Source organism: Mustela erminea, chromosome 1, assembly GCF_009829155.1.
Source record: "Mustela erminea isolate mMusErm1 chromosome 1, mMusErm1.Pri, whole genome shotgun sequence".
In the NCBI taxonomy this organism is placed as follows: Eukaryota; Metazoa; Chordata; class Mammalia; order Carnivora; family Mustelidae; genus Mustela; species Mustela erminea.
In genome coordinates this window covers 183,045,784-183,117,872 of record NC_045614.1, presented here as the reverse complement: position 1 = coordinate 183,117,872, position 72,089 = coordinate 183,045,784, and positions in this window count along the sequence as shown.

The window sequence follows — 72,089 nt, the reverse complement described above, 5'->3', positions numbered from 1 at the left end:
GAACATCACACAACACATAAGACCTCTCTAGGAGCATCACCCGCAGAGCTGTTAATGAACAGGCATCTGAGAACATGCCTTGACCTTGTTTCTCTAGATAGAGGGGAAAGAGTACAACACAAAGAGGACAGAAGAAAAGTTAAGAAAGTCAAGCTAGATTTAGAAAAGTTATATATAAAAGCAACTTTCCAAGAAAGAATGCATAAAAGGAGGAGGCTTGGAAAGACGGTAGAATAGGAAGACCCTAAGCTCACCTCATCCCATGTTTACAACTAGATATTGATGAAGTTTTAAAATATAGGTGAGGCTCAGTGGGGTGAGGTCCAGAACTAATGACCAAGAAAGAATTCTTGAGACATCTTTGGTGCAAAGTGATGGTTTATTAAAATGATGGTTTATTAAAGCATGGGGACAGGACCCATGGACAGAAAGAGCTGTTGCCCTGGGGATGTGAGGGGTGGCAGGTTAGGTACCGTGGGGGTGGGGGAAGTAAGGAAAAGGGAGGTTTCAGAAGACCTATAAAATCCAACGGCCTTGCCATTACCAAGGTCATTTTCCCCTCTAACAAGGTATTAACATTAAGATGGGTGGGAAATTCCTAAAGAATGTCACATATGTCCCACCCAGGAGTGAGATGAGGGAAGGTTGGAGAGTGTCAGCTTTTGCTTTGTCCTCAACCAGCCTTCTGTTCCCTCATCAATATCATTCATACTGAATAAATAAACCAGAGAGGGATCCTAAGATTGGCAGAACAAACTCAATTAAATGTAGCAAAGCCACATTGGAGAGATTAGGAAGGGCAGAAACTATGGTCAGGAGCTGCCTACAGGAGGGAGAGAACGGTAGGCACTAAGAGGGAAAGTACCAGGAGTCCACAAGGGGAAAACAAATCCCCATAATGTCTGGACTTGAAAACCAGAGGGCCAAATTCTCTTGAGTTTGTATAAACAGGGGGACTGGGAGCCTGGAGCTTTAAAACTCAGCTGACTCAGCACTGGGCAAGCTGGGGGGGGGGGGCGGGCAGATGATAGCTGAGTTCCTACCTTTAAAGAGACAACAGCCCACAGACAGGCAACATAGAAGCAAGAGTTTGCATAACACCAGAAGTAAAGGGGAGGGATATCTGTTTATACTGATTTCAGAGTGCCTTGGGGGACTTCTTTGGGAACAAAGGAGCTGGCAGCCACCATTTTGCTCTCCTGCCACCCAAAATAAACACAGAGCCACCTGCAGGAGGTGGTATAGCACAAACAGTTGCTACCTAGCCTGCTAGCAGTGTATCATACTCATGAGTTCTCCTTAGGACTCAGACACTCCAAGCCTATTAGCCTCTAACCTGGGCTCAGGGCAAATTTTGTTAATACCATGTTCACCCTGCCCAATCACCACCTCAGTGCTTGGTGCCCCTGTGACTATCATACTTGAGGGGTCCAGCCTAGAGCTAGTGACTCGGTGCAAATTTTGCTAATCTCACACAGATACTTTGCCCCACCACCATGTGCACAGACACCCCCAGCCATCACCACCACCACAGTGTGCTGTGCCGCCACTGACCACTGGACTATGAGGGATCCCACATAGGACTCAGTACAAATTTTGCTAACACCACTACCCTACCCCCAGCATTCTTTACTCATGCTCCATCAGAGCTGGCTTACCTGGGTCTCACTAACATCATAGAGAGAAAACATAGCTCACAACAGGCAGAGAATCAGAGAAGACTTCTGGACTGAAAGGAAAAATTAGTAAGACACAACAGAAGGATGCAAGCAAACCACATGGAAGACTCCCCTGAAGTGCCAGGTTCAGGTGAACAGAGGATACTGAACTGCAGGGCAGTACAGGACCTCTGCTTCATAAAGCTACTGCTTTCAAGAGCAGAAGATGTAGCAGACCTTCCTAATACAGAGAAACAGACAAAGAGGTAGACAAAGTGAGGCGACAAAGAAATATGCCCCCCCAAAAACAAAACAAAACAAAACAAACAACAACAACAACAACAAAAAAAAACAGGACAAAATCAGAGCAGAAATATAAGTAAAACAGAAATGAGTAACATACCTGAAAGAGAACTTAAAGTAATGATAAAGATAATCACGGGACTCCAGAAAAGGATGGAGGACAACAGTGGGACTCTTGACAAAGAGATAAAAAAAATAACATATCAAAAACTAAGAACTCAATAAGTGAAATTAAAAATATAATAGAGGAAATAAATAGTAGGATACAGGTAGTAGAGGAACGTATCTGTGGCATGGAGGATAGAGTAATGGAAAGCAATCAATCTGACCAGAAGAGAGGTAAACAAATAGTGCATAATGAGAACAAGCATAGGGAACTCAGTGACCCGATCAAGTGTAACAACATCCACATTAAAGGAATCCAGAAGAAGAACAGAGAGAAATGGGGGCAGAACATGTGTTTGAAGAAATAATTGTTGGAAACTTCTCAAATCTGGAGAGGGAAACAGGGATTCAGATTCAGGAGGTACAGAGATTCCACAACGAACTCAATGCAAGGAGGTCCACCAAGACATATAATAATTAAAGTGGCAAATAAAAGTGGTAAAGAATTTTAAAATTTGCAAGAGAAAAGAAGACAGTGACTACTAAAGGAAACCCCTAAGGCCACCAGCTGATATTTCAGCAGAAACTGTGCAGGCCAAAAGAAAGTGGCATGAGATATCCAAAGTCCTGAAAGGAAAAAATCTGCAGTCAGTCTAACTAGCAAGGCTAATATTCAGACTAGAAAGAGAGATAAAGAGTTTTCCAGACAAACAAAAATTAAAAAGATTTCATGACCACTAGGCCCTCTAAGAAACGGTAAGGGGGATTCTGTGAATGAAAAACAAAAACCATAAGTATGACCAAGAGAAACAGGAAGCACAATAGAAAAAAAAAAGCATATTTATAAAATTCCATAAGGAGAAGTGCAAAATAAAAGGATATAAAATATGATACCAGATACCTGAAACATAGAGGAGAGAACAGTAAAAATGAGTTCAAAATTATGCAACCATCAGCTTAATATAGACCTCTGTATGCAGAAGATGTTGTATGTAAACCAAATGGCAAAACAAATCAAAAAACAAGTAATAGATATGCAAAAAACCTACGCAAAAGTTAGGAATCCAAGTATTATCACTAAAGAAACAGCAAACCATGAAAGAGGGAAAGAGAGGAAAAGATCACAGAAAAACTACAAAAGCAATCACAAAACAAATTACAAAATGACAACAAATACATATCAATCAATAATTACTTTGAATGTAAATGGATGAAATACTCTAATAAAAAGATACAGGGTATAAAAGAAAAGAAAAGACAGAGTGACAAAGTGGATAATAAAACAAGACTTGTCTATATGATGCCTAAAAGAGACTCATTTCAAACCCAAAGGCAGATTGAAAGTGAAGGGATGGAGAAATATTTATCATGTGAAAAGATGTCAAAAGAAAGCCAAAGTATTGGCATTTATATTGGATAAAGTAGACTTTAAAATAGAAGGTATAAAAAGAGACAAAGAAGGACATTATATGATAATAAAGGGCACACTGCAATAAGAAGATGTAACAATTGTAAATATATATATGTATATGTACCCAACATGGAAGAACCCAAATACATAAACCAGTAATAACAAACATAAAGGAACTTATTGATAGTAATACAATGATACTGGGGGACTTTAACCATTTTCGTCAACAGACAGATCATTCGAATAGAAAATCAACAAGAAAATAGTGAGTTTAAATGACACACTGGATCAAATAGATTTAATAGATATATTCAGAATCCGTACCGAAAAAGCAGACATATTCTTTTCAAATACATACAGAACATTCTCCAGAACAGATCACATAGTAGGCCATAAAAAAGTCTCAACAAGTTCAAAAAGATTAAAGTCATAGCATGCATCTTTTCTGACCACAACATTATTAAACTAGAAGTCAACTACAAGAAAAAATCTGGAAAGACCACTAATACATGGAGGTTAAATAACATGATACCAATCAATGGGTAAACCAAGAAATCAAATAAGTAATCCAAAAGTACATGGAAACAAATGAAAATGAAAACATAATGATCTAAAACATTTGGGATGCAGCAACAGCAGTTAAAAGAGGGAAGTTTATAGCAATACAGGTGTACCTCAAGAAGCAAGAAAAATCTCAAACAAATAACCTAACATTACACCTAAAGGAGCTAGAAAAAGAACAACAAACAAAACCTAAAACGAGTAGAAGGAAGAAAATAATGGAGATTAGAGCAGAAATAAAGGGTACAGACACACACACACACACACACACACACACAGATCAATGAAACCTGGAAACCGGAGTTGGTTCCCTGAAAAGAGCAATAAAACTGATGAACTTCTAGCCAGACTTACTGAGAGAGAGAGAGAGAAACGAAGGGTTCAAATAAATAAATAAAATCACAAATAGGAGAAATAACAACCTACATCAGAGAAATTAATACAATTGTAAGAGAATATTATGAAAAACTGCCACAAATTTGACAATCTAAGAAATGGATGAATTCCTAGAAACATATAGCCTACCAAAGCAGGAAAAAATAGAAATTCTGAATGGACCAATTACCAGCAAAGAGATTGAATAGGTAATCAAAATCTCCCAACAAAAGTCCAGGACCAGATGGGTTTACAGGTGAACTCAACCAAAATTTAAAGAGTTAACACCTATTCTGCAACTATTATAAAAAATAGAAAAAGGAAACGTCCAAATTCATTCTATGAGGCCAGTATCATCCTGATACCAAAACCAGATAAACACACACACACACACACACACAGAACTACAGGTCAATATTTCTGATGAATATATATGCAAAAATCTTCAACAAAATACTAGCAAAGAGAATCCAAAAACACATTAAAAAATCATTTACTGTGATTGAGTGGGATTTATTCCCAGGATGCAAGGCTGGTTCAAATAGTCACAAATCAATCAATGTGATATATCACATCAATAAGAGAAAGGATAAAAACCATAAGATCATTTCATGAGACATGAAGGATTTGGTAAAGTAGAACAATCACTTATGATAAAAGCCCTGAACAAAGTAAGTTTAGAGGGAACCTAACTCAACATATTAAAGGCCATACATGAAATACCCACAGCAAACAACATACTCAACTGGGAAAAACTGAGAGCTTCCCCCGCTAAGGTCAGGAACAAGACAAGGATGCTCACTTTTACCACTGTTATTTAACATAGTACTGGAAGTTCTAGCCACAGAAATGAGACAACAAAAAGAAATAAAGTCATCAAAATTGGTAAAGAAGTAAAACATTCACTCTTTGCAGATGGCATGATACTATATATAGAAAACTTGTAAGACTCCAATAAAAAACTACTAGAACCAATAAACAAATTCAGTAAAGCTGCAGTCTACAAAGTCAATGTGCAGAAATCTGTTGCATTTCCATACACCAATAATAAAGCAGCAGAGTGAGAAATTAATAAAATAATGCCATTTACAATTACACCAAAGATAGTAACGATAGTAACTTACCTAGGAACAAACCTAACAAAAAAAAAAATAAAAAAGAGGTGAAAGACCTGTACTCTGAAAACTGTAAAACACTGATGAAAGAAATTGAAGAAAACACAAAGAAATGGAAAGACACTATGCTCATGGATTGAAAAAACAAATATTGTTAAAATGCCTATATTACACAAAGCAATCTACATATTTAATGCAGTCCTTACCAAAACGCCAACAGTGAGAGAGGGGCAAGATGGAGGAGAAGTAGGAGACCCTGTTTCAACCAGTCCCCTAAAGCGAGCTAATTATCTACCAGAACACTCTGAACACCCATGAAATCAGCCTGAGATGTAGGATTATACACTTCTGGATCTTCATAGGGGCAGAAGAAGCCAGTGGACAGGTAAAGCCTACTGGGAATGATTTGACTGATATCCGAGGATAAACAGAAGGGGAAGGGAGCTACCAGAAGTGAGCCATTGGAAAGTAATACCCCAATACAAGAGTGCCCTGTGACTGGGGACAAGCATTAACTTGGAGTCTGGTTAACAGCACTCAAAAAGAGCAAAAAATCTTAAGGCAATTGGTGGAATCCAGCAGTCATGGGTGCAGGCCTAAGCCCATGGACCCAGGACGGCCACTGCCGGTGAACACCCATGCCAGAGACAGTGTGACAAAGCCTCCAGGCTGTGGTCCTTGAGCCCCCAGGTTTCAGGTACTTGCACCGTCCTGCAAGGCGCACTTCCCATTGGCGCACAGAGAGAGTCTAATGTGGACAAAGCCAACGCTCTCTAGAACCATAGCCTTTTGCCCTCTGCGCATGCACTGCATGATCAGGGCCTGAACCAAGCTCGTCACAATCCCCTGAGAGAGCTCTGTGCGGGCGCTAGCTGGGAGTCTCTAGGACTGGCCAAGAGTCTGAACACCCCCAGCCCGGGCTTGAAAATCTCAGTATACTATCTCTGGTGGGGATCTCGCCAGTGGTCTAGACCCCAGACAGCAGTCCCGGCAAAGGCAACCACTGCAAGAAGGCCCTCTGGACTTTTTAGTAGCACGGAGGTATAGAGACAAGCAGGCGCTTTTTGGGCAACCCCTGAGACGATGGCTGAGGAAGTGCACTGCCTGTGGGAGACTGCACAGTTCAGTGGAGTTTGCAGAGGGGAGAGTCTGTGTTCTGGGCCACCCAGGGGGGAACAGAATGAGGATTGTCTCTGAGGCAGAGGCCTGGGTGCAGTTTGCTTTCCACTAAAGATCCAAAAAGCCCCCCACCAAAACCACCAAAGAACAAAAACCTCCAGAAAACAAAAGCGTAAAATACAGGTTTTCTCAGAGCCCAGCCCCTTGATAGGGAGCAGGAAGACTCAACCCAAGCAAGACTGACTGAAAAACAATGTGGCAGTCCCCTCTCCCAGGAAACTAGCTGAAAGAATGAGAGGACAACCACTATAGGGTCCCCATAAAACTGTAAAACCCCAGTATCAGGGGAAAAGAAGATATTAAGCTCCTGGTATTGCTCTAAAACCTATATATTTCATAAATACACCTTTTATTTTTAATTCGTTCTCACTATTCTTATTATTTTTAATCTTTTTAACCTATTTACTGTTATAAAGAGAAGTTCGATACAACAAATTCCATAATAATCTTTTAACTTGAACTTTTTTCATACACATACCCGTGTTTTTCTTTTTCTTTTCTATTTTTTTAAATATACATATAGAGAATAGCTTCAAGGTAATCATCTTTCCCTAATCAATACAACCCCTATATATAAACCAGTTTTAATCTCCCTTTATCTCTGGAAAGTTGAGTCCTTTAACAAAAATATCAAGATACACCCAGGAAAAATTAAAATAACATTCCTCGCCCACACTGAGGATTTATAACCACCTTCCCATCTTTTTCTTCTGTCAGTGTTTCTATGTGTTTGTTTTATTTCTAGTATTATATAAATCTTATACTTGCAGTATATTTTGGCTGGGTTCTTTTTTTTTTTCCCTTGTCATTGACTTTTGTCATTTTGTTTGTCCATTTTTGTTTGTATACCTTAAAAATCTTACCTTTGGGACCCATTCTGGCTGGGTATTCTCTCTCTCTCTCTCTCTCTCTCTCTCTCTCTTTTTTTCCCTGTCTTTCTCTTTCTCTCTATCTCTTTTTTTCTTTTTTCTTTCTTTTGGTGGTGACTTTTGATTGCTTAGAAGCATTCCAGGGTGCACCTTGCCTGGCTCACAGTTGATATATTCAGCTACACAATCCTTTAACCACCTCTCACCAAAATGACTAAGAGGAGGAATGTCAAGTAGGGGAAAAATTCAGAGACTGTGCCCTCTCCTTCAGAGCTACTGGATATGGACAAAAACAGTATGCTGGAAAAAGAATTCAGGGTAACAATTTTCCAGGCCATGGCTAGGTTGGAGAAAACCATTAATTACTACATGGAATCGATTAGAGCAGAAGAGAAAGCTGCCCAGGAAGAAGTTAAAAATACCGTCAATGAGATCCATTCTAATTAAATTCTCTAACAGCTAGGGTAACTAAGGCAAAAGATAGAACTATAGATCTAGAAGATCAACTGATAGAGAAAAAGGATCAGGAGGAGGCCTGGAACAAACAGTTTAGAAGCCACAAAAACAGAATTAGGGAAACAAATGACACCATGAAATGTTCCAACATCAGAATTATTGGGATCCCTGAGGGGGAGGAGAAAGAACAAAGACTAGAAGATACAGTTAAACAAATTTTCCATGAAAATCTTCGCAATCTGGAGAATGGAACAAGCATTCCTGTCCTAGAGACAGCAAGATCACACCCTCCCAAGGTCAACAGTCTAGAAAGACCTCTAGACACGTGATTGTGAAACTGATGAATCATAATTTTAGACAGGAGCACTTGAGAGCTGCTAGGGGGAAAAGATTCCTTATGTACAGAGGAAGATCCATCAGAATAACCTCAGATCTGTCCACAGAAACTTGGTAAGAAAGAAAGGGCTGGCAAGACATATTCAGGGCACTAAATGAGAAGAACATGCAGACAAGAATACTTTATCCGGCAAGGCTGACTTTCAAAATGTATGGAGAGATAAAGAGCTTCCAAGACCACCAAGGTGGCACAAAAGAAGAAAGAACTCAAGAGTGTCATAGAACAGAAATTTACAGAGACAATCTATAGAAACAAGGACTTCATAGGCAACATTATGTCAATAAAAATGTACCTTTCAATAATTACTCTCAAGGTGAATGACCTAAATGCTCCCATAAAACAGCACAATGTTGCAGATTGGATACAATAGGACCCATCCATATGTTGTCTATAAGAGACCCATTTGAACCTAAAGATACATCCAGGACTGAAAGTGAAGGGATGGGGAAGCATCTTTCATGACAATGGGTCTCAAAAGAAAGCTGGAGTATCCATTCTCATGTCAGATAAATTAGATTGTAAACTTAAGACTATATAGTCAGAGATAAAGAAGAACACTACATCATTCTTAAAGATCTATCCAGCAAGAAGATCTAACAGTTGTAAATATTTATGCCCCCAATATGGGAGGAGCCAACTAAATAAGTCAACTGTTAATCAAGAGAAAGAGTCATGTTGATATGAGTACATTAACAGTGGGGTATCTTAACACACCATTCCCAGTAATAGACAGATCACCCAAGCAGAAAAGTTAATAAAGAAACAAGAGCTTTGAATGACCCGTTGGACCAGATGGACCTCCTATATATATACAGAACATCCCACCCTAAAACAACAGAATACTCATTCTTCTTGAGTGCACATGGAACTCTCCAGAATAGGCCACGTAACTGGGTAACAAATCAGGGCTTAGTCAAAACCAAAAGGCTGAGATTATTCCGTGCATATCCTCAGACCACAATGCTTTGAAACTGGAACTCAATCATAAGAAGAAGTTTGGAAGGAATTCAGACACTTGGAAGCTAAAGAATGTTTGGATCAACCAGGAAATCAAAGAAGAACTTAAACAACTCATGGAAACCACTGAGAATGAAGACACTTCGGTCCAAAACCTATGGGATACAGCAAAGGCAGTCCAAAGGGGGAAATACATAGCCATCCAAGCCTCACTCAAAGAAAATTGAAAAATCCAGAATATACCAGCTCTCTTTACCCTTAAAGAACTGGAGAATCAATAGCAAATTAAGCCAACCCCAGACACAAGAAGGGAAATAATCAAGATTAGAGTAGAGATCAATGAGATAGAAACAAGAGATACAGGAGAACACTCAACAAAACTAGAAGCTGTTTTTTTTTTTTTTTTTTTAAGGAATGAGGAAGATCGATAAACCATTGCCAAACTAATTCAAAAGAAGAGGGGACACAGATTCATAAAATTATGAATGAAAAGGGATAGATCATGACTAACACCAAGGAAATAGAAACAATCGTCAGAAATTATTATCAACAGCTATATATGACAATAAGTCAAGCAACCTGGATGAAATACATGCATTCCTGGAAATCTATAAACTTCCAAGACTGGAACAGGAAGAAATTGACAACCTGAATAGACCAATATCTAGTAATGAGATTGAAGCAGTGATCAAAAACCTCCCAAAAATCAAGAGCCCAGGACCTGATGGATTCCCTGGGGAAGTCTACCAAACATTCAAAGAAGGAAATAACACCTATTCTCCTGAAGCTGTTTCAAAAACTAGAAACAGAAGGAAAACATACAGATATTTTCTATGAAGCCAGCATCACCCTGATCCCCAAACCAGGCAAAGACCCCAACTAAAAGGAGAATTTCAGACCAATATCCCTGATGAGTATGTATGCTAAGATTCTCAATAAGATCCTAGCTAACAGGATCCATCAGCACATTAAAAAGCTTGTCCCCAAGACTAAGTGGGATTTATCCCTGGGACAAAGCGTGGTTCAAGATTCTCAAATCAATCAATGTGATAGAACAAATCATAAGAGAAGAGAGAAGAGCCATATGGTCTTCTCAACCTACACAGAAAAAGCATTTGACAAGATACAGCATCTGTTCCTGATTAAAACGACTCAAAGTATAGGGATAGAGGGAACATTCCTCAACTTCATAAAATCTATCCATGAAAAAACACAGTAAATATCATCCTTAATGGGGAAAAGCTGACAGCCTTCCCTTTGAGATCAGGAACATGACAAGGATGCCCACTCTCACCACCCTTGATCAATATAGTACTAGAAGTCCTAGCATAACAATCAGACAACAAAAATAAATAAAAGGTATTCAAATTGGTAATGAAGAAGTCAAACTCTCTCTCTTCAAAGAGGGTATTAATACTTTATATGGAAAACCCAAAAGATTCCACTTCCAAACTACTAGAACTTATACAGCAATTCAGTAATGTAGCAGGATACAAAATCAATGTACAGAAATCAGTTGCTTTCTTATATATTAACAATGAAAATACAGAAAGGGAAATTAGAGAATCTATTCCATTTACTATAGCACCAAGAACCATGAGATACTGTGAATAAACCTAACCAAAGAGGTAAAGGATCTGTACTTGAGGAACTACAGAATACTTGTGAAAGAAATTGAAGAAGACACAAAAAGATGGAAGACAATTCCATGCTCATGGAACAAAAGAATAAACATTGTTAAAATGTCTATACTGTCTATAGCAATCTATACACTCAATGCTATCCTGATCAAAATTGCCCTGGCATTTTTCAAAGAACTGGAACAAAAAATTCTAAAATTTGTATGCAACCAGAAGAGACCCTTCAGTGCCAAGGATATGTTGAAAAAGAAAAACAAGGCTGGAGACATCACGTTGCCTGATTTCAAGCTTTACTACAAAGCTGTGATCACCAAGAGAGCATGGTACTGGCACAAAAGCAAACACATAGACCAGTGGAACAGAGTAGAGAATCCAGATATGGACCCTCAACTATATGGTCAAATAACTTCAACGAAGCAGGAAAGAATATCCAGTGGAAAAAAGACAGTCTCTCCAATAAATAGTGCTGGAAAAATTGGACACCAATGTATAAAAGAATGAAATTCAGCATTCTCTTACATCATATGCAAAGATGAAGTCCAAGTGGATAAAAGACCTCAAGGTGAGGCAGAAATCTATTAAAATCCTACAGAAGAACATAGGCAGTAACCTCTTCGACATTGACTACAGCAACTTCTTTCAAGATATGTCTCCAAAGGCAAAGGAAAAAAAAGTGAAAATGAACTTTTGGGACTTAATCAAGATCAAAACCTTCTGCACTGCAAAGGAAACAGTCAAGAAAACAAGGAGGCAACCCACTGAATGGGAGAAGATGTTTGCAAATGTCACTACCGACAAAGGGCTGATATCCAAGATCTATAAAGAACTCCTCAAAATCAACACACACAAAACAAATAATCAGGTCAAAAAATGGGCAGAAGACATGAACAGACACTTCTCCAAAGAAGGACATACAAATGGATAACAGACACATGAAAAAATGTTCATCATTATTAGCCATCAGAGAGATTCAAATCAAAACCACATTGAGATACCATCTTATACCAGTTAGAGTGGCCCAAATCAACAAGACAAGAAACAAGTGTTGGAGAGGGTGTGGAGAAAGGGGAACCCTCCTACATTGTTGGTGGGAATGCAAATTGGTGCAGCCACTTTGTAGAACAGTATGGAGATTCCTTAAGAAATTAAAAATAGAGCTACCCTATGACTCTGCAATTGCATTACTGGGTATTTATCCCAAAGATACAGATGTAGCAAAAAGAAGGGCCATCTTTACCCCAATGTTCATAGCAGCAATGGCCACAACAGCTAAACTGTGGAAAGAACCAATATGTCCTTCAGCAGACAAATGGATAAAGAAGATATGGTCCATATATATAATGGAGTATTATGCCTACATCAGAAAGGATGAATACCCAATTTTTGTAGCAACATGGACAGGACTGGAAGAGATTATGCTGAGTGAAATAAGTCAAGCAGAGAGAGTCAATTATTTTATGGTTTCACTGACTTGTGAAACATAAGGAAAAACATGGAGGACACTGGGAGATGGAAAGGAGAAGCAAGTTGGGGGATATTGGAGGAGGACACAAACCATGAAATACTATGGACTCTGAGAAACAAATTGAGGGTTTTGGAGGGGAAGGGAGCGGGAGGCTGGGTGGGCCTGGTGGTGGGTATTATGCAGGCACATATTGCATGGAGCACTGGGTGTGGTGAATAAACAATGAGTTCTGGAACACTGAAAAGAAAGTAAAAAAAAAAGAAAAAGAAAAAATCATCAACAGCATTTTTCACAGAGCTAGAACAAAAGGATTCTAAATTTATGTGGAATCACAAAAAAACTCTGAATAGTCAAACCTATTTTGAAAAAGAAAAGAAAAGCTGAAGGCATCACAATTCCAGACTTCAAGTTATATTACAAAGCTATAGTTATCAAAAATATGATAGTTGTATAAAATAGACACATAGGTCAATAGAACAGAATAGAAAGCCCAGAAATAAATCCACAATTATATGGTTAACTAATCTTCAAGAAGGTAGGAAAGTATTAAATGGGAAAAAGAATGTCTCTTCAAGAAATGGTGTTGGGAAACCTGGAAAGCAACACACAAAAGAATGAAACTGAACCACTTTCTTATACAATATACAGAAATAAACTCACAATGCATTAAAGACCTAAATGTGAGGTATGAAACCATCAAAATCCTAGAGAAAAGCACAAGCAGTAATGTTTCTGATAGCAGTCATATCAGCATTTTTCCAGACCTGTCTCCTGAGGCAAGGGAAACAAAAGCAAAACTAAACTATTGATATTACATCAAAATAAAAATCTTCTGCACAGCAAAGGAAACAATTAACAAAACTAAAAGGTAACCTACTGAATGGGAGAAGATATTTGCAAATGACATATCCTATAAAGGGTTAGTATCCAATATAAATAATTTATACAACTCAACACCCAAAAAACAAACAACCCAATTAAAAAATGGACAAAAGACTTGCATGAACATTTCTCCAAACAAGACATCCTGATGGCCAACAGATATATGAAAAGATGCTTAGCATCACTGATCATCAGGGAAATGCAAATCAAAACTACAATGAGATATCACCTAACACTGTCAGAATGACATAAATCAAAAAACAAGAAGAAATGAGTCTTAGCAAAGATGTGGAGAAAAAGGAAAACTCATGCACTGTTTGTGGGAATGTAAACCAGTACAACCACTGTGGAGACCAGTATGGAGGTTCCTCAAAATTTAAAATAGAACTACCCTATGATCTAGTAATAACTCTACTGGATTTTTACACCCCAAATACAAAAACACTAATTCAAAGGGATACATGCACCCCTATGTGTATAAGAGCATTATTTACAATATCCAAATTATGGAAGTAGCCCAAGTGCCCATCGACTAATGAATGGATCAAGAAAATAGTGTGTGTGTGGGTGTGTATGTATGTAATAACAACAGAATATTATTCACCCATTTAAAAAATAATGAAATCATGCCATTTGCAATGATATGGATTGATCTAGAGAGTATAATGCTAAGTGAAATAAGTCAAAGATAAATACTATATAAATACCATATACTGTGGAATTCAAGAGACAATACAAATGAGCAAAGGAAAAAGAGAGAGAGAGAGAGAAACTAAGACGTAACGATAGACCAATTGATGGTTATCAGAGTGGAGGTGGGCAAGGCGATGGGGAAACAGCTAATGCAGATTAAGGAGTGCACTATGATGAAGACTAAGGCATGAAATTACTGAATCACTATATTGTACACTTGAAACTAACATAACACTGTATGTTAACTATACTGGAATTAAAATAAAAGTAAAAAAAAGAAAATTTATATACACACAACATATGATGACTAGAGTTAACAACAATTATACTGCACGATTGAAAATTGCAAGGATTGAGCGCCTGGGTGGCTCAGTGGGTTAAGCCGCTGCCTTCGGCTCAGGTCATGATCTCAGGGTCCTGGGATCGAGTCCCGCATTGAGCTCTCTGCTCGGCAGGGAGCCTGCTTTCTCCTCTCTCTCTCTCTGCCTGTGTCTCTGCCTACTTGTGATCTCTCTCTGTCAAATAAATAAATAAAATCTTTAAAAAAAAAAGAAAAAAAAAAAAGAAAATTGCAAGGATAGTAATTCTTAAAAGTACTCATCACAAGAAAAAAATTGCAATGATGTAAGGTAATAGATGTTACCTAAACTTATTGTGGTAAACATCTCTAAAAAAAAAAAAAGTAAATTTCCATAGTGTGTTCTAAATAGATATATTTATATAGTAGTTACTAATATAACGCTATCACAAATTCTTACAACTTCTTTTTATAAGTTCTTACAACTTCAAACCGTATTTATTTTTAATTTTTCTTCATGGAAGAATACTATGATACTATTACCCTGATGTTTAAATTTAAAGAATCTTGGGCGCCTGGGTGGCTCAGTGGGTTAAACCGCTGCCTTCGGCTCAGGTCATGATCTCAGGGTCCTGGGATCGAGTCCCGCATCGGGCTCTCTGCTCAGCAGGGAGCCTGCTTCCCTCTCTCTCTCTCTATGCCTGCCTCTCTGACTACTTGTGATTTCTCTCTGTCAAATAAATAAATTAAATCTTTAAAAAAAAAAAAGAATCTATATTATGGGAATTCTAAGAGGAAAATGAGCAAGTAAATATTCAAATAAAAAAGATGAAATATATTCAAAAGACCCAGACTACCAACCACAAATATATATATATATATATATATATATAAAATAAATCAAATAAATATAATTACATATCAATAGAAAGGCCTAGTTCTCAGTACATTTCTTTTTAATGGAAGAGCTATTGTTGGGACATAGAATGTTAAATATTTCTTTACTATTCCTCACCTGATATAAGTTACCATCATCTTAGTTCAGAAAACAGTGATTTTGAACAAACTATGGATTTTCCTCCTTATGTTCACAGAATACCAATGATAGTAGACAGAAAAATTTATGCCATGTGTTTCTGTTAATTAAGCTCCCTTGCTTGTAAGCCATTTCAAGAATAGAAGAGAAATCTCAATTCAGGAGTCTCCAGATATTATTAACTCATGGTTAAATCATTTCTATTACTTTCATAAATATTATTTTTAATTTGCAAGAGCTCTTTTATTTAATAAATAGTTAACATATACAATAGATTCTCCTTGATACTGGTACCCCAACTAGGGCTCTGGGAATTTTGCCCACTTATTTATATATATATATATAATTATATTTGCCCTATAATATATAAGTATATATAATGAAACTAATATGACACTCTATTATATATATACTAATATGACACTATATTATATAAAAACTATAAATTACATATATATTATATACACACAGACACACACACATGCACAGAGGCAAGCTTGGACCTAATACTATTACCTGAATTCTTAAATGTATATATAATTAATTGGCACTAATACTGTGTATTTGGGCATGCTGGAAAGCGGTACAGGTTATTAGAATTCTGAGTTCCATTGATTGCTAAGTAAATTACATTTTCTTGGTGGAAAACTGAGCTCTTTTGGATATTTGTATGAAATGAAGAGCCAATCATTCTCTGGCCTCTTTTCCTTCACTAGGAGGGTGCAGCAGGGTTCTTGGGGCAACACTGTGGGTTTTGCCACATTTGGAAGAAACCCTTGCTATCTTCTTTGTGTCCCAGCCCCTCTAAAATGACTCAGGGAGACTGGTGGTATTATATAAATGAGTAAATGAGTATGCAATAAGTCTTCAGAAGTAGTGTGGAGACTTACTTAGATGCTAATGTTGTTCAAGTTAGAAAATATCAGGTTAGATGGAGTCAGTAGACAGTTTATCTTATTACTTAAACTTATTTGCAACAAAAAGGAAGAGTTTAAGTTTTCTGTTCTTTATCAGTTTTGGCATTTGATTCATACGCATTTATGTAATAATGGTCACATAGTGTTTAGGACAGTTTTTTTGGGAAAGGGTAAAGATTGAATACAAATAGGGTGTTCTTACAAAAATGCAAACCTGAAATGAAAAATGAGCTGAATCGCTCTACACTCAGAGTAAGAGTGAATTAGAATTTGAATTCTGCAATTCCTAAGAAAATACATTTTTTTAATATGAGAAAAATCAGAATTTTTATTCCCAGCACAGTTATTCCATGTATTTATTTATTTATTTATTTTAATTGGGAATGACATATATGTGGCAGTATTGGGGACATTAGTAAGATCTCTAAAGCCTTACTTCTCAACACGTAGCCCAAGTTCCACAACACTAATGACTGCAAGTTTATTACAAATGAAGAATTTCAGGAACAGTTGAATTAAAATCATTCCTCTAGAACAGTTGAATTAAAATCATTTTCCCAAGATCTGCAGATCATTTAAACACACAAGTAACTATGAGAAGCACTACTCTGAGGGTCTTAGTCTGGTCAGAGTTGATGTTATCCTCAAATATGGTAGAAACAGATAAACTAGCAAGTGAGTATCAGCTATTGAAAGAGAAGAATTGATAGATCTTGGAGACAAGTTTATTTAGAAATGAAGTAGAGGCAATTGTCACTGATTCAGGAGTTCAGTGAGAACAACTTATAAAAATGACAGTGCATTTTATGATATAATAACAACAAAGAACAAAAATAGGATAAACTTTGAATTACAAAATACTCCATGAAGACATAATCCAGATACTTTAAAGCTGGTTTTGTAATGATAGCTGAGCTCAAGATGAAAATAACAAGGTAAAAATGAAGCTTCAGATCATTCCAATTGTGACTTCAATTGGTAATTTCTTGTTTTCTTTCTGTCCTCAAGTATCTTACCAAATCCTTCCATTTGTGAAAACATCCTGTTGTTCTTTGGAAGATGGAGTCAATATTTTCCAATTAAATATTTCCCAAACACATGAAACTGCTGAAATTACGACCAGCTCTACCTTAAGGCCTACTTCAAAGCTGGCATCCGATTTATGAAGACACTTGGGACTTCTCTAACGCAAGATGATCTAGATACCATATTCCTCTTATCTAAGAAGATAAATTTAATGGTTTTAAAACAAAAAGCTAAATATATTATTTTTAATATCCTTTTAACACATTTTTATGTGTCTCCATTTCATAGCAACTTATTTCCTTATTGTCTCACAATAACTAAACACCAATTTATTAAATCTTTACTGATCCCATCATTTAGCAGAGGCAAGGTTGGCATTAGATATACATAGAGGAGAAATCAATAGTATGGGTCTCTGTCAGACTATGACAAATAAAAAGTCATTAATTTTATTAAAATACAATGGCTATAAGAAAGGTACACAAGCTACTATTCGTGTATATGTAGCATCTCTGGGGAAACAGGAATGGTTTAAAAGTATTTTAAAAATATATATCATAGTCTGTGGCTTGTGTTTGTATATTTTCCCAAGTATTTTTCTCCTTCACATTATCTCTCTCTCTCTCTCTCTCTCTTTTTTTTTCCTGGCACAGAAACATAGTAGACACTCATTTAATACTATGAGTAACTGACAACCAAATCATGTCCATATGCTCTATTAAAAATAGAAAAATAAAATTAAGATTATCTATTTGAGAATAATCATTTGTTAAAATCAGGTTGTTAAAAATGATCTTTATTTGCTCTACTACCTATTTAATCAAAAATAGTGACTCAAGAAGGATTAGTTAATATTAAGAGTTACCCTTTGTACAAATAAATTCAAACAGGGGATCCTTTCCTTCCCTGATATTCTTGGGAATTCTCATCTTCCCCCTTTCCTCCATTCTATAGCAAATCCTACTGTGTCATCTCAAATGACACAGTCCTTATCAAATTCTAGACTTCCTATAATTCTAACTAAAGGAGTAAGATCCTTCACGGTTGAAATGCGGTGCTGAAGAATGACTAAAGGCACTAAAGACATGATCCTTTTTCACCTCATCAATGTCAGTTCTTCCATGCATGGCCTATTTTGGTACTTCCCCTTTTTCCACTCTGAATTTGTCAGTGACATTGAATGTGCAATATGGAGCAAAAAGAAGTATACTGTTGAAGCCACAGCTCGATCATGTTTCTCAAGCCAGAATGTAGGAAACAGGAGTAAGGTTGATAGGGGACGCAATCTTAATTGTAAGTGCCAAATATCATTTATTTTTAATTTATTACTGGTTGGTTCGGAGGCCATGCCCACTATGTATATTTTAGGGTAACAGGTATTCTGACCATGGTGGAATTAAGCAAAGTAATAGTTCTGATAATTAAGGTGAAACACATTTCCCCCCTCTCTAGTTTATATTTTGCAGTTCCTCTAAGAATAAAGGGATACCTTATTAAAATTTAGTAGGATCCATAGAATAACTGAAATGTGAGCTTCAGTACTGATAAAGAACATGAAATGTTTCCAGTTGGTACATGTAGGCAGAAGTTAATCTAGAACCTGTTGTAAAGGCTTAAAATTTAATTAGCACTCTTTTATCTAGTTGTAGAAATTATTTAGTAAATTTTGGATTTCCAATAAAGTTTGGATTTTCAAGTTGGTAAACTGTGGGCCTCTGCTAGGGTTTTTTGTTTGTTTTTGGGTTGTTTCTGGCTATAATTTGAAGGAATCCTCTATAACCTCCTCACATAAGTTTCTTCCTCTAGACAGTTACATATCAGACATAGGGTTAGGACTCTTCCAGTACATTATTAACTTTATTGGGTTTAAGGACCCTCAACTGAGATTGGGTTTGAGTCAAGAGAGCACCATGGGGATATTAGGCCCTCTATCTCAGACTATATAGATTTTTTTTTCAACACAGGCAAAGGAATTTTTAAAAGTTATAGTGTATCATCTGTGTCATCTGTTTAGGAGTGTGATCTTCAGCATGCTACAGAGTGACTACTCTTCTTCCACCTGAACAACCACTGATGGGCTTATACATTACAGAGTCTTTCCCTTAAGCAGGCCTTATGATGGTGGCCAGTGCCAGGTTAAGACACAATCAATGGCCACGGATAAAAGTCATTCCAGCTAGAGGTAATTATGGCTTATGGTAGAATTAAGACAGATGATTCAACCTCAGACACAAAGATAGTTCCCAGACAAGACACAAGGACTGCAGCCATTTTAAAGAGGCCTCTCATTCCATACTACTGTCCTTAAATGCCAATTATCATAAACTTTCAACTTAGGTAGCTAAATCTATATGGGAGACGTTGGAGTGTTTAGCAAATGCAGCATAATGCAACACAGCTCAAAGCACAAACCATTTTCAGCAGCTCAAAGTAAAAACTTGCCAGTAGACAACAAAACCAGTTATAAAAACAAAACAAAGCAAAACAAAACAAAACAAAAACATTAGAAGAAAGACCCCATCCTCCTTCCCCAGCCCCATAGTGGTGGTCATTGTTTGGCCATCTTCCTTACAGTGTCAATTGTTTTGTTCACGCCACAAAGGTGGGATGTACTCCTTCCTGCCATATATATACCACATAAAATTTGGTTAGATATTAAGCCTGATTATGCCACATTCAATTCAAGTGTTGTTTTTAAAAAAAATTAATAGTCTTCACCACACGAAATTTATTATTACAATGGTACCAGCTGGAGGTGCTCATGGTGGCATCACACAAGAGTCCCCACCTTTTAGTCTCTGTTCAAAGAAAATGTGTACCTCCTCGATCTTCTCCCCATATGAGAAAATCCACTACAGCCATTTACCTAAATGAGCCTCTTGACAAAATATCAAAAACAAACAAAGAAATAAAGACACAAGGATGTCTGAGTTTTCCTCTGAAGAAATGAAAATGAGAAAAAGAAAGGTTGGCTGTCCTATCCTCTCCCCTACCCCTATCACCCAAATAAGTACCTGCTAAGAAGGCATTTCTGTTGCTTCCCAGGTCTTGAAATCATTATCAAAGGGTAGGACATCAAGAATGAATGCTGTGCATTGCAATGGCATGGATCAGGCCCCAGAAATCTGTCAGGTGGAGCACCCCCTTTCTGGACTGTGTTGATGTGTGGGGAGGAGCATTTGAGAGCTCGTTGTGGTCCATCAGCCACATGGAATCTCATGCTGATGCTACATGGAATCTCATCCGGAGTGGGGTGGACTTCCAGAGGCCTGTGGACAACTTGTCCAGAAAGTTGCCCAGAAACAGGGTACCTTCCTTCAAGCCTTTGTGCTTAAAAGTATAAGTCACTTGCCTGACTGGGGCAGCCTGCATTGTCAAAGGGGTCTCTGGGCAGGAACTGCCAGTGATCACACATGCACAAGGGGACGGCCTGGCCGGCCGCCGGTGTTAAACCTCAGGTTGTCTGTCAGCGAAGCCAAAGGACTCACTGATAAGCAGGTATGCTTTCATAACACACATGGGGAGACTGGCCACCTCGGACTCCTCGAAGATGTGGCCTCCGCTTCCTTTTGAGGACACTACAGAAGCCACCAACCATTTGTCCTGGGTATCATATCTCCGCACCGCACAGGGGCTCCAGCAGTCTTGCCCATTTGCGACGGAGGCGCGCTGGATGACGTCAGTTTGCAGCGACATACGGTGGACGTCGAAGTGCATGTCACGTATCTTCTCCTCACACAGTGCCGCTCTTCTTGGTGGCCGTCTAGATCTCAGCCATCACCCTGACTTGATCTTACGGAAATACTGCACCTCCTTGGTGACACCGATGAGGATGTTGGTGCATGTGTTATTGGTCGAAAATACCAGTTCTTGCAGGTCTCCGGCATGTATCAGTACTTCTCAGCTAGTAAGCCACAGGTGGCCTGAACTTGTGGCCGGTGGACTCTTCAGTCTCGTCAGATGCCCTCGGCCTGACGGTCAGGGAGGGGCAGTGCCTTCACGAGCAGCCCATATGCTTGTTGGCAGACTTGGACAGAGCAGTTCAGCTCCTGGCTGACAGTTTCATGGTATGAGATGACTGGGTCCGGTTTTCTGATGGACTGATTCTCCGGTCCTTCAGGTGGATCTTTAGGAGCAGCTCACCGCCCCTGCAATGATATGCTCCCGCCATTCCACGATGATGCACTGCACCATGGGGTGCAACTTGGCAGTTGCTTCAGACCCTCCCCCTCTACAGCAATTTTGACAAGTGGACTCACCGTTGAACTTCATCACCTGCATGTGGGAATGCTCCAAGGTGCTCATCTTCATCAGAAACTGGTCAGCTCCCACCAGGCCTACGATGTTTCTGCGAGGTATGTCCTCAAAGCACTTATCATAAAGGTTATCTCCTGGCACCCTTCAGGTACAGATCCTCTTTCTTCCCAACAGTGTAGTTGGGAGCATGTATTGTGATCATTTCGCAGTATTACAAATATTGAATCACTATGCTGTACACCTGAAAGTAACATGATGTTATATGTCAATTGTACCTAAACAAAAAATGATTTCTTACCAAAAAGAAAACAAACAAACCCACAAAAAACAAAACAAACAAAAGCAAAAATAAAACAGAGAGAGAGAATATGAAAAAGGTTTATTACTCACCTAATAGAGCTTGTTTAAATATAGGGGAATCCCCCAAGCAGGTCCAAAAGTAGCACTTGGAGAGAACAGAGAAAAGAGAGTAGTTTGGCCTTTATTGAAATTAGGGGATTGATTTGAGTGAGTGTTACTGTGAATGGGCTGGCATTTGCATGATTTGAATTTCCTACTTTTGCCAAAGGAGGGAGCAGGAAGTCTTTCTAATCAGCTTAGCCAGTTCTGGGGCAGAAGGGGTAGGGTTTGAAAACTGTCCGCAGTTAAATGTCAAAAATGAAGTCTATTAAGATGCCAGAAGAGTATGGTACTTAAGGACCTTTGCAGCTACTTCCTCTCCATGAATTATCTTTGATCCAATGTAACAAAATATTGACTTCTTTTTCCTAGAATTATGGCTTAAGGTGAGGATACAATGTATCATTATCTTAAGTTCTTAACATTCTAAATTCAGAGAGCCACCAGAAATTGGAATAATTGAGAGCTTCCAGTTAGAGAAGGAACATGTCAACCCTACTTGTCCCCCCTCCCCCTGCAAATACTATAGAATTAATATTGGAAAAACAATACAGTGTTTGACATTTTAGAGGGATCCCAGTTCATGGAAAATCTTCCCACTTTGAAGACCTAGAAGGGGACTCCATGAGATTTCTTTCTAAAGATTGGTAAACTCTTCAAGAAGAGGAAACAGTTTTCATTCTTTGTTTATATATCTTCTTAGAACAAGGATCTGCTGATATGTTCCTGTGTTAAATGACCAGAAGAAAGGAGAATTGGAAGGAGAGAAAGGGAAAGAGACAGAAGGAGAACATGTATGCATATATATATATACATGTATGTTTGTGTAGGCCAAGCTGCAAGACATAGAATGAGCAGAAACACTTTCTCTAAGTGTTTAGGAGAAGCACTCGGCAGGGTCCCACCAGACCTAAAAGAATACAGCTGGGGAATATCATTTTGCTATTACACCAACAGATTTGGGGAATGAAGGGACAAAGGGGACATAAGCATTAGAGGAATGCAGTATGAAGTTCATCAGCTAAAGGCCAACTAAGAAATGATCCCAAACCTACAAACTAAAAAATGCCTAGGAGGCTACACACAAATATGTCGTCATCATGATATGTTGGAGCTCATAGACAGGGAATATAACATTTATATCCAAGCAAGGAAAAGACTGCAGTCCTGCATAAGGAAATAAGAAGATATTGGACAGTTTCCCTTTCCCCACTCATTCCTCAGCACCCAAGAGGAGGAGGAAGAGGGGGGTATAGAAAAGACAGACCATAATTTTCTCCCCTCAACTCTGTCTTTCTATAGCCTAAGGTAAGACTAATATATGCTACAGGTGAGAAAGGTGAGAGAGGAAAATTTACTGTTGAGTTTGAGAGTAAAACTTTAACTTCTGGCAAGTCAAAGTCTTAAATGGGAAAGTGAGATCAGTCCAGAAACTAAGGGAGACCAGAGAAGGTTTTGAATCTGTTTTTTGTTTGTTTGTTTTCTGTTTTGTTTTGTTTTGCTTTAGTGAACTTTTAGCAGGAAATTTTACCAATATAGTATTACTTGAGGATAGTTATTAAAAAAACAAATTAAAAAAATTATGCCAGGTATTGTCACATAACTGGATCATTCTGAGACTTCAGATCTCAGTGTAGGTGTTATATCCTTGTGGGGCTACCTCTGAGCATCATTTTTATGTTTTGCACCCTCAGTTGTGGATGGTTGAGTTGAGAAAGTACAGTAGACAAATAGAATTTGAAAGTCACTGTCCTCTCTTTTGTGTGTGTGCATGTAATTCACATACAGTTATCCAGATATGTTTATTATAGGAAATGTGATAACTCCAACCCATGGGATGGTTTATACACTAAGAATAGGGTTCAATAGACTAAAAACTAAGAAATGTCAATATTTGTTAAAGAACTGCTCACACAAAAATGAGAGAAAGCACATTTAAAAGTTGTAGGTGGGACCAGAATACCATGGAGTCCAACTCAAAGAAGGAAGGGAAGAGTGAAGAGTGTCAAATCCGGGGGTGGGGGGGTGATCCTAAAATAAATACTAAGATGTTCCATTGAAGGTACCATTTCAGAGATCTGAGTATCTTAGCACAAGCTATTTCTGTAACATTTATAGAGAAGTAGTTTGGATAATGAATGGTGTGGAGAAAAGTTGTTGAACACCAGCCATGGGAAAGTGTAGACATCCCTGTATGTGGTACAAATGGTCTTATAAAACACTAACAGAAAATTAAACAAATGAAAAATATTTTATCTACCTAATTTTAAAAATTATGTCAGCTGGAAAAATGTAAAAAATGGGTATCTCTATGAAAAATAGTTCTTACCTGTTCTGCAATTTATGACATCATTTGATGATGCCAACTGTGAGAGCAGTGGGGGAACTACCTGAGGCATCCTCCAGATTTGGGAGCTGGGTGACTGTACAACCTATGGAAGACATTTCTCTTCTCTAGATCTTTGCTCATGAATTTAATCAATTTTCATTAAACCTCTAGACTTAACATGTGTATTTTACTCACATGTCCACAAATAATTTCTATTCACACACAATACGGGAGAAATAAACCACCTGGTTTATAAAAAAAACCACATTAAAGCTCTAACTTTGGGCAATTGACTTATGCTCTTAGTGTCTCAGTTTCCTTGTTAAGTAAGTCAGAGTAGTAATTATAGTCACTCCATAATGTTGTGATGAGGATAAATGATATACTATACATAAAAATTTTCACTGAGTGCCTGGTATAAGGTGATTGCTTAATAAATGCTATCTATTATTATAATTGCACATAATTATAAAATGATATCTATTACATATATGTAAACATAAATACATGTGAGTTATTATACATACACATGCATATACATATAAAGAGAGATAAATATATCTACAGTCCTTTCTAGTTTATGTGAACATATATTTCTTTTAAAATATTTAGCAACTTTGAACTTTATAAAATCATTTTTCACAAAATCCGTATGTGTAGATATGAACCTCAAAAAGTAGAATTTCTAGTTCTCAAGGATTCCCACAAGAGTAGAAAAAGATTCTTTTCATGACTGGAAAAATAGAAGCACTTTTAGACAAATATGTACTGGAGACTATAATCCACTTTCCTTTCCTACCATGGCACCGACAGCATTATGAGCCAGAAAATTGTTTGAGCAGCCACAGATAAGGAATTACAAATCTGGAGGTTTGAGAGTTGTATAAAGCAGATGTAAGGTTAATTTGCATGGTTTAGTTCCCTCCCAGATTTTTTCAATATATTTCAATGGCTTGAAACTCTGAAAAACTGATAGAAAATAAAAAGGTTTCTATAGGCTGTCTGATTTCTTGCTGACTCAGCTGTCTGAAGGCAAAGCCAATTACTATGGCTTGCATTTTCTTGTGCAGAAACCAGAACATATTCATAGTTAAATAGAGCCATTAAATATTTAGGGGAGGGAAAAAAAGTTTTATGAATTGAGATGATAACAGCAAGAAACTGTGTATGGATATTTTCCTCTTAAACAACAAGAAAACATTTTTCTAAGAGTAACTTGAAAATCTCAAGCATGAAATATGATTTGATTTAATATCAATTCAATAATCTTTTTAAATGTTGATTTTTGGGTTGGCATATAAGAAAAAAAATTCCTCTGATATAAAGCTAAATTTTATCCTTGGAGTAATAAAAGAACCAATATGGTCTTCTGAACAAAGAACTAGCTGAAGAATTGGGATTCTATTTTTGGCCTCACCAGTGACTTGCTCAGTGACCTTGGACATATCACTTAAATGGCTTTGTGCCTCAAGGTTCCCAGCTGTAATATAGAGATTATAATGCCTGCCCCTACTTCATGGGACTGTAGAACTATTTCAGCTGAGTTTGTTTAAAACACCAAAGGCTTTTGAAACTATCAGAAATAACGGTTAAATTCAAACAAGGTTGTATTTTATTAATTTCTTTTTACTGTTTGATTTGGTTTTCTTGTAGACTTCTATAATCCTTTTCCTACTAAAATAAATCACTGGGATAAAATTAATAGGTGGAGATTTTCATTGGATATTAAGGAACAATTTTAACAGTGAAGGGAAATTAAGAATACACTTCTGAGATCAACTGATATAATTTCTACTCCTTGGCATATTTAACTCATGATTCAAAAGAGAATTGTATTATGAACATGTAACTTAGAACTTCTCACTAAATCTGTAATTGGCAATTTTCTTCTTATTTCAAGCCTCTTTGCAATTTCTCCCCATGATTTCTTTCAATCAAGATTTTCTCATAATGCCCCTATAAATGTACTGATAATCCATCTTCATCTCTCCAAATCCAGAAGACCTATTAAAGCCCTGCTCAAATGCCATGTCCTTCTAGCTTCCTTCCCTCTTCATAACACTATTTGTCATCTAATAAGGAGTTCTGAGTAGTAGGAGGACTTGATAAAAGAGACAGTTTGTTATTGATGTTCTTGCTGCTTTGTAATTTCTTACAATTATAAATACATTTATACAAATATATATGTATATAATTATTATTTTTTGAAATTATTCTGTAAAAGAATTTTGAAAAGTTCTTGAACTCCAAACTAGAACTCCGTACTCCAACTACAGACATTTTATTTGCTCTGCTCTCATAATACTTCTTAGAGTCTTAAACTTTTGCACTATATTACAAAACTTAGAATCAAGGTACATTCAACATTTCTCACCTACAAGTGGAATAGTCTCAAACTAATCATCCTTCCTCCTGTCATATATCCCTCAGTCTATTCGGTGCCATAATTTGTTTTATATGCTTTTTTTAAATATATTTATGTTTTTTGTTGTTGATTTAACTTCTTAAAATGGTCTCCAATGTAATGCTGAATTGTTTTCTAGTGTTTCTAAGTGCAAAAGCCTACGATGTGTCTTACAAAGAAAATACATGCATTAGATAAGCTGCAAGAGTTATAGTGCTACTTGCCATTAGTTCAAAGCTAATTAATCAACAATATATATTAATGAAGGTGTCTTTAAAAAGAAATGCATAATCGTCAGGTAGGATAATCATAAAAAGAAATGCATAAAACAAGGTTATATACTGATTAGTTAATAAAGATGATGTGAGTGGTTCTTAGGAATATTACCTTGCATTTTCCCTAGGAGTGGTGGTTCTGTATTTGCTATTGTAACATGTGTGGTGACTTTCTAGAACATAACTGTCCACCAATAATAAGAAATGACTGGTACCTATTTTATTTAAATACAAACACGCCTTTGGCCATATTTTTAAAATCTCCCTTTCAGTTCCACAGTAGTATCTGTCTTGTGCACATTCTGGTCATTTCAATTATAGACAAAAATTTGGCCAACTTTAAAGATTCAGTTTCATATTCATTGTAATGCCCACCTCCTTCTTTCCCACAAAACTAGCCAGAAAAAACTGGGTATCCCAGGAGTGAAGCTGAGGCACACCTCTTTTACTTTTCTTCTTGCCCCTCTTTGCCAAGATGGAATAGGACGTGTGGTTACTCATAGGTGTGTTTCTATAGTTTTATCTTCTTTATCCTTGCTGCTCTTGTTAAGACTTACTGGCCATCGATACTCTCTGTGGCAGGCATCCAAATGCCGGCTCTCTTTTCATACTCAATCTTGCCCTCTGCACGTGATTATATCAGTTTACTTCAAAATAAACAGTAGCCATCACATCTTTCTTTCTTTAATCATGCCATTCTTTATATCTAGTGTATGAGATATTCTATTATTTCTTCTTTTAATAGCTATAATGGTAATAATTAATGTTATTGTCAGATTTTTACTTTTCCTCTTTCTGGGAAAATGATAGTATTATTCTTTGCCATACCAGGTATTATATGAAGTCATGTGTTTTTGGTTTCCTTCTTTCTTTCTTTCTGAGTAGAAACCTCTAAGAAGCAGGCGTAATTTGCCACGTCCCCTTTCACTGCCACAGCAACCTATGTTTCTGCAGTCAGTAGAATCCCCACCAAATTACATTCTTGAGAGAATATAATGTGGAGACAAACCCACAGTACATCTATCAAAAGTAGAATGCTGCCTTAAAAAATAAAGAATGTGACATTGTCTTATAAATTCAGCAAACTGTAAAAGACAGCTTTTTTCAGAAGTTAAAGATTACATTGGTAAAATATTTGATAAAATTATTGTTTGGAATAATTTACAAGGAAGATTGGATAACTAAGAAATGTTTAGATCTAAAGATTGGTAATGTGTTTCAGTTTGGGGTGATTTCTTTAAATATATGTTTAAAAAAAAAAGGCAAGCTCAGAAAAAAAGTGACCAGTTTTCAAGAATGAATAAAAGTTAAAAAAAAAAAGAGGTTGCCTGAGTGGCTTAGTCAGTTAAGTGTCTGCCTTCTACTCAGGTCATACATTTAGGGTTCTGGGATCAAACCCCACATCTAGGCTCCCTGCTCAGTGGAAAACTTGCTTCTCCCTCTCTCTCTACTTCTCTCCCTGCTTATGTTCCCTCGCTCTCAATCAAGTAAGTAAATAAAATCTTTAAAAAAAAAAAATGAAAAAGGGATTTCAGAAACTTAGTTACTTCAAATGTTGAAAAATTTACTGAATTAAGACCTCAGTATGAAGAGATAATATTGAGAAAACAGTTTGATTCACAAAGGCAGATCAATGCTCAGCCTTGATAATTTCAGTCCATCAATGTGATGATGTGATGTAACTGAATGTGAAATTGGTAAAAGATGCACGCAAATGACTCCTTTAAGTCAACAAGAGCTGGCTCTAGCATCCCCCTGTCTCTCATCTTCCAGTAAGCTATCTTTGGCTTGCTCTCACAATGATTGGATGATTCCCAGAAAATAGGCAGAAATATTCAATACCCCTTGAGGCCTATATGCAGAACTGATACACTGTCATTTCCCATGTATTTTATTGCCCGAAGCACATCACAAGGATAGCCCAATTCATGAATGTGGAAAGAGACTCCAAATCATGATATGAATTTCCACAAAGTCCCATTACAGTGGACACACATTTGTAGAACTTCTGATGAATGTTACTTAAGGCTGCAAATAAAAAAAGATTTTGATTAAGAAAAAAATATTAAATTGTAGTAGTCATATTTTTTATTGTAATGTTTCATTTACAACCATATGTATTCACATATTCCACTTTTAACATAATACTTCAACTACAACAATATGTATTCCATCTTAGCTGTGAGAGATGAAGAAATTTACAACATTTCACCCATTAATCATCTGCCAGCCATTAAAATTAGTTTTGTAATTATTGTTACATTTTTAGGTTTTTTTTTTAAGATTTTATTTATTCATTTAAGAGAGAGAGAGAGAGAGAGAGAGCACAAGCAAGGGAAGAGGCAGAGGCAGAAGGAGAAGCAGGCTCCCTGCTGAGCTGGGAGCTGACATATGGCTTGATCCCAGGACCTGGAGATCATGACCTGAGCGGAAGGGAGACACCCAACCATCCAAGCCACCCAGGAGCCCCACATTTTTAGTTTTAAAGGCTGTCTTTAGACAGATTTGCTTTGGTAACAAATAACCTCCAAACTTCAGTGACATAGAACATTACTTTAGTAATTTTAAGTACATTTACTTTTAGTCAACAGCTATATCAATGCTCCATGTGTCTTTCCATTTTGGACAGTGATTAAAGGAACAATCTCTGCTTGGGACATCTATTGGCAAAAGGAAAAAGCAAAATAGCTTATAGAAACTTAAAGTTAAACTTAAAGTTATCCTTTATATTCAAGTGTGTTATAAATCATATTTGCTCATGTTTAAATTGCCAATTTATCATCTAAAATAATAACAGTAATAATAATAAAATAAAAAAGTGAAATTACTTCCATACCATACACTAAAATATTACAGTAAATATATTATAGAGAGAGAGTAGCCATAATAAGTAATTATTTCAAGGAAGGGTAAGAGTGAGAGGCTTATAGCAGACAATGGCTCATAGAAATCCTGAAATACTTCTGGAAAACATAAGGGGGAGACTCAGTATTGAGATAGGAAGTCTTCATTAGACCATTTTTCTCCTTTGAAATTGCTCTCAGATCTTTTCCTTTTTATCCTTGGCTCTACTCTCTGAAAAAATCCTTCTTTTTGCACAATAACCCTAGACACATCTTAAAAGGACAACAAAAAGCAAGGTTACATCCACATAAACCTAGAACTCTTCATTTTTTTTTTTCAGTGTTCTAAGATTTCATATTTATATAGCACACCCAGTACAAAACGTGCCCTCCTTAATACCCACCACCAGGCTCACCCATCCTCTTCATATACTTTTCAAACACCATAACACTATATAACCTCACATTACCTAACCTTTCACTATCATAGCAAATAAGGATTCCATTAATTTATTTTTCAAATTTGTGAAATAAATATTTCAAAAGATCTACAACTGAAGTTCCAGCTTCAGCTGCAACCTTATGTACATGAAGAATAATGGAGTTTTATTAGTTTCTTAGGGCTACTGTAACAAACTACTACAAATTGGGTGGCATAAAACACCAGAAATTTATTTTCTCATAATTCAGAAGATCAGAAGTTCAAATTAAAGTACTGAAAAAATTGATTTCTATTGGAGGTTCTGAGAGAGAATACATTCTGTACTTTCTCCTAGTTTCTGGTGTTTGCTGGGCATTCTTGAAATCACTTGACTTGTAGATGCATCACCCCATTCTCTGCCTTTGTCTTTACATGGTACTTTCCTTGTGGGTCAATGTCTAAATCTCCTTCTTCTTATAAAGATACCTCCTATTGGATATAAGGCTCACCTTAATCCTCTATGTTCTCATCTTAACTTGATTATATCTACAAAGACATTATGTTCAGATAAGGTTTCCTGTTTGTGATCTGAGGGGATATATATTTATACATATCAAAGTAATATAAAAGTCAAAGTAATAATGAGGTAATGTGGAGTTCATAACATATGAGGAAATAAATATATAACAACTATAACAGAATAAAATGGAAGTATATTTTTATACCATTCTTACATTTGCATGAAGTGTTTTAATATCAATTGATGTGTTGGAAAGTTAAAGGTCTGTATTATCAACCTGCAACCACTAAAATCACTGAATAAGTATTTATAGTTAATTGGTGAAAAAAGTGATATATGAATTCATAAAAATACTCAGTTAATATTAATTATAGCAGAAGGGAAAAAGAGGGCAACACAAAACACATGGAAAAATTAGAAACAAGTAGTAAGATAATAGACTTAAGCCTTGAATGGTTAAACATATATTACTGTATGAGTCAACTAAAATATCTCCCTGAAAGAAAAAAAAAATACCCATACAAAGATTTATATACAAATTTTTATAGCAGTTTATTTATAACATCCTGAAACTGAGAACAATCAAAATATGAATGAGCAAATGAATGGGTGAACAAATTACACTGTATCTTTACAATGAAATACTACTCAGCTAAAGAAGGAAGGGGAGAAGGAAGGAAAAAGGGAAGGATGGGAGGAAGAAGGGAGGAGAAAGAATTACTGATACATGCAACAATGTGGATATACCTTGAAGTAATTATGCTATATGAAATAAGACACACAGAAAGAGTATATACTATATGATCTAAGTTAAAGAAAATTACAGAAAATTCAACTAATCAAAAATGACAGAAATAAGACCAGTTATTGCCTGGGAATATTAGGAGTGACTTAGTTGGAGAGTATGATTGCCAAGGAAAGACACAGAATTTTTGTAGGTTATGGGGAGGGGTTTAATATCCTGATTGTATATGCTTCACAGGTGTATACATTGTCACAGCATTTCAAATCCTACACTATAAATACTTGGGTTTTATTGTAGTTAATGACATCTCAAAAAATGAAACTAGCATAAAAACTAATACAAAGAGAGATATTAGCAATCTCATTTTAAACAATAAATATAAATAATAAAAATGACCTTTTAATGTAAGACATATTTTAGCTATGCTTTTTCTAATTAGAATTCCTATATGAAAGATTCCAGAGAAGCTCAGTGTTAAAAGACACTGTGGTAAGAAGTGAGGTCTAAAACTTTCTGAGTCTGTACCCATTGTGTATACAGTTTTCTCTTAGATAATTTGAAGAGTTATGGAAACAACAAATACAGTGCATGTTAACCAAAAGTGCATCAAATGTAGGATAAGACACATGCCATTATGTATCTACTAATTGGTCATGGAGAAACTATAAGAAACTTCAACATATTAAGTCAATCACACCTTTGACACAATATATTATTTGTTTCATTTTAAAATTTAAGAGTTTCATGGGTATAAAATCCATAGGGTATTATTTGTTACTTGTGATCCTTTTCAAATATGCAGATATCTCATAGGTCTTCAAATTTCCTGAAATTCAATACCTTCTGCTCTGTGGAAATACACAGATACATTCATCTTTAATTAATAGCTCACTACGACTGAAATTTAGTACATGTCAATTTTTATGGTTTGACTTATAGAAACAATATTTCATTTATTTTATAAGTAGTCAAATTTAGGGCCACCTGGGTGGCTCAATGGTTTATGCGTTCCACTCTTGATCTCCTCTCAGGTCTTGATCTCAGGGTTGTGAGTTCAAACCCTGCATTGGGCTCAATGTTGGACATGGAACCTACTTAAAAAGAAAGAAAGTAAAAATAAATAAATAAATAAATAAATAAATAAATAATATTAAATATATTGTATTAATAGTTGTATTTCAAACTGTATGAGACTGTTGATTCCAGGAAACAGACTGAGTTGTGGGATGGGAGGTGATGGGGGGATGGGGTAACTGGGTGATGGGCATTAAGGAGGGCACGTGATATGATCAGCATGAGCACTGAGTGATATACTCAATTAATGAATCATTGAACATTATATCAAAAACTAATGATGTACTATACCTTGACTAAATGAATTTAAATTAAAAAAAAAACAACCTACCTCTCAGAATGTATAGGTTGTAAAGATAAGAAAGTGTTTCCCAGTTTAGGAATTACCTTCTTGTATGTCCAAAAGTTATTAGAATTAATAAATATATTTACTTCCATCAATCTTTTTTTATACCTACATAAATCCCTATATTGCAGATACCTTATCTAGTATTAATCTATATCTATACCTGTATATAGCCAAGTATACTGAAAATCTGAGACAAAAGAATAGCTTAAAATGTATGAGCATATTTTATTCTATATGAAATATACTATTAATTGAAGTAATAGGTATTATTTGATTTTAGTTATGTGTGTATGAGGAATGCTGCAGTTAAAGGAAACATGAATTATATCCTCAAACTCTGCTTCTATATAGACTTGGTTTTTTCATTTTATTTATTTTATTTATTTATTTATTTATTTTATTTATTTCTTTTCAGCGTAACAGAATTCATTGTTTATGCACCACACCCAGTGCTCCATGCAATACGAGTCCTACATAATACCCAAGACCTGGCTCCCACAACCTCCCACTCCCCACCCCTTCAAAACCTTCAGATTGTTTTTGAGTCCATAGTCTCTCGTGGTTCATCTTCCCTTCCGATTTCCCTCAACTCCCTTCTCCTCTCCATCTCCCTATATCCTCCATGTTATTTGTTATGCTCCAAAAATAAATGAAAACATATGATAATTGATTCTCTCTTCTTGACTTATTTCACTCAACATAATCTCTTCCAGACCCGTTCATGCTGATGCAAGAATTGGGTATTCATCCTTTCCGATGGAGGCATAATACTCCATAGTGTATATAGACCACATCTTCCTTATCCATTTGTCTGTTGAAGGACATCTTGGTTCTTTCCACAGGTTGGCAACCGTGACTGTTGCTGCTATAAACATTGGGGTACAGATGGCCCTTCTTTTCACTACATCTGTATCTTTGGGGTAAATGCCCAGTAATGCAATTGCAGGGTCATAGGGAAGCTCTATTTTTAATTTATTAAGGAATCTCCACACTGTTCTTCAAAGTGGCTGCACCAAATTGCATTCCCGGCAACAGTGCAAGAGAGTTCCCCTTTCTCCACATCCCCTCCACACATGTTGTTTCCTGTCTTGCTAATTTTGTCCATTCTAACTGGTGGAAGGCGGTATCTCAATGTGTTTTTTATTTGTTTGTTTGTTTGTTTTGTTTTGTTTTTTAAGATTTTATTTATTTATTTGACAAAGAGAGACACAGTAAGAGAGGGAACACAAGCAAGGGGAGCAGAAGAGGGAGAAGCAGACTGCCCGCTGAGCAGGGAGCCAGATGTGGGGCTTGATCCCAGGACCCTGGGATCATGACCTGAGCTGAAGGCAGATGATTAATGACTGAGCCACCCAGGCACCCCTCTCAATGTGGTTTTAATTTGAATCTCCCTGATGGCTAGTGATGATGAACATTTTTTCATGTGTCCGAGAGCCATTTGTATGTCTTCATTGGAGAAGTGTATGTTCATGTCTTCTGCCCATTTTTTGACATGATTATCTGTTTTGTGTGTGTTGAGTTTGGGATGTTGCTTATAGATCCTGGATATCAGCCTTTTATCTGTACTGTCATTCGCAAATATCTTCTCCCATTCTGTGGGTTGCCTCTTTGTCTTGTTGACTGTTTCCTTTACTGTGCAGAAGCTTTTGATCTTTGTGTACAGTGTAAGAGAATGGTTGAGTTTCATTCTTCTACATATAGCTGTCCAATTTTCCCAGCATCATTTATTGAAGAGACTGTCTTTTTTCCACTGTATATTTTTTCCTGCTTTGTCGAAGATTATTTGACCATCCAGTTGAGGGTCCATATCTGGGCTCTCTACTCTGTTCCACTGGTCTATGTGTCTGATTTTATGCCGGTACCATGCTGTCTTCGTGATCACAGCTTTGTAGTAAAGCTTGAAATCAGGTAACGTGATGCCCCCAGGTTTCTTATGCTTTTTCAACATTTCTTTAGCAATTTGGGGTCTCTTCTGATTCCATACAAATTTTAGGATTATTTGCCCCAGCTCTTTGAAAAATACTGGTGGAATTTTGATTGGAATGACATTAAAAGTATAGATTGCTCTAGGCAGTATAGACATTTTAACAATGTTTATTCTTCTGATCCAAGAGCATGGAATGGTCTTCCATCTTTTTGTGTCTTCTTCAATTTCTTTCATGAGTGTTCTGTAGTTCCTCAAGTACAGATCCTTTACCTCTTTGTTTAGGTTTATTCCCAGGTATCTTAAGGTTCTTGGTGCTATAGTAAATGGAATGGATTCTCTAATTTCCCTTTCTGTATTTTAATTGTTAGTGCAGAAGAAAGAAACTGATTTCTGTACATTGACTTTGTATCCTACCACATTACTGAATTGTTGTATGAGTTCTAGTATTTAGGAGTCTTTTGGGTTTTCCATATAAAGAATCATGTCATCTGTGAATAGAGAGAGTTTGACTTCTTCATTGCCTATTTGGATACCTTTTATTTCTCTTTGTTGTCTGATTGCTATTGCTAGGACTTCTAATACTATGTTGAACAAGAGTGGTGAGAGTGGGCATCCTTGTCATGTTCCTGATCTCAACGGGAAGGCTGTGAACTTTTTCCCATTGAGGATGATATTTGCTGTGGGTTTTTCATAGGTAGATTTTATGAAGTTCAGGAATGTTCCCTCTATCCCTATACTTTGAATTGTTTTCATTAGGAACGGATGCTGTATCTTGTCTAATGCTTTTTCTGTATCAATTGAGAGGACCATGTGGTTCTTCTCTCTTCTCTTATTGATTTGTTCTATCATGTTGATTGATTTGTGAATATTGAACCATCCTTGTAACCCAAGGATGAATCCCACCTGGTCATGGTGGATAATCTTTTTAATGTGCTGTTGGATCTTATTTGCTAGGATCTTGTTGAGAATCTTAGCATCCATATTCTTCAGGGATATTGGTCTGAAATTCTCCTTTTTGGTGGGATCTTTGCCTGGTTTGGGGATCAGGGTAATGCTGGCTTCATAAAAAGAGTCGGGAAGTTTTCCTTCTGTTTCTATTTTTTGAAATGGCTTCAGGAGAATAGTTGTTATTTCTTCTTTGAAAGTTTGGTAGACTTCCCCAGGGAATCTGTCAGGTCCTGGGCTCTTGTTTTTTGGGAGGTTTTGATCACTGCTTCAATCTCGGTACTAGATATTGGTCTATTAGGGTGTCAGTGTCTTCCTGGTTCAATTTTGGGAGTTTATAGTTTTCCAGGAATGGATCCATTTCATCTAGGTTGCTTAACTTTTTGGCATATAACTGTTGATAATAATTTCTGATGATTGTTTCTGTTTCCTTGGTGTTAGTTGTGATCGCTCCCTTTTCATTCATAATTTTATTAATTTGAGCTTTCTCACTTTTCTTTTGGATTAGTGTGGCCAATGGTTTATTGATCTTATTGACTCTTTCAAAAACCCAGCTTTTAGTTTCATTGATATGTTCTACTGTATCTCTAATTTCTATCTCATTGATCTCTGCTCTAATCTTGATTATTTCCCTTCTTGTGTGTGGAGTTGGCTTATTTTGTTTTTGATTCTCCAGTTCTTTAGATGTAGAGACAGCTGGAGTATTTGGGATTTTTCAATTTTCTTTGAGGGAGGCTTGGATGGCTATATATTTCCCCCTTAGGACTGCCTTTGCTGTATCTCATAGGTTTTGGGCCAAAGTGTCTTCATTCTCATTGGTTTCCATGAATTGTTTAAGATCTTCTTGGATCTCCTGGTTGATCCAAGCATTCTTAAACAAGGTGGTCTTTAGCTTCCAGGTGTTTCAGTTCCTTCCAAACTTTTCCTTGTGCTTGAGCTCCAGTTTCAAAGCATTGTGATCTGAGAGTATGCAGGGAATAATCTGTCTTTTGGTATTGGTTGAGCCCTGATTTGTGACCCAGTATGTGGTCTGTTCTGGAGAAGGTTCCATGTGCACTTGAGAAGAATGAGTACTCTGTTGTTTTAGGGTGGAATGTTCTGTATATATCTATGAGGTCCATCTGGTCCAATGTGTCATTCAAAGCTCTTGTTTCTTTATTGATTTTCTACTTGGATGATGTATTACTGAGAGAGATGTGTTAACATCTCCTACTATTAATGTATTCATATCAATATGACTCTTTATCTTGATTAATAGTTTTCTTATGTAATTGACAGCTCCCATATTGGGCATAGATATTTACAATTGTTAGATCATCTCTCTGGATAGTCCCTTTAAGAATTATGTAGTGTCCTTCTATATCTCTGACTACAGTCTTTAGTTTAAAATCTAATTTATCTGATATGAGAATTACTACTGCGGCCTTCTTTTGAGGCCCATTGTCATGAAAGATGCTTCTCCATCCCTTCACTTTCAGTCTGGATGTATCCTTAGGTTCAAAAAAGGTCTCTTGTAGACAACATACGGATGGGTCCTGTCGTTTTATCCAATCTGCAACCCTGTGTCATTTTATGGGTGCATTTAGGCCATTCACATTGAGAGTGATTATTGATAGATACGTTTTTATTGACATCGTGTTACCTTTGAAGTCTTTCTTTTTGTAGATTGTCTCCATATATTTCTGTTCAATGATATTCTTGGGATTTTTCCTCTTTTATAGAACCCCCCTTAATATTTCCTGCAGTGTCGGCTTGGTGGTCGCATACTCTTTTAAGCCTCACTGGTCTTGTAAATTCTTTATCTCTCCATCCATTTTGAATGTCAGTCTTGCTGGATAAAGTATTCTTGGCTGCATGTTCTTCTCATTTAGTGCCCTGAATATATCTTGCCAGACCTTTCTGTCTTGCCAGGTTTCTCTGGACAGGTCTGATGCTATTCTGATGGGCTTTCCTCTGTACGTAAGGAACCTCTTTGTCCTAGCTGCTTTCAAGAGATCCTGTCTACAATATGATTCTTCATTCTCACTACATGTGCCTTGAGTACTTTAGAGATTCTATAATCTTGGGGGTGGGGGAGACCGTTCTGCCTCTAGTACATTAACACTGGTTCCATTCATGAGATTGGGAAAATTTTCATGGAGAATTTGTTGCACTATATCTTCTAGACTTCTTTTTTTCTCCTCCCCTTCAGGGATTCCAATAATTCTGATGTTGGAACATTTCATGGCATCATTTATTTCCCTGATTCTGTTTTTGTGGCTTCTAAGCTGTTTGTTCCAGGCTTCCTCCTGATCCTTTCTCTCTGTTTGTCCTCCAGATCACTAATTCTATCTTCTGTCTCAGTTACCCTAGCTTTTAGAGAATTTAGATTAGATTGGAACTCATTGAGAACATTGTGAACATCATTCCTGGTGGCTTTCAGTTCTGCCCTAAGCAATTCCATTTTGTCATCCATGGCTTTCTCCAACTTAGTTATTGCCTGGATAATTGTTAGCCTGAATTCCCTTTCTGACATATGTCTATGTTGATAGCCATTAGCTCTGTTGCAGAAGGCCCAGACTCTGAATTTTTCTTCTGTTGGGCGTTCCTCCTCCTAGTCATTTTGGTGAGACGTGGCTAAACAGATGTAGCTGAATGTATCAACCGTGGTGCAGTCAAGGTGAACCCTGGAATGCTTCTGAGCAATCAAGAGTCCCTACCCAAAGAAAAGAAAAAAGAAAGAGAGAAAAAAGAAAAGAAAAAAAAGAGAGAGAAAGAGAGAGAGAGAGGAAAAAAAAAAGATAAAATAAAAGAGAAGGCCCAGCCAAATGGGCCTAAAGTTAAGATTTATGAAGTATACAAACAAAAACAGACAAACAAAAAGACAGATAAAAGTAGATGACAAGAGAAACTACATATATATGTATAAAAGCAAAACAAAAAAAGAACCTCATCAAAAAGAACCCCATGTATAAGATTTATATACTACCAGGACAAACACAAATACACAGAAACACTGGCAGAAGAAAAAGATGGGAGAGTGGTTATATGTTCTCAGCGTGGGTGAGGAAGGTAATTTTGATTCTTCCTGGATGTATCTTGATATCTTTGTTAAGGACTCAACTTTCCTAAGATAAAGGGGAATTAAAAATTGGTTTACCTGCAGGGGTAGCATTGACTGGGGAACCTTGAAGTTTAACTCTATATGAATATTAAAAAATTTAAAAAAAAAAAGAATAAACTAAACTAACTTTAAATAAAATTTAAAAAAAAATTAAAAAATAGAAAAGCAAAAGAAAAACATGGGTGTATGTATCAAAAAGTTCAGGTTAAAAGGTTATTATGGAATTTGATGTACTGGACATCTCACTGTGATGATAAATAGGTTAAAAAAATTATCTATTAAAAAAAAACCAGAATGGTGGGAACGAATTAAAAATAAAAGTCATATCTATGAAGTAGTGGTGGTTGTTCTCTTGTCTTTTTTTTTTTTTTTTTTTTTTTTAGCGATTGGCTTTCTGGGGGAGGGACCTGCCAAGTGGGTTTTCAGGCCCTGTTTCCACCCTCAAGGGCCTGGGCTCTGAGGAAACCTGTTTTTCAGGCTTTTGTTCTCTGGAGGTTTTTTAAATTTGTGTGTTTGTTTTCTCTCGCCTCAACAGCTTTTGATGGTTTTTGGAGGTTTAGAGGAAAGCAAACTGCACCCAAACCTCCCTCTCAGAGAGAAGCCTCGGTCTGCTCCCCTCTGGGTGCTGCAGATCACATAAGTTCCCCCTGGGCCGCTGGCAGAGCACATGCCCAGTCACGGTCCCTGGGGACACAGGAACTCCTGCTTGTACCCAAAACCATGACAGTGGCAGCTGTCTGGGCCACCCCAGACTACCAGAGAAGTCCCAAGCAGCGATAGCACACTTGAGATTTTCCCACTGGCGGAGCTGGGAGTGCTTTCCCGGTTCAAGAGCCCTGGGCTGGCGCCTGCACTCACCTCTCTTGGGGAGGTGTAGGGCGCGACTCAGACTCTGAAAGCATGGCATGGCGCACGCGTGCAAAAAGGCTGTGGTTCTGCCGGCTGGTGAGGCTCCCAGCCCCTCACGGGAGCTGCCACCCAGGTGCTCTCAGGCTCTCAGGCGTGCGCGAGGCTGGGGGACCAAGACCTGGTTTTTTAGCTGCACTCTCTGGCTCAGTGCCTGGGATGGCTGTCCTTGGTCAGTGGACTTCAGCCCCTGTCCCTAACTGCCCTGATTCCCACAATTTTCCCCCATAATCCTTTGCTCTTTTTGAGTGCTTTCAACCAGACTCCAAGTTAATACTGGTCCCTAGTCACAGGGCACTCTCGTATTGGGGTATTAAATTCCAATGGATTGCTTCTGGTGGCTCCCTCCCCCTTTTGTTTATATTCTGATATCAGTCCGAAGTTCCCACTCTGCTTTACCTGCCCACTGGCGTCTTTTACCCCCGTAGAGATCCAGACGTGTATAATTCTAATCTCAGGCTGATTTCATGAGTGATCAGAGTTCTTTGTAGGTAATCGGCTCACTTTAGGGTACCGGTTGAAACAGCGCCTCCTCCTAGTTCCCCGCCATCTTGTCTCCCGCCTTTTCATTTTAAATGTTAATTATTTAAACATGTTAAGTTTATTTTTACCTGAGAAATTGAGGAATCACAGAGGCACTAAGATGGTAGTGATCACATTCTAAATAGCGTGTGGATATAAAATCTTTTCCTTATGCTGCTAGTTTGTACAGCTCATTTCCATGCCCTGTTACTCACTAATGCTATTATAGTTAAATTGGAATCTTGCTAGTGACAATCACACTACATGAAATGTTTCTTACTAATTATTATATTAGAAGAAGATATGTTGTGAAAACTGTTAGCTTGATTAGTTAAAACTTGTAAAATGTGGGTTCTTATTGCATTTAGCTACATTTTTTTTGAAATAAATATATAGTGTACTTTGGCATTGGATAGACATTTAGATTTTATTTTCTAATCAAAACAGATTAAGTACTACCTGAAATATATATAAATTATCTTTCTGAATAGTCCATCCCCAACATTTTCCCCACTTGGACAGGAGAATACCTTCTTTATAAATATGAAGGTAATTTTAAAATGGTCCCTTCTTTCATCTGACTGAAAGCAAACATTTTTTTCTGACTTCCAGCTTGCAATTTGACTTTGTACTGGAGAAACATTATTTAGGTTTTCAGTAGAGGACTGACTATTTGGACCTAGAAAATATCTTTTCAAGTACACAAAACAAGACTAGCTCTTTATTCTCTAGAATGATTTTCAAACTTTAGAAGTCAAGCAACAAATTGCAATGCAGAGTGGTCTTTTAGTCATCATTAATTTTCTGGTATTTCTAGAGAATTTCTCCCTCTTTTGTTTACTTCATTTAGTGGTCCCCCATGGATTATGCCTTATTTACATTACTGTACTTTCCCATTTGTATACAGCACCATAATAATAAGTAAATAAACTGGAAAAAAGTGGGTAAAACATAGGTATTTTGGGGAAGCATGTATTTTTCAATCTATTACATGAGCAATCAAGCTTATAGTTGGTATATATTTGACAAAGAGAACTGGCTTTTAAAAACACTGTTACCCTTTCTGGTCACAGTATGTTCTAGTTGTGTTATTACAGCAGTGCTCCTGGAGGAAAGATGTAAGAGCAAGTAGTTTATTTGGGAAGTTATTTCAGGATGCATTAGTTGTGGAGAGAGAAAATGAGATAGGGAAGGAAGTAAAGAGAGCATACAGATATGAGCAGGTCATTGTTATAGGCATCTGGAACTCAATTCCAATGGTAACTTTTGGAATGCAGTGTACAGTAGAAATTAGGAAATTACAGCGCTCAGGTCAAATCTGCCACATTGCCTGTTTCGTACCCCCATGCAGTCAGGTGCACCATTCCAGCAGTCTAGTATCGTGAGCCACAGAAACCAAGTCTAGATGCCCTCCTTATGTTCCCAGCACCAGTCACTCTTGCCAGTGGCTGCAGTAGTTCTGTACAGAGCCTGTGCCAGTTGCCACCTTTCCATTGGGCACTTAACCCTGTTGGCAATTTCTGGGCACCTAGCAGTAGAATCTTAGCCTGGGGTGTCAGGAACTCAGAATGTCACCTCATGTCTGTCCAGCTGCCCAAATTGAGTTTGCAAAATTCTTTAGGAGGAGAGAAGGGAAATGCAGGGATTCCTTGGGTAGAGAATGAAACAGATGAGGAGATGGCCAACATTTTCCACTACCAGATACCCCTCTGAGCCTGTTCTTCTTCTGGAGAAATCTTCTATTTGAGCCAAAACAAGCCCACCACCTGGGATTGCGCATCCCAGAAAAATGAGGCAAGGCAGGAGTTTTCTCTCTTGTTATGTAAGTATCTAGATGATATCCTTAATTTGTCTCTTGGCAAAAAATACGTAAAATATTTACTGTCTGGCCTATGATGGGCTGAATAATACTGTCTCTAAAGATGCCTATGTCCTAATCCTTATAAATTATGAATATGTTACCATACCTGGCAGAAGGGACCTTATGGATGTGATTAATTTAAGGATCTTGAGATTATCCTGATTCTCTTATGCACCCAATGTAATCACAATGGTTCTTATAAGAAGGAAGCAGGAACGTCAAATAGAGGAAGGTGATATAATAAAAATTGTCAGTGAAGGAAATTTAAAAGTAACGGCACTTTTAAAAATTTGAATTAAATTTCATTAACATATAGTACGTTACTACTTTCAGGAGTAGAATTTAGTGATTAATCATCTGCAAATAACACCCAATACTCATTACATCAAGTGCCCTCCTTAATGCCCATCACCAATTACCCCATTCCCCCACCCAGCTCCCCTCCAGCAACACTCATTTTGTTCTCTGCAGTTAAGCTTAGTCTCATGATTTGCCTCCCTGTTTTTATCTTATTTTTCCTTCCCTTTCCCTATGGTCATCTGTTTTGTTTCTTAAATTCCACAAATGTGTGAAAATGTATGGTCTTTGAAGATAGAGAAAGGAAGCACACTTAAAGTCTGGCAAAGAAAAATAAACAGATTCTCTTGTTGAGCCTCCAGAAGGAACTAGTCCTACTAATGCTTTGACTTTAGCCCAGTGAGGCCGATGTTGGGCTTCTGATCTCCAGAACTGTAAGATAATAAAATTGTGTTGTTTTTAAGCCACTGTAATTTGTGATAATTTGCTGAGGCAGTCTAAGAAAATAGCACATGATTCCTTACAGAAAAAAATGTTTTCTGATTCCTGGTGTAAAAATAATGATTCTCAAATTTTAGCAGATATAAGTACTAGCTAAAGATCGAGTTAAAACAGAGACTCCTAGGTGGCTCAGTAGGTTAAGCGTCTGCCTTCGGCTCAGGTCATGATCCCAGGTTCCTGGGATTGAGTCCCACATTGGGCTCCCTGATCAACCAGGAGCCTGCTTCTCCTTCTGCCTGCCACTCCCCCTGCTGCTTCTATGCACCTGTGCTCTCTCTGACTCTTGAAAAAAAAAAAAAAATTAGTTAAAGCAGATTCTGAAGCTCGTCCCTAGAGATTCCGACATAGTAGGTCTTAGTTGGTTTCCTAGAATTTCTCAAGAGTCCCCTAGCAGCAGCTGCTGCTTCTGCTGATATATAGACCTGGGATAACTCTGAGTTAGAGCAGACACATGTGTTTTCCCACCCATGTGATAAATAAGATGCCATAATTGTTTTATTATATTGTCTGTCAGTTGATAAATACTGCTCCCTGTGCATCTTGCCTAGCTTTTTTAGCTTGCTTTTGAGTTAAATGCTTGTGGGAAAGTCATCAGGTGAAGAGTTGGAGGAGCTTATAGTAGCAAGATTTCTCAATGCCTGGAATGGAGAGTGAGAAGGTGATATGGAATGGGACACCTAGAACATCTGCCACACATCTTACAACTGTCTTTTTTTTTTTTAAGATTTTATTTATTTATTTGACAGAGAGAAATCACAAGTAGATGGAGAGGCAGGTAGAGAGAGAGAGAGGGAAGCAGGCTCCCTGCTGAGCAAAGAGCCCGATGCGGGACTCGATCCCAGGACCTTGAGATCATGACCTGAGCCGAAGGCAGTGGCTTAACCCACTGAGCCACCCAGGCGCCCTTACAACTGTCTTTTATCACTTGTTATATTATATGCAAGTGGTATAGAACAGAAGATTTTTCTCTATCTTAAGTATGCCATTTTACCAAATAATTTTTGTTAATCCATACATTTTGGGATGACAAAGTCTGTTGTCCTATTTCATAACTTTATTAACTGGTCTTCATACCACCAATCTGGTTTTTCTGAAACAGTTCTATAGAACTTAATAGTTCTTCTCCCAAATGATTTGAAAGACCAATGTTTTGGGGGGTTTTGGTCATTGTGTTTAAAAATACATTTTGTATGTTGATGGCCTGATACTATAACTCTATACTGACTGAATTTGTTTTCTTTTTCTGTTTTTTAAAGATTTTAATTATTTATTTGACAGAGAGAGACACAGCGAGAGAGGGAGCACAAGCAGGGGGAGTGGGAGAGGGAGAAGCAGGCTTCCTACTGAGCAGGGACCCTGATGTGGGACTCAATCCCAGGATGCTGGGATCATGACCTGAGCTGAAGGCAGACGTTTAATGACTGAGCCACCCAGGGGCCCCTGAATTTGTTTTCCAATATCTTTCTCTTATTTATTTCCTATTTTAAATGTTTCAATTATTATTGAAAAACACCATTACTTTCTCCATCTCTCTCTCTCTATAAAGGCTAAACTATATTTTGAAAATGAGAGAATATCTTTAAATCATTCTTACCATTAGACCAGCTATGATGTTCCCAAAGCAGAAAAAGAGCTTATGCCAATAAACAAAAACAAAAATGAATTACAGACATTGGGCATTAGAGAACATGATGGACAGGGATTGAATATTGCAGCTGCCATGAGCAGGATAAGCAATAACAAGCTTTAGTGATAGCAGGACTAAACAACAGATCCACTAAAGAAAAATAAAACCTGAACATTGTATGTCAGCAATACACAAAGCCTCAGAACAGATTATTCAAGATGTAGCAAAGATGAAATTAACATTAATATCTCCAGAGTTTACAAATAACATCATAAAACCAAGATAAGGCATTTTGGTATGCATACAAACAAGCAATGCTAAAACACTCCTTTCTTAATTTGGAACCTGAGATTTAGTTTAAAAGCTATATGGATTAAATAAAAACAGAATTATTTATTCTAATATCCCACATAGAAAATCATGACATACATATTGCATGTAAAATGAGAAAGGAATTGGTTTGTGAAAAAGTAAGAACTAAATCTAAAACTGTCTATAAAATTAAAAAAATAGTTTTTATCAGTAACATAGCTATAATGATATATTTATTGATAAGTGTCTTTAATTTGATTTATTTTTTAATTGCATTTAATTTAATTAGTTTTTAAAATTTTATTCCAACATAAGAAATAAAGCCTTTTTGGTTTACCAACTTTTTTTTTTTTTTTTTTTGACATTTAGAAATATTTCTTTTTTTTTTTTTTTATTTCCAACATAACAGTATTCATTATTTTTGCACCACACCCCGTGCTCCATGCAATCCGTGCCCTCTATAATACCCACCACCTGGTACCCCAACCTCCCACCCCCCGTCCCTTCAAAACCCTCAGATTGTTTTTCAGAGTCCATAGTCTCTCATGGTTCACCTCCCCTTCCAATTTCCCCCAACTCCCTTCTCCACTCTAAGTCCCCATGTCCTCCATGCTATTTGTTATGCTCCACAAATAAGTGAAACCATATGATAATTGACTCTCTCTGCTTGACCAACTTTAAAGATTACATTCAGTTTTGAGAATACTAAGGTATAGCATTATTAACAGTATAATATCAGTACATTTGTTCTATCACCACTGATTTTAAGTTTATAAATGTAGTTAGTAAAAGTTAATCACTATCCATAAAATCAATCTTGCTTTGTTTTTCCATTTTGTCAAATTTCAGATTATAAATCTGATGTATCAAAGTCAAAGAAAATAAGCAACATCTAGCATAGATGATGGAAAATACTCATATTCTCCAAATATGTTAGGAAAAAAATATATATGTATGCTTATTTATGTGATTCTAATGGATGACAAAAAGGACTCAAAATACAATTCTCTTGTCCCATAAAATAGTTTTAGCTTATGACTAATGCACCCCCATGAGTATTAAATTCTTGATTAACCTAAATACTAAATATTGACAATATATTCTTAAAAAGTAATTTATTGAAGCATAACTGTAACAGGTTGAATACTGTCCCTCCAAAATTTGTATAGACCCAGAACATCAGAATGTGACCTTATTTGGAAATAGTGTCTTTGCTAATATACTTAATATGAAGATCAAAATGAGTTTGTATTGAAATTAAGGTGGGCTCTATGTCCAATGACTTATTTATAAGACAAGAAAAGACACACAGAAACATAGAGAAGAAGACCATGTGAAGATAGAGCCAAAGATAGAGTAATGGATCTACAAATAGAAATTCCAAATATTGCTGACAACTGCCAAAGCCAGGCAAGTGGCATGGAATAGATTATCCTATAGATTCTCCCAAAGGAATCAATCCTGCCAACTTCATGATTTTGGAATTGCAGCTTTCTGAACTGTGAAAGAATAAGTTTCTGTTGTTTTAAGCTTCCCAGTTTCTGGTTGTTGTAGGTGACCTAGGAAACTGATACATAACTAATAAAGAAGAGTACAGAGGCCCTAACTTTTCCAAATTGATGATTTTTTTAGATAATCAGCAACAGAAGCAAGCAGAACTTATAGTTATACCACCTTGTAATGTTAACTACTGCTATCTTGGTTATTATTAGTTAGTATTGTCTTATTTGAAATACAACATTTTGTGTGTGGGGTTGATTGATCAATTGATCATGTCTGGCTTCTTTTATTCAGCATTATGTTTGCAAGATTTATCCATGTTGTATCTAGAAACACTTTGTTCTTTCTTACTGTTCTTTAGTATTTTATATGATAATATCAGTATTTATTTATCTTTCTATAGTTGATGAGTAATTGGATTTTTCCAATTTTTTGGCCAAGTATTGTGCTTCCAGATATGCCCTTTATTGGCACACCTATGTGCACATTTATGTTTGGTGTACTTATGCACATATATGTATAAAAATCTTCATAGAGTGATGTATATTCACCTTTGAAAACTGAGTCTCCCAAAGTGATTGAAGTAAATTATGTTCTCATTGATACACAACAATAGTAATATGCAAATTTCAGTTGTTTATGTCATCACCAACACCTGATATTGTTTGCATTTTTCATCTTAAAGCACTATAGAGGAATGGTGACATCTAATTGTGACTTTGGTTTTTATTTCCATGATTACTAGTGAAGCTGAGCACTTTATGATAAATTTACTGGTGGTAAGGATTACTGCTTTTATGAAGTGCCTATTCAAAAAAGTTGATTTTGGGGAGGGGTCCTTTGGCCTTCCATTTATCTTACTGAATTAAAAAAAAATTCATATGTTCTATATGGGAGTAATTTGTCAAATAAATATATTGCAAAAATCTTTTCCCACTCTGGCTCGAATTTCACTCTCACTTTGATGCCTTTTAATGAACAGATATTCTAATTTTAATGAAGTCAAATTATCAGTATTTTTCTTGTGTTTAATTCCTGATGGTCTTTGATTAAAAGAATCTTTGCCTACTATCATGTCATATATGTTCTCCTGTTTACATCTGAGTTGTACTGTTTACCTTTGACTTGTAGATACATAATTCATCAGGAATTAATTTTTGTGCATAATGGCAGATAAAAATTCATTAAGAAATAGGGTTGTTTAATTGATCCAACACCATTTTGAAAAATTGCTCACTTCTTTTTTTTCACTAAAGGATAATCATTGTCATAAATCAAATGATTATGTAAGTGTGTTTCTAAAATTGTCCCCTCCATGCACAGTACCATCACATGGTCTTAAATACTGTCACTTAATAGTAAGGTTTTATAGTTTAAGCCTCCATTTTGTTGTTCTTCCTTCATATTATCTTGGCTACACTTTCCCATTTGATTTTCTATATAAAATTGAGAACTGGCCTGTCAGCTCCCCTGGGGGCATAAAAATAAAAGACAAAGGAAGGGAAGGGAGGAAAGGGAAGGGAAGGGAAAAAAGGGAAGGGAAAGGTGTGTCAGTTACTTTGGAGATCTTAAGTTTACAAAGGTGAGCATATATTACCCTATGAAGATTTTTATACATATGGGAAGGGGAAGGAAGTTGAAAGGGAAGGGGAAGGGAAGGGAGAGGAAGGGTAAAGGAAAGGGGAAGGAAAGGGAAGGGAAAGGGTGTAGCAAAGAAGGAAGGGAAAGGGGAAAGGGAAGGGAAGGGAAAGGAAAGGAAGGGAGGAGAAAAAGAGAAAAAGAAAGAAAAAATGAACTTGTCATATTTTACCAAGAATTACACTGGATTAATAGATAAATATGAAGAGGATTAGTATGTTTTGAAAATTGAATCTTCCACTATAAATGTAATATATCCTTCCATTTATTCAGATCTTCTTTAATGTTTCATGGTAATATTGTATATATTTTCTAATATATAGAATTCTTGAGTGTTGTTCATTAGATTATGTCATAAGTGATAATCTTGCTAATGAGAATTGTATCTTTACACTTAAAAAAAAATTCTTTGTGTTCGCCAGTATATACAAATCTGATTTATACAGACTTTGAATCTATCAATATTTTAAAATTTGCTTTTAAAATCTGATAATCAGGGACGCCTGCATGGCTCAGTGGGTTGAGCCTCTGCCTTGGCTCAGGTCATGATCTCAGGGTCCTGGGATCGAGCCCAGGTCGGGCTCTCTGTTCAGGAGGGAGCCTGCTTCCCCCTCTCTCTCTGCCTGCCTCTCTGTCTACTTGTCATCTCTGTCTGTCAAATAAATAAATAAAATCTTTAAAAATAAATAAATAAATAAAATCTGATAATCAGCCTGTAGATAAATTGGATTTCCTTGCTCTTATGTCATCTGATAATAGAGGCAATTATATTTTATCTTCACTTTTGCTTTTTCTTGCTATTCTGCCCAAAATAGAGTATAAATAGAAGCAATAATTGTAGACACCCTTGTCTCATTGCCAGTTTCAAAGGAAATTTTGTAGTATTTCCTCACATAATACCACATTTGCTATATAATTACTTAGAATACTCTTTATCAGAAAAAAAGTTTCAATATTTTACTTACTAGATAAGTATTCCTATTATAAAATTGTTTTGCATTTTATGAAATACATTTTCTGCATTTGTACGATGATTTATGATTTTTTAATTAATGTAGTGAATTACTATTTAAATATTTTCAAATATCATATCACTCTTGCATCATTAGAATACAGGCATTGCAGGCATGATCTACTACTCTATTTAAATATCTTTGGATTCCACTTTTTATTTTCCTATTTAGGTTTTTGCTTCATTTATGATTATGATAGAAGTTTTTTTTTTTTTTTTTAAAGATTTTATTTATTTATTTGACAGAGAGAAATTACAAGTACACTGAGAGGCAGGCAGAGAGAGAGAGAAGGAAGCAGGCTCCCTGCTGAGCAGAGAGCCCGATGCGGGACTCGATCCCAGGACCCTAAGATCATGACCTGAGCCGAAGGCAGCGGCTTAACCCACTGAGCCACCCAGGCGCCCCTATGATAGAAGTTTTTAATAGTTTTCTTCAATCTTAGTAGGGTTCTAGTAGCAAAATTACGCTAGCTTTATGCAATAGTTTTGGAAGAAAATACTTTTGAATAATAGCTATAATTCTTTCAAACATCACAGTAATTGAAACAAAAGGAAATAATTTACTCTTATACCATGACCTTTTTAATCATTCCATTTTTATTTTACTCATGTCATTTTGGCAAGTGGGGAAGGACCAAATGAAAACAAAACAACTTATTGCTACATAAAGAAAGTTTTGATTACTCATTTTTTCAGTCTAATATTCATTTAAATTAAGACTCATTAAGACCACTGTAACAAATAACAAATTTATAATTTTATATATGTTTTTTGTACTCTCTGTATGTCACTTGAAGGTAAGAAAAATTATTAGAAACAAGTTACAGTCCCTTACCTCCCATTAGATTATTAATCCCATACAAAATATATGACTTATTTTTTACTTATTCATTTATCTGTTAACTCTTTTTATTCATCCAGTTATTCATTCATATTTGTGGTGCCAGAATTTATTGAAAATCTGAGATTTTCAATAGACTTCATGTTGACTTATCAATTACACAAAGTAGGTAAACATATAATCTGATATATCTGAGGTACCAACAAAATAAATTGTGATCTATTTTAAAATCCAACCATACATGAAAGGAATAATTCAAAATTAGTAAAGGATTTCAGAGAAGTATGTCATATCTAAGCCATCAGAAAAGTTTCAAGTGGTCCAAAATAACTATTGCTCTAATAAAATTTAAAATAAGTAAAGATAATTTTAAAAGTGCTATCCATTGCCTTAAAAAGCACTGTTTTTTATGAATATTAATTATTGGTGATTTCACTATTATCCAAAGTTTACTTCTTTTTAATTTTATTTATTTATTTTTAAAGATTTTATTTATTTGACCAAAAGGGGGAGAGAGAGAGAGCACAAGCATAAGCACAAGCAGGTGGAGTGTCAGGCAGAGGGAGAGGAAGAAGCAGGCTACCCCCTGAGCAAGAAGCCTGATGCAGGACTCAATCCCAGGATCATGACGTGAGCCAAAGGCATGTGTTTATCTGAATAAACTACTCAGGCCCTCCCTTCTTTTGCATTTAAACTCATTAGAGAAATTAAATATTCAACCAGGTATTAAAGGATCGTATTTGATATAATAAATGATGGTCCATATGAGACTTAACTACAAAAATCTAGAGAAAACTCACATTGGAAAATGAAGTTCTCTGAGTTGTATGCTCCACACTCTCATCTTTCATATTTAAAGATATTTTCCATTTTTACAGGTGTGGTTCTGAAAAACAAAATTGTGGCTTATATTTCTCTCTCCCCATACTTTTCAAAACCTGTCACCATCCTGGGCTCTGCTTTTCAACTTACTGGGTAACTTGATGCCTATTTTTTAAAAGATCCATCCCATCTCTGGTTTCTGCAGTCCCATCTGGTTGGTCTGCTACTCCTAACTTTGCAAGCCGTCAAAATATCTACTACAGTTCCTCGGGTTCTTATTTGCTGAGATTTTTGTGCAATTGCTTTTGGTTGTGGTCTGATGCCTTTAGCTACCTGCAGAAGTATTTACATCCTTCAAGACCCTTTATCAACCTTAAGCTTTGTCTTCAGGTATGATGCTATTGTGATTTTCATTCACCTTCCTCCTTTTCATCTAAATCTAAATTGTTTCCCATGACCCAGACTAGGTCCAGTCTACCTAATTGTAGCTTTTGTTTGATTGCTATCACTGACCCTGACTTTTTCCTTCCTTTTCTTCTATTTTCTATGTAATTTAGTTTCATAGTTATCTCACAAATATTCTATAATTATTTCATATGTTTCTCCTATCACCATAGATACATTGTTAGCCTCTTGAAGGCAAGGATCTTGCTTTATATTATTATTATTATTATTATTATTATTCATATATTCACAAGAGTAACTTACACTGAGCTGAGAACACATATTGTGTGCACAAAGAAATGAAAAACAAAGTTGATTTACTTTTTGCTTATGTATCAACCACTAAAACATTTTGAGCACAGTTTTGCAACAATTTTTAACAGAAAGTGCTGTATAAATGTCATTTTACTAAGGTTTTAATATGCTAGACACATGCTAGAGTCATCCTCTTTTCTTTTTTCTGTTTGTTGTTGTTGTTGTTTGTATACCCCACAGGATAGGGATGATAACATCACATTTTAGACCAAAGTTTCAAGTAATTCTAGTATCTTAGTATTCCCCATTCTCAAGGTGCTCTGTGCAATGTGATATCTAAACAATACTTCATGGGCAGCTCATAAAAGCAACTAATAACTCTTCTAAAGGTACTTTTGTTTACCTACATATAATTTTGTTGGTTAGAATGAGCTCCACTCCAATGCTATGAAATTTAAGAGATAGTCCACCAGCTACTCTCACACTTCTTCACTGACAATGCCTTATATCTGACCTCTCTGACCAACAGTTTAGTGATGACCAGGTTTTTTTTTTTTTTTTTTTTTTCCCTTCATGATCTCAGGATCTATCATAGGCCTTTTCTCCTGCAAAATCCTGAAATCTTTATATGTAAAGTCTTTTAACTCTGTTCCCCTTCCCAATAACAAATTTATTATGTCTACCCTCAATATATTCCTTTTTCTTTTAGCCTAAGACTATTTTAGGGCCATCTTTACTTATTATGTGGCCTACTAAACCCTCTAAGATTTTATATCATTAACTGACTTTTCTCCTTTCAAGATCTTTTGACAGGAAGTGAAGTGCCTCTTTGTTTTAGCATATATATAAATACATCCAGGTTCTCTTGTGTAGTCTTTCCAAACATCCTCAATATTCTCAAATATCCAAATACTCCAAATATCCTCAATTGAGGATATCCTCAATATCCTCTCTTTTTTTCTTAAAACTCTCAAAAGTGGAGTATAATTCTCATTCCCCACATTATTTCCCATTTATTACCTTACCTACTAAAGTCAGGGTTTATTAAAAGCATGGTATTTACACAGATGACATGGAGTTGAATCCCACTGTCAACACTCTTCACTAAGAAAACTTAAAATTGCTTGCCCTCCATTGCCTAATGTTTAGAATTAAGATGAAATAATAGCAACTCCATAGTCTCATCTTGGGGATTAAGTGAAAGAATGAATGAGAAGCAATTAGTACAGTACTGAAAACACAGTAATACTTAATTTCTTCCCATTACTGTTAATCTATCCGCAGTTCTTATGAACTCCAGGGTTTTTGGGTTTTTTTTCAAATCCAATGGAAAAAATTTTTTTCCAATTTTCCTGTCTACTGTAATATTCATTCATTTAAGAAATATATATTGAACAAGTAGTATCGGTCAGGAACAGAGATGAGTTCATGATACATATTGATTAATAAAATAAAGAACCCTCCTTTATTCATGGCCCTTCATTCCAGAGGGAAAAACAATGAGCAAATAAACAAGAATGAACAAACAAATAACTATATGTGTATGAGGATCATTGTAATAAGAAACTTCACTTAAATAAAAGAACCAGTTATTATGAAAAGGGTATTAGTTGGGAAATTACCTGAAACAGTAGTTCAGGAAAGTCTGTCTTAGAAGAATATAAGATACTTCTGAAAGAAATTAGTTCTCTTTGTGAATGGTCTATAGTCATCAGTAGTAGAACCATGTATTCAGACACCCATGTAACATACCTAAGAGTCAGCCCTGACCCATTTTTCTGTCTACTCTGTTAGTGAATTATTTTCTTTTCTGCATGTGTTGTCTATTTTTTTTTCTAGTTGCCATCACATAATTCTTCTCTAGTTTATATCCATATTAATTTACATCTGGTCTCCCAGATATAGGGCTTTCTCACTGAACTCTCCTTCCAGTCTGTGCTGAGGCTAGTCCGAGGTCCCTATAACCTGGTCAGGCCCATATTACCACCCTTAAAATTTATATCACCTCTAACTACATCCAGTAAATATGAATACACTATTGTTATCTACACAGCATCATTCTATTTCTTATTAATATGTCTATTCTAGCTATTAATCTTTTGATCTCTCTTTTCCTGATTAAATCTTCAATATACTTTTTTTTTAACTTTTTTAAATTAAATTTATTTATTTTCGGCATAACAGTATCATTGTTTTTTCACCACACCCAGTGCTCCATGCAATCCGTGCCCCCTATAATACCCACCACCTGATACCCCGACCTCCCACCCCTCCGCCACTTCAAACCCCTCAGATTGTTTTTCAGAGTCCATAGTCTCTCATGATTCACCTCCCCTTCCAATTTACCCCAACCCCCTTCTCTCTAACTCCCCATGTCCTCCATGCTATTTGTTATGCTCCACAAATAAGTGAAACCATATGATAATTGACTCTCTCTGCTTGACTTATTTCACTCAGCATAATCTCTTCCAGTCCCGTCCATGTTGCTACAAAAGTTGGGAATTCGTCCTTTCTGATGGAGGCATAATACTCCATAGTGTATATGGACTACATTTTCCTTATCCATTCGTCCATTGAAGGGCATCTTGGTTCTTTCCATAATTTGGTGACCGTGGCGATTGCTGCTATAAACTTTGGGGTACAGATGGCCCTTCTTTTCACGACATCTGTATCTTTGGGGTAAATACCCAGGAGTGCAATTGCAGGGTCACAGGGAAGTTCTATTTTTAATTTCTTGAGGAATCTCCACACTGTTCTACAAAGAGGCTGCACCAACCTGCATTCCTACCAACAGTGTAAGAGGGTTCCCTTTTCTCCACATCCCCTCCAACACATGTTGTTTCCTGTCTTATTAATTTTGGCCATTCTAACTGGTGTAAGGTGATATCTCAATGTGGTTTTAATTTGAATCTCCCTGAGGGCTAGTGATGATGAACATTTTTTCTTGTGTCTGATAGCCATTTGTATGTCTTCATTGGAGAAGTGTCTGTTCATATCTTCTGCCCATTTTTTGATATGATTGTCTGTTTTGTGTGTGTTGAGTTTGAGGAGTTCATTATAGATCCTGGATATCAACCTTTTGTCTGTACTGTCATTTGCAAATATCTTCTCCCATTCCATGGGTTGCCTCTTTGTTTTTTGGCTGTTTCCTTTGCTGTGCAGAAGCTTTTGATTTTGATGAAGTCCCAAAAGTTTATCTTCGCTTTTGTTTCCTTTGCCTTTGGAGACATATCTTGAAAGAAGTTGCTGTGGCTGGTATTGAAGAGATTACTGCCTATGTTCTCCTCTAGGATTCTGATGGATTCCTGTCTCACGTTGAGGTCTTTTAACCATTTTGAGTTTATCTTTGTGTACGGTGTAAGAGAATGGTCGAATTTCATTCTTATACATAAGCTGCCCAGTTTTCCCAGCACCATTTATTGAAGAGACTTTTTTCCACTGTATATTTTTTCCTGTTTTGTCGAAGATTATTTGCCCTTAGAGTTGAGGGTCCATATCTGGGCTCTCTGCTCTGTTCCACTGGTCTATGTGTCTATTTTTATGCCAGTACCATGCTGTCTTGGTGATCACAGCTTTGTAGTAAAGCTTGAAATCAGGTAACGTGATGCCCCCAGTTTTATTTTTGTTTTTCAACATTTCCTTAGCGATTCGGGGTCTCTTCTGATTCCATACAAATTTTAGGATTATTTGCTCCAGCTCTTTGAAGAATATTGGTGGAATTTTGATTGGAATAGCATTAAAAGTATAGATTGCTCTAGGCAGTATAGACATTTTAACAATGTTTATTCTTCCGAACCAAGAGCATGGAATGGTCTTCCATCTTTTTGTGTCTTCTTCAATTTCTTTCATGAGTGTTCTGTAGTTCCTTGAGTACAGATCCTTTACCTCTTTGGTTAGGTTTATTCCCAGGTATCTTATGGTTCTTGGTGCTATAGTAAATGGAATCGATTCTCTAATTTCCCTTTCTGTATTTTCATTGTTAGTGTATAAGAAAGCCACTGATTTCTGCACATTGACTTTGTATCCTGCCATGTTGCTGAATTGCTGTGTGAGTTCTAGTAGTTTGGGGGTGGAGTCTTTTGGGTTTTCCATATAAAGAATCATGTCATCTGCAAAGAGAGAGTTTGACTTCTTCATTACCAATTTGGATACCTTTTATTTCCCTTTGTTGTCTGATTGCTGTTGCTAGGACCATGGAATGGGAGAAGATATTTGCAAATGACAGTACAGACAAAAGGTTGATATCCAGGATCTATAATGAACTCCTCAAACTCAACACACACAAAACAGACAATCATATCAAAAAATGGGCAGAAGATATGAACAGACACTTCTCCAATGAAGACATACAAATGGCTATCAGACACAAGAAAAAATGTTCATCATCACTAGCCCTCAGGGAGATTCAAATTAAAACCACATTGAGATATCACCTTACACCAGTTAGAATGGCCAAAATTAATAAGACAGGAAACAACATGTGTTGGAGGGGATGTGGAGAAAGGGGAACCCTCTTACACTGTTGGTAGGAATGCAGGTTGGTGCAGCCTCTTTGTAGAACAGTGTGGAGATTCCTCAAGAAATTAAAAATAGAACTTCCCTGTGACCCTGCAATTGCACTCCTGGGTATTTACCCCAAAGATACAGATGTCGTGAAAAGAAGGGCCATCTGTACCCCAAAGTTTATAGCAGCAATCGCCACGGTCACCAAATTATGGAAAGAACCAAGATGCCCTTCAATGGACGAATGGATAAGGAAAATGTAGTCCATATACACTATGGAGTATTATGCCTCCATCAGAAAGGACGAATTCCCAACTTTTGTAGCAACATGGACGGGACTGGAAGAGATTATGCTGAGTGAAATAAGTCAAGCAGAGAGAGTCAATTATCATATGGTTTCACTTATTTGTGGAGCATAACAAATAGCATGGAGGACATGGGGAGTTAGAGAGAAGGGGGTTGGGGTAAATTGGAAGGGGAGGTGAATCATGAGAGACTATGGACTCTGAAAAACAATCTGAGGGGTTTGAAGTGGCGGGGGCATGAGAGGTCGGGGTATCAGGTGGTGGGTATTATAGGGGGCACAGATTGCATGGAGCACTGGGTGTGGTGAAAAAACAATGATACTGTTATGCTGAAAATAAATAAATGAATAAAAAAAGAAATTAAAAAAAAGAAAAGAAATCCATCAATCCTTCCCATTTGGAATATTTATTAATTTCTTCTAGAATTGCCTAGAAAAAAAAACCAAGCAAACAAAAATAACAACAAAGATTTACTGTACAACAAGAAAGGAAGTGCATAGTAGCTGCTACCAGGTCTACTGTTTTAGTATAAACAAAGAATCTATAGCTGTCCTATTTGAAGAATAGGTGGCATGAAATAGATTGAAGTCAAATAAAAATACTGACCTTTGAGGAAACAGATAAAGAGACTGAAAAAAATATATTTTAAATCCCTCATATTATTTCCAAGATTATTTGAGTATATAAAGCATAAATATTGTTATCTTCTTTATCTGAAAAGGATTAAAATCAGAGAATAAGAATAAGCACTTGCGATTTAAATATGATATAAGTTCCAGAATGAGAGAGTAGAAAAAAAGATGAATGAGAAGTAATGATCAATTAAATATTAGACAATAGTTTTTTTGTTTGTTTTAAATTTTATTTAATGAGAGTGAGAGAGAAAGAGAGCATGAGCTGGGGGGAGAGGCAAAGGGAGAGAGAGCCGGACAAGCAGACTCCCTGCAGGAGTGCAGTATTTAGATGAGGAGCTCCATGATGAGGGAACAATGGACAGGGCTCAATGGGGGGGGGGCGCAAAGAGGGGGGCTTGAGGCAGGGCTTAATCCTAGCCCTCTGAGATCATGACCTGAGCTGAAGTCAGATGTTTAACCAACTGAGCCACCCAGACACCCCCAACAGTTTCAAAAGCAGAGAAGGGGTAAAAGCTTTAGTCTTGTAAAATTTTTGAAATCTATACCTAAATAAAGGATTTTAAGTTTTTCTAAGTTGAGAAAAGCCCACTATAAAGTACTATCACATTAACCATCAGAACAACTGATGCAAGAAGACAGTAGAGAAATGTCTTGATGGCTATGAAGGACAATTTGGAGTCTAGAAAGATGAATACAAATCAATTTATGATGAATAAAGTCACATTCAAATATTGATGAACTTAAAAATGTCACTTCAGGTAAACCATACTTACCTCTGGATATTCTCTATAAAATGAAAAAAAAATCAAGAAATAAAAAGACACAAAATCTTGGAAAACATTTAATAGTAGGAAAACAAAAAGTCCCAAATGAAAGGCTAGGGAACATCCAACTATTGATATTAACCCAAATGACTGAAATATTACCTGTTATATAATAAACACTAAAAAACACTCCTTAAAGTAATGAATAAGAATGATTTATCAGGGGAATGGAGGACTCCATGAAGCAGGATCTAGGTATAATGGACACTGGGGTTTACAGCAAGGTAGACTGACTTGAGGGTTGGTATAATTAATTGATTCAAAACACACACGCATGCACACACACACACTTAAACTAAAAACTAAAGTCAAATAAAAACAAGCAACACAATTAAGGCTACTTTAGATATTTTTTAATGAAAGTACAGTATGTCTTTTAGCAAATAAGGAACTTTAAATAGCATACACTCAATCTTAAATGCTAGGAATACTGACTTAGTGTAGCTCAGGTTTAAGACAGTGTATAGGTAAGAAGGAAATATAACCCTAATGAAACACTTAGCCCCAAATTTAACAGTATTGGGATAGTCATAACTTTTTAGTTTTCTGATAAAAATCAATCTAAGGACAAAGCCAAAAAATCGTAATTAAAAGACAGAATATAAACACAAGGGGAGACCTGAAATTGTTAGGAATCATAGAGGAAAGAATAGGGTTTCTACCATACTTTCTTATAAAGTGAGGACTCAAAAAAATATTCTCAAAAATATGTGAAACAACACAAAGCATTTTCATTACATTAATTAAATTTACTATCTTAATAAATGGAAAAATCTTAATATAATTATGAAAGCTAAGAAAACTAAAAATTATATATATATATAGATAGATAGATAGATAGATAGGCATAAACATATACTGTCCATATTCAATATGTCAGTAAGGAAAGGCTAGGTATACTTGTAAGAGTTATACAGGCAATTATCAGAAGAGCTAAAATTAAAAAAATAATAATAATTTGCCTCAAAGTACTGGGGCACAGGTAGGAAAACAGGGTTATAAAAACATTTTTTGCCATAAGATCCTCTTTGCAATTTTATTCTTCACCATATACATATGTTATTTTGGTGAAAATTTATTTTAAACATGTATATGCAAATCATATATGTAAAGTTTATTTGAAATTGATTTATATCTCTCCCAAAAACTCTTCTCTATCAGAACAGTTTATATAACAAAGCCAATTGATTAAGATAAATGTCTAACAAAACTTACCAAAAAGAAAAGAAAAAGGACCGAAAGAAATAAAATCACAAGTGAGAATGGAGAAATAACAACCAACACCACAGAAATACAAACAATTATGAGAGAATCTTATGAAAAACTATATGCCAACAAATTGAACAACCTAGATGGTTGTCCAGAAGGAAATGGATAAAATCATAGAAACATGTAAATTACCAAAACTGAAACAGAAAGAAATAGGAAACTTGAACAGATTGATAACCAGAAAAGAAATGGAACCAGTAATCACAAAAGCCCAACAAACAAAAGTCCAGAGGCTTTGCAGGCAGATTCTACCAACCCTTATAGAAGAGTCAATACCTGTTCTCCTCAAACTATGCCAAAAAATGGAAAGGAAAGGAAAACTTCCAAGTACATTCTATGAGACCAGCATCACCCTGATCCAAAACCAAATAAAGGCACCACTAAAAAAGAGCACTATATGCTAATATCCCTGATGAACATGGATGCAAAAATTCTCAACAAAATACTAGCAAACCAAATCCAATGACACTGGAAAAAAAAAAATTATCATGATCAAGTGGGATTTATTCCTGAGTTGCAAGAGTGGTTCAATATTTGCAAATCAATCATGTACACACATTAATAAAATAAAAGAATCATATGATCATGTCAATAAATGCAGAAAAATCTTTTGACAAAATACAACACCCGTTCATGGTAAAAACTCTCAACAAAGTAGGTTTAGAAGGAATATGCCTTAATATAATAAAGGTTATATATGAAAAATCCACAGTTAATGTCAACCTCAGTGGGAAAAAATGAGAGCTTTTCCTGTACAATCAGGAACAAGATGGGAATGTCACTCTCACCTCTGTCATTTAACATAGTACTGGAAGTCCTAGCCACAGCAATGAGACAATGCAAAGAAATAAAAGGCATCCAGATCAGCAAGGAAGAAGTAACCCTTTCACTATTTGCAGATGATATGGTACTCAATACAGAAAACCCAAAAGACTCCACCAAAAAACTGCTAGAACTGATACACAAATTCAGTAAAGCCACAGGATACAAAATCAATGTACAGAAATCTGTTGCATTTCTATACACCAATAAAGAAACAGCAGAAAGAGAAATTAAGAAATAGATTCCATTTATAATTATACCAAAAACCATAAGACACCTAGGAATAAACCTAACCAAAGATGTGAAAAACCCTTACTCTCAAAACTACCAAATACTGATGAAAGTAATTGAAGATGACACAAAGAAATGGAAAAACATCCCATACTCATGGATCAGGAGAACAAATATTATTAAAATGTATATATTACTCAAAGCTGTGTACACATTTAATGCAATCCTGACCAAAATACCACCACCATTTTTCACAAAGCTAGAACAAACAACACAAAAATTTCTACAAAATCACAAAGACCCTAAGTAGCCAAAGCAACTTTGAAAAAGCAAAGCTGGAGGTATCACAATTCTGGACTTCATGTTATGTTACAAAGCTGTAGGGATCAAAACTATCTGCTACTGGCACAAAAATAGATACATAGATCAATAGAATAGAATGAAATAAACCCACAACTATATGATCTATTAATCTTTGACAAAGTAGGAAAGAATATCCAATGGGAAAAATTCTCTTCAACAAAGAGTATTGGGAAAAATTGGTCAGCAACATGCAAAAGAATGAAACTGGAGGGGCGCCTGGGTAACACGGTTGGGCATCTGACTTTTGATTTTGGTTCAGGTCATTATCTCAGAGTCATGGGATCAAGCCCCTCACTAAGCTCCTCTTTTTCAGCAGGGAGTCTGCTGGAGAGTCTTTCTCTCCCTTTTTCTCTCTGTCTTCCTGTCCGCCCACACCCCACACTTAAAATAAATAAATAAATCTAAAAAAAAAAAAAAAGAAGAAAAGAAACTGGACCACTTTCTTCCATGATACAAAAAATAAACTAAAAATGAACTAAAGACCTAAATGTGAGACCTGAAACCATGAAAATTCTAGAGCAGAACACAGGCAGTAATCTGTTTGACCTAGACCATATCAACTTATTTTTAGCTATGTCTCCTGAGACAAGGGAAACAAATGCAAAAATAAACTATTGGGACTTCATTAAGATAAAAATCTTATACACATCAAAGGAAACAATTGACAAAACTAAAAGGCAGCCTACAGAATGTGAAAAGATATTTGCAAATGACTTATCTGATACAGGGTTAGGATCCAAAATATATGAAGAACTTATAAAACTGAACACACACAAAAAAAGAATAATCAATTAAAAAATGGGCAAAGACATGAACAGACATTTCTCCAAAGAAGACACAAGAAAAGATGTTCAGCATCACTGATCATGAGGAAAATACAAATCAAAACCACAATGAGATCTCACCTCACACTTACCAGAAAGGCAAAAATCAACAACACAAGAAACAACAGGTGTTGGGGAGACTGTGGAAGGAACCCTCATGCACTATTTATGGGAGTGTGAACTGGTACAACCACTGTGGAAAACAATATGGAGATTCCTCAAAAAGTTAAAAATAAACTATCCTTTGACCCAACAATTCCACTGCTAGACATTTACCCAAAAGATACAAAAATATTAATTTGAAGAGGTACGCACACCTTGATGATTATAGCAGCATTATCAACAATAGATAAATTATGGAAAGAACCCAAATGTCCACTGACAGATTAATGGATAAAGAAAGGTGGTATATATATTCCAATTAGAATAAAACTGTAACACTGATTTGGTGATAGTTACATCATTTTGTGTGCACAGCAGATTACTTAGTATAATTTTGAGCGAGTGAATGAGTTAGTGAGTTTTATGTAAACGAATTTATTAGTTAATTCTTTGGCCAAAATATGCACTTTGGGGGGGAAAAGGGTGTTCTTCAGTTCCTTTTTAAAGTCAATTAGTAGGATTATATTAGGAAGAGGGAAATTTGATAATCACATGTTAACAAAAGTAGACATTTTTTTGTGTACTTCTTATTCCTATCATACAAGATTGTAGAAACATCCATTTGCTAATCAAAGTATCTTTCTCTCCAAGCTCTTAGGCTATGTATACACTATGATCTAGGTTATTTTTGTTTTGTTTTGTTTTGTTTTTCCTAGTTCAACTTGCAAGTGAATAGAAATATTACTGTTAATAAGTAAAGTTTAAAGTTAAGCCTCTTTTAGGTAATGAGTACTATATGGTGAGTTTTAAGACTAAGAATTTTCCATTTAATCAGTGGTAAAATTAGTTTGTGTTCCAAGTGTCACATAGGGTGAAACATGATCTATGAAGAGAATGACATAAACAGAGGCATTCTTCTCCGCTAAATGAAGGAGTCTTATAAATAGCCAAGAAAAAATAGTACATTTTCAGTATACTGGGATTCTTCTTGCTTACCACTCACATTTTAACTTTTCTTTCAGAAATATAGTCAAATAACTTAGAGAAATAAATTTATGATATTCCCATCCCTTGTAAAGTAGTCCCAAAGCTGAGTCAGGATAGGAGGTTCTGATACTAACTTACCTAAAGCAACAAAAGGGACAGGCATCACAGCAGTAATGCCACATGAAATATACCTTGTGAGTAAAATATCCTAGTCAGTCCTTACAGCAATTATTCAAATAGTAGAATAATTTAGTGTACCCTTCCAGCAACTATTTCATGTTTGTCTTTATGTGTGCCATCTTAACAGGAACTTCCAATGAGCTCTTCTAAGATACTTGAAAGATATCTTACAAAGCAATGCATGTTAGTGTTTGGCTGACCTTTGTTTCACACACAGTTTCCCAGGACAGTAGTTTCTGAAGCAATGCTATTGTTATTGTTAACTGAGCAATCAAAATGTGTACATGTAGAATATAGTAGGCAATAACCTCTCCTGTCATAATTAGAGCACGAGGAATGCATTTCCATTAAAAAAAAAAAAAAGAAGAAGAAGAAGAAGAAGAAGAAGAAGTAGAAGAAAAGTAAAACTAAAGGCCAGGAACAATTTGTCCATCATGAAAGCAGCTGGCATACTAAAAACTGTAAAAGCTCCAGCTGGCACCTCACACTACCACCAACTAACAAACTTTTCACATGGGAAAAGTGCTATATGGTTTTTATGAGAAAACGGCAAAACAGATATTTGTGAATAAATATTGGTTTGACAGGAAGTCGGACAAACTACATTTTTTACTCAAAGACATGTACTAAAGCACAAGGTGCCAAACATAATGTCTATTTAAAGAGAAAATAAAATGGAGAGAAAATCTACATCAGAGTGAAATTGAAGCAGATGGTGTAAATTGGTCCTTTGTTAGCCTTAAATTTTTTAAGTAAAAATATCCTAAATTGGAGTTAAAAATAAAAGAAGTCATTTTTATCAGAAATAAAACCCTTCCAACATAACACCTACAACTTCTGGATTTTTTTTTTTTTTTGCTTCCATTTCCAATCCCCTCAAAATATATTTCTGACTCAACATACTCGACCCAAACAAAACTCCTGTAAGGAAACTATTTTGAATATATTTAAGTCTCAGAAATCTGATAAATATTTATTGGTTCTAGTATAACCCTTTAGTAAATGCAGAGTTTATAACTGCCATCCTCATGGGAGATGAAGGATTTTTTAAAATGATACCTCAAGGGGCGCCTGGGTGGCTCAGTGGGTTAAGCCGCTGCCTTCGGCTCAGGTCATGATCTCAGGGTCCTGGGATCGAGTCCCGCATCGGGCTCTCTGCTGAGTGGAGAGCCTGCTTTCCTCTCTCTCTCTCTGCCTGTCTCTCTGTCTACTTGTGCTCTCTCTCTGTCAAATAAATAAATAAAATCTTAAAAAAAAAAATAAAAAAATAAAATGATACCTCAAAATGATACCTCCTTTTAAAAATTGTTTTAGAAGATACTGATTCTCCCAAAGGTCCTGTAAAAATACAAAGGTTAACTCTTTGTTGTCCTTTAATAACCTAGCATTTGTTTATGTATCATACTAGCTAGCCATGTACTCAAAATACATGTATTTAGTGCCAAAGGAGTGAGACACCATAAAAGTAATTTTGGATGTGTTCGTAACAGTTAAGAAACATTGTAAAAATTTAAAGTGAGAAAAATTTTTAAAGTGAGGATTTTAAAGTGAGAAAATTTATGGTGAGAGCAGCTAAGTCAAATAACTTCACTGATGGAACTCATTCAGTTAGGAAGAAATATTTGATACTATGAATGCAACATATTTGGATATATTTCAGGCTGCTCAAGTGCTCTTTCATTATATTATCCTTTGCATGGTGACTTTTGTTAAAATATTTGTGCCACGGTTACAAGTTAGCAATTATAATTTGAGATATACCTTCCACATTCAAGGCAGAAAGAAAGAGGAAGCGGTGGTGTTCAAGCATCTCTTTTTCTTTTTATTGGAAAATGAAATGAGTCCTTACTCTCTTAAAAAAAAATCCCTTTACATTTCATCTTCCAGAACTGTATCATGTAGCTTTCCTACTTGTAAGCAGACTGATAGAAAGCATTGGTATCTATAATCTCTAAAGTAGAGCAAGAAAAGGAGGAAAAGGAGATCAGGAAAGGGTGATGATGATGAACTGCCATCCTGGAGCATCTACTAGAAAACACAAGCTGATAAAAGGATGATTCTGAATGAAAACATCCAAATTTAACTTTTCTTTGACCAGACATTGTCCTGTTAACTGAGCAGAGAAGTTACATATTTTATAATCTGTGGATGGCTTAAGATAATTTCTAGTTTAAACCTTTTATAAAGAAACCGATCTCTCCTAGGTGACAAACTTAGCAATGTAGAATTCAGAACATCTAACATCTGCCAGTTCTCCTGTTGTTGCAGCACATGGTATTGCCTCTCAAAGAAACTTAAGATATTTCAGTGTCCATAAGAATGCACCTCACAGTCCTTCAAATATGGGAAGTATAGGTAGCTCCCACTCAATGACTAAGTGCAGTAGTTAATTAAGGCATGCTCATTCTGGACGACCTAATTCTCTGATGGTTGGCTTTAGTTAATGGACTCCAAAAAGCCCTTTTGAACTTTTCTCAACTTATTTGCCTGTCTAGGATACTTCCACTCAACCTTCTCTACCTCTCTCCTTTATTTGGGGTTAGACTTGAAGCATGGTCTCCCTGTCTTTTCAGGCTAACTTCCAATTTCTTTTCACATAGATGTTTCCCTTAAAAAAATAAAATTACATACAGTAATTCGTGGTTTTATATGTCACACTGTTCACTTTTGAAGGAGTGTTATTTTTAATAAAAAAGTTATATAATAACAGACTTCATGTTGTATATACTAAATACATTAATCTTCTTAAAATGTAATTCCATCCTTATTTATGTGACAGAATAACCATTTTTCCAAGATAGAAGTTCAAGTCTTGAATAATTTTTAATTGTAGTAACCATTCCCAATTGAGGTTTTAATAAACAAAATTAAATATTTAATGTTACTCTATTTTCTTCCATTTCCTGCCCAATTTTAGAAGTTATACTCTTTAAGCTATGCTGGTGGCTTCATTTTAAATAGTGATAGAGATTGACTAACAGAAGATGAAAATGACCCTGAAATAGTAAGAAAGTATCACTTCCTTCATGGTGTGATAAGTAGAAGTAGAATGTCTCATCTTAAATTTTCATGAAGCTAGTTGACATAATTTTAAATTATTGTCATTCTTTTTACCCAAAAAGCATTTAAATGACTTGTTTTGGATTACTAATAGCAAATCCATCTCTTTCAATTTTACAAATTTATTTTGAGAAAATATTTCATTTTATGCAGGCCTTCATAACTGGATGATTTGGTGTTGAACTATCCATTACCCTTTAGGCAGTTCTCATGTTGAGAAAAGTAGCAACAAGAACAAGAACAGGCAGGTAGAGAGGATCACTTCCCTGTGAATTTCTAAGATTTGTGTAGGTCACAATGGTCCCAAACCTACCGGGGTTAACTCCTGCTTTTTTATTTTTATTTGCTGATTTTTTAATGAACAGAGATGACTCACAGTAAAATGTGGCTTATTACTGTTGTGTTTTACAACATGTTAAATTGAATCAGAATTCCAATTCATCTATTCAACAAATATTCACCATATATTTAACAATGAGAAAAATATGAGTAAAGATTACAGCAGGCTTTTTTTTTTTTTTAACTGATCTCTCATGTAGAAACTGGAATTAGTGAGTGACAAACACACTTGAATAAAATGAAGTGTGATAATTTTTGTCTTGAACATTGAGTAAAATGCTATCTCAGTCTAAAAGTGAGAACAATTATCTCTGCCTCAGTAATTTATGAAACTACATGGGAAATAAAGTTTGACCTGGATTTTGAGAAATGGGCTTATGAGGAAGAACAGAGGAAGGGACAAAGTCCAGGCAGCAAGGCTATGTGTGCTCACATACCTGGGTACAAAAGATCACAGGCAACAAAAATGAATTAGAGGCTCAAAATGACTGGATTAGAGAGGAGATTATGGAAATGGTAGAAAATATAATTAGAATAGTAAAAAGAGTCAGATCTAGGAAGACATTTCATGACATGTTAAGGAATTTGAAAATTATTTTATAGATAGTGGGAGCTGCTGGGATATTGTTATTGTACAGAAATGGTATAATTTAATAAAATGGATTTAAACATAATCTTGGCAACAATTAAGCAGGGAAAGATTTGAAACAGATGTACCCTTAACTGAAATAATCTAGGCAAGAAAATATAAAGATTTTTATTAGCAGAAGCAATCAAAAGGAAGTCTGAGATTTAAAAATGGAAAATGTATTAACTAAGAGACAGGCTAAAGTAGGAAGTTTTCAATTGGCAGCAAAAGTTTTGGTAGGGTTTTGAAGATATAGACTTAGAGGATACTAAGGGGTCATGAGGATGGACATATACCTAGGTAGTTAACAATACTGGTCTAGGGATTCCTAGGTAGCTCAGTCGGTTAAGCATCTGCCTTCTGCTTGGGCCATGGTGTCGAGACCTGCCTTGGGCTCCCTGCCTCCCCAACAGCTTGTGCTTGCTCTGTCTCAAGTAAATAAAATCTTAAGAAAATAATACTGGTCTAGAGGCATCCAGAGAGATGCAAACTTGACAGATAGATTTTAGGGGTTATAGGAGTATAAATATGATTAGAATGTGTGCAGTTAGACCTTTTTCAACATAGTTTGATGAGATTTGCTTCAAAGAACACTGCTGTTTCTCAGATTATCCTCAATGAGGCACTACAGTGAGGAGATCATGAAATAAATGGACTGTCAAAGAGGTTTGGGTTCAACTAGTAGTTGATCATATACTCTTTATGTATTTTTGGATTATTTATTTATTTTGCATCTCATTTTTCCAAACTATAAATGTGAATAATAATAGTAATATAATGAATTTATGCTGAATCAATGAGATCATTTAGGCACAGAGTACCTTTTTCTATAATTATGAAATTCACAAACTTCCAAAAACTAAAAGTTTTAGTTCTGTTTTATTGTTTCTAATAAGTTTGTTGTGAAATCAGTGATGGCAAAATTTGACTTGATCTGTAGAAATGCTATCTGTAGGCCTTATTTATCACACATACTGTGAACATTCGTGTTTGATTTGGAGATACTGACAATTATATAGTAGACTCAATGGATGAGTTTCCTAGAATTTGAGAGTCCTAAATGCAAAACACAACTGACCCAAAGACTGTCAGAGGATTTACTATGAACTTGATCATGTAAATTGTTTATCCAACACAGAATAAGCTCTTAATAAACATTAACTACTGGTATGATTATTATTATCTGACTCTGCAACTCATACCTGCTATTCAATCTTACCTGACTTCACATGTTGCTTATGATCCATTTTGATATTTTTATGCATGACCAATTAGCCTTAGTTTTCAGATTTTGATTTTTTGTTATTTCTTGGGATTGATATTCTTCCTTCCCCTTCTGGCAGATAAGCATCATCACAACTCTTTTGAAGGACCCACTGTAGCCATATTTGCCCACTGGTTTTCCTAAATGACACAACTCATAATAGTATTAGCCAAATGATATTGAAGAAAGATATGATGAATGAGAAGAGAATGGGACTTAGAGTAGTTTGGGGGTGGGGGTAGATCAAATACTAATTAGCATAGTAGTCAGAGAGACCGAGGAGGAGGAAGAAAATTCAGAAATGCCAGGGTCACAGAAATCAAGATAAGAGAAAGATTTGGGATGAAGGAATGGTCAAATGCATCAATTGTGAGAAATTCAATCAATAGGGAGTAAAAAGAAACATGGGATTAGGTGTTTCAGCACCAGGAGGCAGAACTGACTATCATAGGTTGACACTGGGAAGAAAGTGATGAAAATAACTGTAGATTACATTTCCATAAGAATGAAAGTTTGTATGTTTAAGAATACATTATATTGATCCCTGCTACTGTCAGTCGAGAAACAGAAGAATAGATTTTTAATGCCAGTTCAAAGGTATAAATAAATTAAAAACACATGGAAAATTATATATAGAAGTTAGACTTCTACAAAGTAATACTTTTATTACCAGAGGAGGAGAGAGAGAACTTCAAGAAGGCTCCATGCCCAGCCCAGAGCCTCAGGCAGGGCTTGATCTTACAACTGTGAAATCATGATTTCAGTTGACACTCAACCACCTGAGCCACCCAGGTGCCCCAGTAATCTTTTCAAACTGTTGCTTTAATAAGAAAGACTTTGGGTGCAACTTATGTATTACTTATGAAAGGATGTTTCAAAGCTGGTGCTTAACTCCACAGACTTTTCTTCTTTCTTAGTCATCATGAAAGCAAGTCTTGAAAGCAGTGCCCTGGAGAGTCATTAAGACCAATAGCAGGTCATGCAGAAGTGAGAAAGAAACTTTTGTTATCTTAAGTGACTTAGATATGAGGGTTGTTTATAAATTATATCCTAACTTATACAAACTCACTGAATAAAAGAAACAAACATTCTATCCTCCCTCCTACCTTATATATTTGACTATATAATAATGTGTGTCCTTATGAAAGAGATTCTTTCAGATTAAATGGATATTATAGCTTGCTTACTTTTTCTTTCTTTTTTTTAATTAACATATAATGTATTTTAGCTTGCTTTCTTACTTACCCCTTCACCTTTATCTCAGTGTTTTAGGAAATAATGTACCCCATCTGCTTATAAAGACAGTCAGTCATATCTAATCCCCTTTTAGTGTATATTTGTTTCACTGTGATTTTCTACACTTCCTAACAGGGCAATTGCAAATTATCTTTTGCAGACATATAGGGAAGACATTTTGGTGCATTCACATATACCTGTGCTGAATTCACAGTAGTACATATGCCACCAAATATTTGTACTGAATATGTCCAAATTATATAACTTTTTATGGTGGGACCACAAAGATAAGGAAAAATTAGGATAAGAAAGAAAGATGAAGAGGGAAGATATGGAAATAATTTTTGCCAAACTAGAAGTAAAATGAATTTAAACACACACACACACACACACACACACACACACACTCAGATATATTAATATTTTTATACCTAATACCCAATATTTTCTTTCTACATAATAAGTAACTTAGATTAACCCAGGACATCTTTTCATGCTGTTATTCAAATGTAAATCTCATATTTATGGGAAGAAAATAGAAATCACTCCTTGAAATCATGATATGAGCAGTGACCCAAATTTATTTTAAAGAGGAGAGACTATTTTTCTTCTTTAAAGAGGAGAGACTATTATTCTTCTTGTACTATAGAATTTGGGCTCCACTGAAAGTAAAACTTCATACAAAAAGTAAAAGTTCAAAATGTGTGATTTTACTTGTAAAATCAAAGTAATGACTTAAATGCATTTACAGACAAATAACAATAGGTTATCAAAAAGGATTTTTTTTCTTTTTTTTTAAGATTTTGTTTATTTTTTTGACAGAGAGAGAGAGAGCACAAGTAAGCAGAGCAGCAGGCAGAGGGGGAGAAAGAAAAGCAGGCTCTCTGCTGAGCCAGGAGTTCGATGTGGGGCTTGATCCTAGGGTCCTGGAATCATGACCAGAGCTGAAGACAGCTGATCAACCAACTGAGCCACCCAGGCGCCCCCAAAAAAGATTTTTAAAAAAGAATTTCTAGCCAAAAGATAAATAAAATACTCTCTCTCTATATATATATATATGTATATATATATATATATATATATGAATATATATTCCTTAGTAAATATTTTTATTTTTTTTTTAAATCTGATGAGTAATTGTGGCTTGTTTTAATTGTTTCTTTTACTTTTTTTTTTTAATTTGCCTGAGAGCATATGACAAAGCCTTCCAAACTTTAAAAAAAGTTACCCACCAGCATGCCCATTTAATCATAGGTTTTGTTATAGTTGTGATGATACTCTCTAGCTGAAAACAAGACAGTGTTGATGTGTCTGGATTTATCACAACTTCAAGATATTCTGGAAATCTGAAGGAGGCCTCTGGCAATTCACCTAGGTACCCTTCACCTTCCATCACTTATAGTGGATTTCATGGCAGGAGAAAAAATCAAATGAATTTCAGTGACAGCAGATATAGCTTAGATCATCAGCAGGTTAAAAATAGAATGCATCTCTATTATGCGTATACATGTGCTTATAGATTCCATAGTCTTCAGGCTTTTCTCACTTGGATGATGGCTCAAATTATATTTTTCTGCCAGTTTGCACTACATTAGTTACATATTAATGAATTATATTTTATTGTAAAATGCATTTAAAAGTTAGCATAAATTCTTATCACGCTGTGTTAGAAAATACTACAAAGTTCGTAAAAGTCAACCATTCTATTTAAATAGAAGTAGAAAAAAATTCACAGATATTAAATCAGTCAAACCAATATGATGCTAATTATATTTAAATAATCTGTTCTAAATGCCTTAAATAGCATATTTCTATTCCCTAACTGCCCTCATGGGTACGTAATAAAATTGTTGTTATCCCAACTTTCTAAGTGAGGTAAGAAGAAGTAATTTGGCTTCCGGGAATTTAACTTGCTTGTCTATGCTGCAAAGAAGATGAGTCTTAAACCTATGTAGTCTAGCTTTAAACCTAAAGCATTTAACTCCCATAGTATACTCACAATTATGTATTTCAGAATCTAGAATACTTCATCTGGATGCTAGAAGGTTATACACTGCATCACTTATTTATATATCTATACCAACCTTTTTATCTTGCTATACCTCTTCCCACTAAAAAATAATTTATTGGAAATTGTTTTTATTTCCTAGCCCCTTGGGGAAGAGGACAAATTAAGCCAACAGAAGTTATGAAAAGAGTTTCTTTGATCCCACAAATCTTAGAATAGTTTGTTCATTTCTGCTCTAAGGCCAAAAACATATATTCTACCCAGATTAGGTTTAAGAAACTAGTGTGCAATACACTCAAAAGAGAACATGGGTCAACAGAGGTATAACAACCTATTTTAATATTTGATATAAGCACTAAATATGCCCTCAAATTGACTCTGTTATTTATGGTGTGGCTCACAGATGGATACTATTAACCATGAAGGCCATCTACTAACTTCCCATTTTAACCAATCATTCTTACTAAGTAGTACTAACTCTTTGAAATTATTATTTTCATGTTTGTATTGTCTAAATTTGGGTGAAATAGGGTAGAGTACCAATTGTGCTTTCCTAATTATAGTTCTGTGACCTGGGTGTGAAACTCAGGAACAAAAATCAAACATTTAATAAAGCAAGTATTGAACAAGTTGGGGAGTGAAAATTTTTGAGGTCTGAATGCTGTACATATGAAATAACTTCCAACATTAAGTCACATATGAATAACAAAAGGAAGACTATTATATATATATTAATCAATGGTTGTAGTACAACAAATGGTTATCTAAAGATTTCAGTTGTTCTAGAATTTCCAAAAGTACATGAGCATGTGATATTAATTTCTTGTTTTCTGTAAGTGTATATGGGGATTTGTCTTTGTTTCTCAATTAATTAAATCTCCTAATTAGCTATAGACTACTTTTAAAGAATGACATTGGGAGAAACAGATTCTGTGGTTCTGGTAATAGACATAAGAATCATACGTTAAATTATCTGGATGTTCATAAAGTGATTTAGAGATCAGGCTTCGAGGGGTTTTCACCATCCGAAGTTCTCA